Below are 72,089 nucleotides of genomic sequence, written 5' to 3' on the forward strand. Positions count from 1 at the left end.
TACAAGCTCACAACGCCTCGCAGCGCGAGGCGTTGTGAGCTTGTAGATCTGCTATGTTTGGCTAAAGTTCTCAGAATATGGACACTAGAGTTCAAGTGGTTAATATAGAAAAGGAGAACAAAAGCTTCTATCACACAAATATTTGGAGGACCCCCTGTAGTAACTCTGAGGACCCCATATGGGTCCCGGACCCCCTGTTGAAGACCCCTGTAGTGTAGTAAATTATTAAACTAAGTGAATCAATCTGGATTCCAGGCTAATGTTTTTGTATGTGTACTCAAGTAGAGCTGTGAATACAGGCATTTTACAAGTATTTTTGAGCGGCGCAAACCACTCCTACATCTGACTTTGTCTGTCCATCTGACTTTGTCTGTTTGTATATGTCCCGCCCTATCCCGCATTGGCCAAGCCTTGCGGAAGCACGCTCACTACACACTGGGTGTGATTTTTTTTTTGTTACTTTTACTTCAAGTACTTAATGGAGTACTTCTTCCACCACTAGTGAAAATGTAAAGTTAAAAGGAAACCGAGGCTGGAAATAAACAGAATCCATCTCTCTGTCATCCTTTCAGTTTGCTGCCTCTACTCTCTCTCCCCGAGGGGAAGCAAAGACAAGCTTATGTTGTTTTGTTGTGTTTTGTTGTTTTCTCCTTCTTGTTTTGTCGCGCTCACAAAGCGATTGTGCGTGCCTATTTAGCAAAAAGGTTAGCGCTGACACGTTGCTTGGCATTTTACAGGCCGGTGAGCAACCACACGCCCACCCCCACCCCCAGCCCTCAAGCGTGCACATCGGTGTGTGTGTGTGTGTGTGTGTGTGTGTGTGTGTGTGTGTGTGTGTGTGTGTGTGTGTGTGTGTGTTTGTGGGGCTGTTCCACCGCATGCTGCACTGCACTGTAGCAACAGCTGACGGCTGCTGTGTGCCATGCATGCATGACAACAATGCATCTCAACGTGGAGCGTGCCAGTGGTGGGAAAAGTACTCACTTTTTTTTTTTACTTAAAAGTATCATACTGCAATATAGAGACACTCTGTTACGAGAATAAGTCCGGAATTCACAATTCACACATAAAATAATTCATTATGCAGAATGTCCCATTTCAAGTTTACAAATGTGCAAAAAACTTTTGAAAATAGCAGATCTACAAGCTCACAATGTGTCACATCGCGATACATTGTGAGCTTGTGGATCGCCTATTTTCAAATAGCCAAAATTGATGTATGGCTGAAGTGGTTAAGGTATGTTTTGTACAAAGTAACTAGTAACTAAAGTGTTCAAATAAATGTTGTGGAGTAAAAGTACAATATTTGAATCCGAGGTGTAGTGGAGTAGAAGTAAAACTATTGGAAATTGAAAATAATCAAGCAAAGTACAACTACCTCAAACGTGTACTTAATTACAGCACATTTACTTAGTTACTTTACACCACTGGAATCTGGGGACCTCCATGAGGGTCCAAATGGATCCTTACAGGTCTGTAACACTGAGAGTGTACACATGGAACCAAATGAACCCTTACAGGTAATGAGAGTGTACACATCGGACCAAATAGACCCTTACAGGTTTGTAACGCTGAGAGCACATGGAACCAAATGAACCCTTGCGGGTATGGAACACTGAGAGTGTACACATGGAACCAAATGGAGAGCTGAGAGGGAGACATTGGCCTATAGGAGAGAGTAGGTGACATTTCTCCGCTCGTGCAATGTACAACATTAATATCAAACCAAATTACCTGTAACCATCAAACACAATTAAACACAATACGCTCCATCGCACAATTAACCTATTCAGTTTGAGAAATGCCGGAGAAGAGATAACGACGAAGGGGTAAAAAAAAAACTGACTTGTGCGCACGAGCTGAGGAAAACGCAGAGAAAGGGAGATAGAATGGACATTGACAAATGTTCTGTGAACAGTCCACTATTGTTCAAGGATAAATACATAGGTACTCGGAGCCTTGAGTCACCGCTGCGCCCTTCAGCGGTATTTACTGCACAGGCGTTTCAAGGCCGAAGCGATGCACACCCTGAGCACATCCTCCAAATTTCACACATTTCTTTTATTTATTTTATGTTTTTGTCTTAAAAGCCGCTTAGAGTCAGCTCCTCTCCCCAGCACATGGGGGCTTTCCAGTGCACGTCTGATTTATTATCAGTGGAGGAAAAAGTATTCAGATGTTATACTCAAGTAAAAGTATCCAAACTGCAATGTGGTAAAAGTCTGGAATTCTAAATGTACTTGAGTAAAAGTACAGACGTACCAAATGTACCTAACGTACACAAGTAAATGTGCCATGTCATGTTTTCAAAAGTGTGTAAATATTTTTAAACAGCAGATCTACTCACAAGAAAAAGTACTCGTTATGTGCCATGTCAAGTTTTCAAAAGTGTGCAAATATTTTTAAATAGCAGATCTACTCGCTACGCATCTTGCTTGTAGATTGGCTATTTTCAAATGGCCGAAATGTATAGGGCTGAAGTTGTTAATGTAATTTGTAATAATAATCCAAATCTACAAAGTAACTAAAGTAGTTAGTAACTAGTAACTAAACCTTTCAAATAATTACGTAAACCACGTTACGCCTGGAGTCCCTATGTTCTTCAGAGCGGTGCTAACTGCCCCTACATCTGGCTTTTTGTGTATGCATGGTATGTCCGTCGCACAAGCAAAGCTGGGCATTGGCCAAGCTTCGTGGGACGCTTAAAAGGATCCCTGGCTAATAGGACAAATATGCCTTAATACATTATAATTGTCCTCTATAACTACAATGTAAAATTAAAACACCTTAAATATTTTATTTCTTCAAGAAATAGCTAATCTTTCACTCAATATGGGAAATGATAAATAATAATAAAGCTTTATTTGTATAGCACCTTTCATGACATGAAATGCAGCTCAAAGTGCTTTACAGAGCAGAAAATGAAGCACAGTTACTTAACAGAAAAAATAAAATACACATGAATACAATAAAGCAGAACAATAAAAACATAAAACATTGAAGAACAATTTCAGAACAGTGTGGACGTCAATAGCATCAAAGAGATAAAAAAATAATTCAGCTAAAAGCAAGAGTAAAGAAATAGGTCTTGAGCTGTGCTTTAAAGCTATCCACAGAGGCTGCCTGTCTTAGGTGTAGTGGGAGTTTATTCGAAACTGTCGGTCCGTAGAAGCAGAAAGCTGCTTCACCATATTTTTTATATTTCATTTTAGGCACATCGAGTAGGTCAGCACTAGAAGACCTGAGTGGGCGGTTTGGAACGTATCTATGCAGGTAGTCATAGAGGTACGAAGGTGCCAGACCATTTAGAGCTTTATAAACAAGTAAAATAATTTTTAAATCAATCCTAAAAACAACCGGGAGCCAGTGTAGCGACGCTAAGACTGGAGTAATATGTTCTCTCATCTTAGCTTTAGTTAAAACTCTGGCTGCCGCATTTTGAACAAGTTGCAAACTGTCAGTTGTTTTCTTTGGCAGACCAGAGAGAAGTGCGTTGCAGTAATCAAGCCGAGAGAAAACAAAAGCGTGGATCAGCGTTTTTGCATCGTCCAATGTTAGATAGGCTCTAATTCGCGCAATATTTCTAAGGTGAAAGAAGGCAATCTTGGTGACATGATTAATGTGTGTATTAAAATTCAATTCAGCGTCAATGATCACTCCCAGGTTCTTTACAGAAGTGTTACTTTCTTTAGACAGGTTACCAAGTCTACTTATGATTGATTCTCTCTGCGCAGTAGAACCAATTATGAGAACTTCTGTCTTGTCCTCATTTAGTTTGAGAAAGTTCTCACTCATCCAGCATTTTATGCTAGACACACACGTCAGCAATGGGTCTAGAGCACAGGGGTCGTCCGGAGCTACCGAAAGGTACAGCTGGGTGTCATCAGCATAGAAATGGAAATTCACACCGTGAGCGGAAATAAGTTCTCCCAGCGGCAGTATATAGAGGGAGAATAATAAAGGACCAAGAATTGAGCCCTGTGGAATACCAGAGCAGATGTTGTGTTTGTTTGACTCAAAGTCAGCTAGATTAACAAAGTAGCTTCTGCCTGTTAGGTAGGAGTAAAACCAGGACAAAGCTGTGCCTGACAGCCCTACCCAGTGTTCAAGACGTTGTATTAGAATTGTATGGTCAATTGTGTCAAAAGCCGCCGTTTGATCCAGCAGTAGGAGAACGGATACATTTTTGTTATCAGCAGACACCCTAAGATCATTAATTACTTTTAAAAGTGCAGTTTCTGTGCTGTGTCCTTTCCTGAAGCCGGATTGGAATTTGTTGTGCACCTTATTGTTCTGCAGAAATACATCCAATTGATGAAAGATAATTTTTTCTAGGACCTTGCCCAGAAAAGGCAAATTGGAAATGGGTCTATAATTACACAGCATGGACGGGTCGAGGTTGTGTTTCTTGAGTAAGGGCTTAACTACGGCCGTTTTCAGTGTTTCTGGAAAGACACCTGATTGTATAGAGTTATTTACTATTTTTAGGATATCTCCAATCACACAGTCTACAACCTCTTTGAGAAATGGCGTGGGTATTGCATCCAGCGAGCAAGAAGACGATGTCATTTGCGATATGGTTTTACGAAGTTCCTCTTCATCAATTTCACAAAATGATACTAGGCTGCCCCTAGATTTATCTACACTTTTACACATGGCACCATTAACCGCATTTGCATTTGTGACAGTATTATTCATAATACCAGCTCGAATGTTCACAATTTTGTTGTCAAAGAAGGATGCAAACTCATTACACTTTGCTTTAGAGGCAAGGAGTGACTGCTTGTAGGACTGGGGGGGGTTTAAGAGGCGTTCAATAGTGGAGAATAAGACCCTAGCCTTGTTCTTGTTCTCATTAATAATTCCGGAAAAATAGGCCTGCCTAGCCAGACGCATGGTTTTATTGTACGTGGCTGTTAATGACTTAAAAATCTGTAGATGGATAGTTAGTTTATTTTTTCTCCAAGCTCGCTCTGCTTTGCGGCATTGTTTCTTGAGTGAGCGTATATGATCGTTTATCCAGGGTGTTTCTTTTACTTTATGTTTCTTTTTAGTTTTCATAGGAGCCACTATATCCAGAGCTGACTCTAATTTAAGATTAAAATGTTGAACCATATAATTTACTGAGGGAATATCAGGAAGGGGGGGTGCACATGCAAGATGGCGAGCAAACTCTTCTGCTGCCGATGCCCTGAAAAATCTCTTTTTTATAGTATATTCTCTATTGTATTTTTCTAGATCAGAGACAGTCATATTAAAACACAGTAAATAGTGGTCCGATAAGTCAGGCTTAGCGATGATCCTGTCCATAGAAATACTTAGCCCTTTAGAGATCACCAGGTCTAGGGTGTGGCCCTGATTGTGGGTTGGCCCGGTAACATGCTGAACAAAATCAAGGGAATGTAATAACTGTAAGAAACTCATAGCAGTAACATCTGTAACAATATCCACATGTAAATTTGCATCGCCAGCAATCAAGGTTCTCTCATAGTCAGTGGAACAGATAGATAAAAGTTCTGATATTTCTGTAAGAAATAAGGCTTTGCTACATTTTGGTGGGCGATATATGGTAATCATTAGAACAGAGGATTTACTCTCAAATAAGTTAGCTTGGTATTCAAAGGATGAAAAACTTCCAAAAGACAGGTTCTTGAATTTAAAGATGTCAGAGAAAATGTACGCCAAACCTCCACCTCTTTTTCCTTCGCGCACTGATTGAATAAAATGATAGTTTGGTGGGCAGGCGACGCCAAGTGCAACAGCTCCATCTGTGCCCAGCCAAGTCTCTGTTAAAAAGATTATATCTAGCTTCTCTTCACAGATTAGATCATTTACAGAGGAGGGCTTGTTTAGAAGTGACCTGATGTTAAAGAGGGCCAGATTTATTTTTTGACATTCTACTGTACTATAGTCCCTACAGGGTATGTAAGTTAAATTTGCTAGATTAGCAGAGCCACTGCTTGTCCTGGACACTCTATTTGAAATTACAGTAGAAATATTGTGAGCCTGCTTAGTAAAAGCGCCTAGAGGAGCATCGGGTCCAGATACGGTTGTTGCTGGGTATAATATCGGACCCAACTGATATCAGTGGCTGAATGTATTGTTCAGCTGGGAGGCCATGTATTGGCCCAGTATTGTCCCAGCTCGTTGAGGTCGTGGAGCCATGTTCAGCTGGGAGGCCATGTTTTGGCCCAGTATTGTCCCAGCTCGTTGGGAGGCCAGGTTCTTCTTTCGTTTAGGTTGTGGAGGGATGGGTGGGGGTGAAAGAACCCAGGCCACAGATTTCTGGGGCATGGCAGGGTCAGTTTCGTCCGTTTTCAAAGATGGTGGTTGTGGAGCCGGGCATTTGGCCGGTGGCGGTTGTGGAGCCGGGCGTTTGGCCTGGCGTCTGGCCGGGGTCATTTTAATCCCTTTGTTAATTAATTCATTCATCCCATTCGTGAAATCTAGGAGGGGCATTGGCGATAGGGAGAAAGAGAAAGATTGGGAAGATGGGGCTTGTTCTTCCACGGTTGACTCTCCAGCCCCTTCCTCTTCCTCTGTCGACTCATCGGTTGACTCTCCAGCCCCTTCCTCTTCCTCTGTCGACTCTCCGTTGTCTGTTGACAGTTCACTCTCATGGTTCGAGCCAGCCACGGCTGAGGCAGGGAATCCATAGAACGTTTCTTCGTTACTCTCCTCTTCCTCTGTCGACTCTCTGTTGTCTGTTGACAGTTCACTCTGCTCATGGTTCGGGCCAGCCACGGCTGGGGTAGGGAAACCAGAGAACGTTTCTTTGTTACTCTCCTCTTCAAATATTTCCCTGATCAACCCAATCTCTGCATTGACGTCATCTGCTTCTTCTGTGGAGTCTTCCACATTCTCGTCTTTGGCAGAGAGGGCTTTGGCAGGGACAACGGTGTCTGTTGTTGTTTTGAAATCTCTTCGGTAGCCAAAACACCATCTTTTGCAGCTTCAGCAGGGGCAGCTGTGACTTCAAGGGTAGCAGATAAAGGTTGCTCATCACTATCTGTTGTTTTGGATTCTTGTGTTCTGGCCGAGGCTAGAGCATGGAAAACATTTTGAGTGAATAGTTTCACCCCTTTTTTGTTTAGTTGTTTCGCATCAGCGAAAAGGTGTCTTCTGTCATAGAAAAAGCTGAAATTGTCAATAAAATGCACATTTTTGTTGGTGCATGCAGCTAAAAGCCATTTGCTCAGAGAAAACAGTCTGCTGAAGTTCTCATCTGTGCCTCTCATAGGCGGTAGGGGGCCGCTGATGCATATCTCTATGTCGCTGAGGGAGCTCAGTGTGTCGAATAGAGCCCTGAATCTCTCCCTTAGGATTTCCGACTGGTTTTCTTCTGTGTCACATGTGCCAGTATGTAGAATCAGCGTTTTCACCGTTGGGTGTTCGTTGACAAGATCCAAAATTCTGTCTTTCATGTCAGAGATTGTGTCTTTGGGAAAACAAATAGCTTTTGCCTTCCTGTTTCTTATGCTTTTGACATCTTTTAAAGCGGCATCGCCCACAATCAAAACATCAGGATCAGTCACTGAGGTGCTTACCCTGCTGGGTGGGACGTTCTCTCTGTCAACAGAGGGACTTCGGGGGGCTTCTTGCAGCTGTTCTGTTAGCCAGCCCGGGGAAATGCTGCCCCTGTCATCGGAGAGGCATCTTTGGTCCTCGGCCAGTGGCGTGAATCTGTTAATCAGCTGCACACTCGGCGTTTGTGGAGATTTGACTGCATTTGTGTTGGTGAAATGGTGAAAGATTAGCTAACCCTAACCCTATCTAGAATAAATAAAATATTTAAGGTGTTTTTTAAATTTATATTGTAGTTATAGAGGACAATTATAATGTATTAATGAGGCATATTTGTCCTATTAGCCAGGGATCCCTTTAATGAAATTAACTCATAAAAAATATAAATAATTTCATTTATCACCTTGGTTGCACTCGAATATTCAGTACAGGTGACAAATTGTCATTCAAAAAGTCAGTGCGCGGTGTACCGAGTGTGCACGCTGACTGAACCTAGTCTGGAGCAGGGTTGACCATGTGTGTTTGCTCCGAACACTCATGAAAACAACAATGGAATGGAAGAAGTAAAAGCCAAATGCGTACCAAACGAGGCTAAATGCATGCTAAACGAGGCAAGACGAGTGCTACTGCACTTGCTGCCAGAAAACTGTTGTTTATTATCTGACACCCGGTGCGTTAGGCAGGATCGTAGGAAGCGCTGTGGGACAATATAGACGGCAGGCACAGAGGCACGAAGCAACAATGCATTAAAGCTAGATTTACAGTATACTTCACTGTACAGCGGGTGCGACCCCCATCATACGGCGAAGCAAACCCGGATGAGGTGTGTTTATTCCAGTGGTTCCCAAACTTTTTCATGTCTTGGACCCCCACATTAATATTATGTAGCCTATTTGGCTGCGGACCCCCATCTGAAAATGTTGTGCCGGGGACCCCCATAAGAGAAGATTCATGCACTGTGAGCTTCCATGGCTACACGGAGCTGGATATTTCATATATCCCGGTTTTTCAGATATCAAAATATCTAGGTCCACAGATATCTAGGTCTAACAAGCACACACACAGTAAAGTCTTCAGAGATATCCGGGTTTCCTGTCTACACGGATCCAGTGAATCGGATATTTTTCAATCTCTCCACTTATTTATCCGGTTTAAAAAATATCCAGTTTCACAGCCGAAATGTCCAGCTTCGTGTGGCTGCAAGCCCCAACAGCACAAAAAAATCACACTCGTGTGAACTGAGCGGTGGTGTGTGTGTGTGTGTGTGTGTGTGTGTGTGTGTGTGTGTGTGTGTGTGTGTGTGTGTGTGTGTGTGTGTGTGTGTGCGCGCGCAACAGCGCCCCTCCCTTAACATGTGTGGTCAGAAAAGGTTACTGCAGGCTACGGACACGGAGACAGACAGACAGACAGACAGACCCACACACACGGCCACGTATAGGAGCGTTGTGACCACCGCTCAAAAATGTCTAGCTTCAGAAATATCCAGCTCCGTGTAGCCATAGACCTGCTATTTTCAAAAAGGTTTACATTTGAGAACTTTGTGAAATGGGACATTCTGCATATTGAATGCTTTTTTTTACTTTGATACCAATACTTGTGTACTTTTACTCAAGCCCTTCACTGTGGAGGTCATGTTAGACGAGGTAGCCTACAGTAACTGACAGCTGAGAGCAGTCTTAACACCAAAGTGATTAACATCAGCTGGACATAACCCGGTCCTAGTGTCCTAGGAAATCATGTTAGAAAATAAAGAAGCACTGAAAGAAAACAAACTCCAACATCATACTTGTTATGACAGCAACTTCATTAGAACACGTTTTGGGTGAAGTGCCACTTCAACCCATCAAGACGCATCTGAGTCACGTAATCACTTTAAACATTATTTTTTTTATATTTTGGCTATTCAAAAATAGCAGTTATATAAGCTCATAGCGCGAGTACCGCACTATGAGCTTGTAGATCTGCTATTTGTTTGAACATTTGAGCAAATCTTTTAATATAATTATATTCTTTTAAAGCAAACATTTTTAACTTAAATCTTTGCTTCTGGGGGTTCCCTGGAATACGATATTTTGAGATGGGGGTCCACAGTAAAATATTCTAAGGGTCCTTGCCATAAAAAAAACCTGTTAATCACTGCACAACAGATAAAAAAACATGTTTTTCAGAAAACCAATAGGATTTAGAAGACACTTTATTTTTCAGGTATTAATGGCTTCAGTACTCAAAGCAGCAGGGACTTTGATATACAGTCCACCACCCATGTTACATAAGTGAAGTACCCTGAAGCTGGCGTCGTCAGGGGCGTCACACCAAATTCTGGGCCCTGGGTACAAGGATTCACTGCGGGCCCCCCATGAATGTTAACTATTGAAAAATAGCAGATATACAAGCTCACAGCGCGGCACCGAGTGCCGCGCTGCGAGCTTGTATATCTGCTATTTTTGAAAAATCGTGAAAATGTGTGCAAGAAGCCTATGTCAAGGACCCCCAAGATGATATGTATTTGGCCACGGACCCCGATCTCAAAATATTTAGTTCCAGGGACCCCCAGAAGCAAAATTTTAGTTAGAAATGTTCGCTTAAAAAATACATATATTCAAAGATTTTCACACATTTTCACAACTTTTCAAAAATAGCAGATCTACAAGCTCGCAGCGCGGCACTCGGTGCCGCGCTGTGAGCCCACTGGTTAAAGCATTCAATAATTCTTGGCCTAAATGAATGGCTTCGGTACTCAAGCAGCAGGGACTTTGATATACAGTCCACCACCCATGTTACATAAGTGAAGTACCCTGAAGCTGGCGTCGTTATTGAGTCTGTGGCGACGCTTCCTGGCCCCAAGACGTTGTTAGCGCTAATCACTGCAAAGCACTTTCCAAAGGCAGGTGACACGCCGCCGCCGCTCCCACTGAATCTCATGAATACAAAAACAAAAAAAGATTATAATAATTTCTCAGAGAATGCCTCAGCCGAGGTGGCGGTGGTCAAATAATTCTTCCCGAAGGCCTTGGTTATAAAGCACTACGGAAAAGTATAGTTCGTGGCCGTGAGGCAGAAACCTTGTATTTCCTGCAAAATATTGTATTTTTTTTTCCTTCGTCATTTAATGCTATACTTCAGGGGTCTTCAACGTTTTCAGGCCAAGGACCCCTTAGTTGAGAGAGAGATGAAGCAGGGACACCAAAAATCTGTTCATAGATAGATTCCATAGCGTCATTGTTTGACATCACGATCATAAGTGTATTTTGGATTCATGTCAATTTGTGTTTTCAGATATTTAACCATCAATACTTAATGAACTTCACCTTTCACTCTGTACTTAGTCTGCTCTTTTACCCCTCAACACGAAACCTCTTTGCAGAAAAATAGCCGATCTACAAGCTCACAACGCCTCGCAGCGTGAGGCGTTGTGAGCTTGTAGATCAGCTATTTTTGGCTAAGGTTCTCAGAATATGGACGCTAGGGTTCAAGCAGTTAATATAAAAAAGAAGAGAAAAAAGTTTGTATCATTCAAAGATTTGGAGGACTCCCTGTAGTAAGTCTGAGGACCCCCTAGGGGTCCCGGACCCCCTGTTGAAGACCTCTGCTATACTTCGTCATACCATAATATCGAGCAAAACGTATTGAAAATAGCCAATCTAAAAGCTTACAATGTGTTGCGAACATTTTGTTTAATTTGTTGAAAAAGTAAAGTTAGTTTTTTTTTACGTGCAAGGTTTCCACCTTGACAAAGTCGATTACACATTTTGTTTATTTTATATACTGCGGTATAGGGCCATAGCAGAAAATTAGTATGGACAAGCGGTGTTGTTTATGATTGTATATGTGCCAAACAAAACTCCACATCCCCCTGATTAAGCATAGTATAATATTGTTAAGGGAGGTTGAGACAGACTGCAGGCGCATTAGAAGGCTTCGGCCGGCGTATTGAGTGTCAAGGACAATGGGCTGTATAGCAACAAAATACGTATACAGATATAAAGCCATTACCATAAGTGGATTAACAATTAAATATATGTGACAGGAACTCATCAGGTTTATGAGCCTGTGCTTGGCTAACTGTACTTATGTATTGCTCACTTAGATAGGAAGCCCTATCGTACTGTCGTCCGGCAGAAACCTTGTATCTCTATATTTATTTTTTACCCGGCTTGTTTGAATGCTTGATTCCGGTTGGTCAATCGTTGAAATCAGAGGTCTGATATTCCCCGATAACAGACCGCTCCGCTCTATAACAGACCGCTGCCTAATCAAAGGCTCAAAGCACCTGCTGCAGTCAAGCTGCACTGCGTGAACCTTGTGCTGTAGCCAACATGTCAGCCATGTAAACAGACACACAGCGACATTTACAACTAAACGTTGCTCTCAAGAATGTTTTTAAAAATATTTTAAGCGAGAAATAGACAACGTAGTGTCAGAAAATGGATTCTATCTAATCAGCACTTCCTTGTTTTCCAAGGCGACCGTGTCGCGCTGGGCGTTGCACAACACTTGTGGAACACTTCCAGCCATCTGTAAACAAGGAAATACTTTGTTTTGTTTTTAGTTTTGAGTCAAATTATTTATTTTATTTAGTAGCCGGGTAATAAGCGGGATAATGAATGGCTCCTTGGTGAATGACGATATATAACATCCCTATAGCGCCTCGGGGAGTTATCAGGCCGTCGGTCTGTTATATATCGTCATTCACCGCGGAGCCATTCATTATCCCTTACATATTGTTTAATTTAGTTTTTACTTTACTGCCGTCATACGATGATGGCACCACACAACACAAGGAGCAAAAATAAACGATCTGCTAGGTTGTAGATCGGAAAGCACTCTTTCTTTGGTGTTTACACCCAAAAGGCAAAACACCAAAGAAAGGGCCTTCCGTTTAGTTTTTGTGAGGTTGGAGCTAGCGGATCCCCTAACCCATGAGGGGTCTTCAACATTTTCAGGCTAAGGACCCCTTAGTTGAGAGAGAGATTAAACAGGGACCCCCACAACCTGTTCATAGATTTCATATAGCTTCATAGTTTGGCAGCACAATCATCAGTGTATATTGGATTCATGTAAATTTGTGTTTTCAGATATTTAACCACTTGAACCGTCAATACTTAATAAACTTGACATTTCACTACTTAGTCTGCTCTTTTTCCCCTCTACACCAAAGCTCTTTGCCAAAAATAGCAGATCTACAAGCTCGCAACGCCTCTCAGCATGAGGCGTTGTGAGCTTGTAGATCTGTAGATTTTTGGCTAAAGTTCACGGAATATGGATATGGATGTATAATTATGTAATATAAAAAAGGAGAAAAACACGTTCTCTCTCTCAAAGATTTGGAGGCCCCCCTAGGCGTCCCGGACCCCCTGTTGAAGACCCATGCCCTAACTCCAACCTCACAAAATCTATGCCTAAAACCTAAGCTTAAACCTAGGCTTAACCTCAATAATACTAGGCCTAACCCTAGCTGTAACCTCAGAGAAACTATGCCTAAAACTAACCTCAAAACCGGGCCCACTCGGGGGCGAAATACTTTTTTGCCTTGTAGATCTGCTATTCTTGCAAAAACATCCCCCGAATTTGTATCCTGAAAAGGAACGGTTTGGGACATATGAGGTTCCCACCCGACAGGGACGATACATTAACCAAGTACTCGTGTGTTGGCCTATTACCGAAGCCGCGGAATAATGTAATTTCATGAAAAAAACATGCTTAATATTTTCCCTCCACCCCTTTTCAATGTTTTCAAAATTGAGGGAATACATTAGGCAAGGCGTGCGAAAAAAAAAGCCAAACGCAATATCGGGCCGCTGTCCGCCAATTTATCAAACGTGTAAAATGTATGGCGGGCGGCGGGCAGAAATATCCACCATTTACGGGGGGCTTTCATAAAACATATTCTTTGGTAATAGGGTTCCAAGCGACAGGCCTTATGTATTATTGAACAGCTCTGATTTTCATTCAAACAACCTGTAAGACCTTCGCACACACACACACACACACAGGCTCAAGCACGCACACACACACACACACACACACACACACACACACACACACAGCCGCGCAAACATAAACATCACACGATATCCCCCTAATAACATTCTGCCGGGGAATTAGTCACTCTGTCCTTTGCAGCCAATTTGTGCGCGGCCGGCCGTGGCATTTATCAGAGCGGAAGCGTGCGTGCGTGCGTGCAGGTGAAACGCACACACGCCAATGCAAGTGTTTATTGAGCCCTTATTTAGAGCCAAACCCTCCCCTGTAAGTGTGTGAGTGAGTGAGTGTGTGTGTGGGTGTGTGCGCACGCGTGTACATTTTGTGCACACACATACTCGCGTATGCATGCCTAATGCAGATCTAAAGCATGCATGCATTCATGTGTGCGGCTGCGCGCGCATACGCGTACACACACACACACACAAACACACACACACACACACACACACACACACACACACACACACACACACACACACACACACACACACACACACACACACACACACACACACACACACACACACACACACACACACACACACACACTTTTGCTTGGGTCAGTGTGAGGTCAGCTGCTAGACATAATATTCAGCCGGATGTGAGTGGGCTTGATTACATTATGCCTTTCATCTGGTTCATTTGTCTTCGCTCTCTCTCTCTCTCTCTCTCTCTCTCTCTCTCTCTCTCTCTCTCTCTCTCTCTCTCTCTCTCTCTCTCTCTCTCTCTCTCTCTCTCTCTCTCTCTCTCTCTCTCTCTCTCTCTCTCTCTCTCTCTCTCTCTCTCTCTCTCTCTCTCTCTCTCATGCGGACCCTGCACTTGTAACTGATGATCACAACATAAAGTTGCCGTCGGGCAGATGTCTCGTATCTTCCATATTTATTACTTGCGCCAGACGAGCATGCAAGTACTGCGTTTGGCTGTGTATGAATGTATGTATATTGGTGTCCTTCTTTGTTTAAGCCCATAGTCCAATCAGAGATCAGCATTTCTGGCAACGTCATCATTAACACAATGGAAGCCAAGGTTTCTAACATTTCTAGCTGTTGCTGCTGCCGCCGTTCACTTATGCTTTATTTTGAAGAGCCTCGGAAGCTTTGTGCGTGTGCACGTGAGTGTCCGCTGACGATGGAGGAAGATAATCCATTTGTTTACAAATGCTCGCGAAACTAAAATCCTAACCGGGGCCGACCATCTCGGTAAAGTGTCGCCGTGAAAACAATCAGATCTCTGCTTCCCTGGCGTTCTTTGCACCTTATTCAGAGATAAAGCCCTTTTTATGTTTCAGCATAGAATGGAAGTGTATGCAGCCTCGATGCTCCATTTTGTTTCTGTGCGAGCCACGTTATGACGTATGGACCAGGGTCTTTCACAGGGAACACAACATGCGCACAGCTGCACAGTTAACCTTTTGTCTCGTTCCTCAACGAGACAACTGATTTTTGCTCCAGTGGCCGTATCTCGTTACTGCACGAGTTTGGCTCCATGGGTGTTAACAGCCAATGAGGGACCAGCATTCCTGGTGATGCCACCCAGTGGTGAGCGCACCTCATGGCACGCTCTGCTGGCGCACAGGTAGGCCATACATGGCCTGTGCATAAGGCGCAGGTTGGCACCTCGACATGTGCATTTCTAGTTGATTTTTCTTTTCTGGAAACAGTGTCGCACAAAAGTCCTAAAAATCATCTTGTCTAAAAAGCAGCCTACATACAGTAGCCTCCTGTTTATTAAAAATCTCACCTAGTGTGAAGTGAGCGGTGCCATTTATGAGTTAATGTCATTAAGCGTCCCGCAAAGCTTGGCCAATGTGACTGTACAACAAAACGTTGGACGTTTTGTGCAAAGGATGTAGGCCAGATTTAGGCCAAGCTTCGCGCACTCGCCAATGTGACCCTGGGCGTACAACAAACTTTGGACGAAGCCAGTTGCACCTCTCAAAAACAAACCAAAGATAATATATTAAAAACCAACAGATAAAAAAGAAAAACATGAGCACTACTTGGCCAGCAGATGTCAACAGAGGTGCGAGGAAACGGTTGCTAGGTGGTTGCTACCCTGTCTTTAAGACAATTTTTTTCAGACAAATTCAAATTCCGGTCCCAAAAAGAAACGCAGAAAAGCGCAAAAAGAAAAGCGCAGATTCCTTGCCGTCTAGCTCTAGTTGAGAGCGTCACCAGACCCCTGAATAGGCTATATGCACATACGCCATTTTGTTCTACTTCCGGGCCTCCTTCGTCTTCCTTCACAGGTGCTACTGATGATACTAATTAAGGCTCTGTTCGATTTATTGTACAGTGGTTCTTTAATTTCAAGGACCCCCATAACTCACACTTACACACCTGTATGGGGACATTTGGAACCCACTCAAGAACACTTTGAGACCCACTGGTGTAGCAGAGTGTTTCCAGTGAGCCAACATGCTCAACAGCAGCACCCTGACTCTGTTTGACCAGAATGGAACATAGCCTTCATTAGTATCATCGGTTAACACCTGTGAAGGAAGTCGAAAGAGGCCCGGAAGTAGAACAAAATGGCATATGTGCATATCCTATCGCCTTTTAATGGGCGTGGCTAGCGATTCAGGGGCTCGAGCCAGGCTACATGCTTCTATCGTCTGAAACACTAGTGCGCCTGCTCTACCGGCTCCAACGCTAGAACCTCCGGGTGCTTCATGCACTTGTGAGCAACTTTCATTGAAATGAATGGGTGGGGTGGGGGGGGCAGGGAGGCAGTCCGCCTTCGAGATATATTACAACTCTGTGGTACCAGCGCGTATCCACACCGCCATGCATTCTGTTTACTCCATTTATACACCCTCTGATTTATATGAATACATTTTGCGGTGTGATTGGAGTGACTGTCTACCCGTGTAACTCACTGCAAGTTGAAAGCCTTTCACAGTGCAGGGAAAAAGGGTTCAGAAGTGACAATTTATCATTGTACCTGCGCCGCACTCAGAGGGTGCCAAAAAAAAGGGTTCTTGATTAAGTTACGCCGCAATATTCAATAAGCTATTAATGCACGGCGCTAATTATTTGGGATGCGCTATTGACCTAGTTTGTAATTTAATTCCAACAGCAACACATTGTCATGTTTATTAATTCTTGAACAACAGTCTGCTCCTTAATGAATCGGTGCCTTCGAAATTAATTCCTCATCTTTCTTCCCCCTCTCTCTCTCTCCATCTCCCCTTATGGCTTACTCTCTACCTACATCAATCTCTCGCCCTCTCTCTCTCTCTCTCTCTCTCTCTCTCTCTCTCAAAAGGCCAGAGTACAACCCCCAGAGATCTATCGATTAACCACATGGAACCCTCTAGGACTTTCAGCGACACATATACCAGCCGCACGAGCACAAAACTCGTCGCAGCACGACACATCGCAAACTTGTACTGTAGATCGGCCAACAGATTTGACAAACCCATGGAAAGAGAGCGCCACGACCCTCTTTTATCTCGCCGTGGTGCGATCACGTGGTTCAATTGTGTCGTTTCACACAGTAACGTGTTCTGTATGTAATTGGAAATATACAGTAAAGTACAGTATGTATAGGCCTTAAATTATCAAAGGTGTAAATAAAGTACAGAAGTCTTGATGTCACTCGTTCATCCCCTGGGTCACAAAAGTAATTTCTCTGTAGAGAACAACATTGGGTCATCACAGTAGAATAGTCTCATACGAATTGTGGTCCAAAATTAAACAAATTGTACAGGCGATATTGTCACAGGGGTGCCTCTGTATAGTTTACGATAGTTACCGTATTCCAAACTAGTCCTAGTCCTGTGCCCGGGGGTGTGCATAGTAGGCTATATGAGGGATTGAATGTAGGAGTCTCAGAAGTAGCCTAATGTTGGAGAACTCAGACCGGTGCCCGTTGGGCAGAATAGTCGGACATCATCTCCAAATTTGGGCATTGTTTCAGCATGCGGCTGTTACCACAGTGGTGACACTGTTTAGTATCAGTGATGTCAGCATGCTCATATCCAAATTTGGCCATTGTTTCAGCAGACGGCTGTTACTCATCTCCAAATGTGTGCATTGTTTCAGTATGTGGCTGTTGGTGGCGACACTGTTTAGTATCAGTGATGTCAGCATACAGACAGACGACAGACGGCGGGCGGACAGACAGACAGACAGACAGACAGACAGACAGACAGACAGACAGACAGACAGACAGACAGACAGACAGACAGACAGACAGACAGACAGACAGACAGACAGACAGACAGACAGACAGACAGACAGACAGACAGACAGACATTTGCTAAGTTAATAGTTTTCACCTTTTCAAATTCTCACTCTCAGGTCTTTTTTATTTTATTCACCACATATTTCTGAGCTGTCTGAGTGAAACACAGTGAGTAGACATATTATAGTGAGGAACAATTATATGAAGATAGGTTGGAAATGGGTGAAGAGGTATTTTAAGCCTCTATACACTTTCAGTAATCCATATACGACAAAATACTGAAAACAGCTGATCTAATAGCTTGCACCATTTCGCAATCGGATGAGCCGTGAGCTTGTAGATCTGCTATTCCCAAAACCTTTGATGAAAAGTCTAGAAGAATTACAAATATCTTTTTTGAAAATATAATGACTGCAAGGTGCAAATCATGATTTTGTACATATGTTTAACACTCTCGCGATATGACTATGAAGTTTGGTTCTTAAAATACCGCATTGTCACGGTCACTGACCTTAATTGCAGTGCACTTCAACGGAAATAACCGACGTCCTTCAAAACTAAGGAGCTGTGTTTTCAAAACAATTAACACAGCCATCTGAACCCCTTGATTATTTTTTACCAAGCTCATTTTCATAATTTCATAATCCACTTTCGTACAAATTGCTACTCGGAAAAAACATTTCCCACAAACTTCTCCAAACCAAGGTCAGTGTTTTGAACAACTAGTGAACACAGCTGCAGTACCCAGAGCCTTGACGGAGCAGGTAAAACTGACAGGGACCTTTCGCTTGTTTTCACACCAATTAGAGCTAGAAAATCCTGAATGTATCCACCTTTTTGTAACCCATTGTTTCACCCAGCGCCAATATAGGCGTCATGCACAACAGCCATTTTGGAGATAATTAAGTTGGGTCTCTTCTCACTTCCTTCACAGGTGTTACCAGTAATACTAATGAAGGCTCTCTGTTCCATTCTGGTCAAACAGAGTCAGGGTGCTGCTGATATTGTGCATGTTGGCTCACTGGAAACTGCTACACCAGTGGGTATCAAAGTGTGGTCCAGGGACCCTCATGGTTCCTTGGGGGTTCCAAATGACCCCTTCAAAAGTTGTCTAATGCATGAGGAGTGAGCAGGCCGCTTATTACCACCTGACAGGTGAAGTTTCCCCGGTATAGTGCGTGGATGCCTTTTGTGAGGGTACCCCCTATATGGGACCCGGGGAGAACATGCAAACGCCACACAGAAAGAACCTTTCGCCAACCCCACCTAGGGGAGGAGATAACACGCCCCCAGCACCCACAGCGTCCCCAGTGGAAATGGAAGAAGGTGGTGGTGCCCCGAGAGGGAAAATAACCAGTAAGACACCCTAATCGGGAGATAAGCGACCGTCAGGTCACATCGGCCTGATGGTGGCGCTAAATGGGACAGATCCATGTTGATGACAGGACTCTAGACATACTGTGTACCGCTTTGCGTGATTTTAGGGTAAAATCTGTAGGAGCAGTGTCCAAAAATGTGTTTTGCAAAAATCGGCCCGTGGTGGCGCTAAATTGGACAGATCCATGCTGATGACATGACTCTAGACATACTGTGTACCGCTTTGCGTAATTTTAGGGCAAAATGTGTAGGAGCAGTGTCCAAAAATGTGTTTTGCAAGAATCAGCCTCATGGTGGGTATTAGTTTATGCACCTTTTGATCAGTCTGGCATAAGCTCAAATACTTGTGATTACGTCTGTTGATTTGAGTTATGTGTCAATGTATTGCTGTTGTTCTGCTAATGTATCCCTATGGGGGTAGCCTTCCCCGATTTTGCTTAGCAAGCGTGCGTGTGCAAAATCCAGGGGAAATCTCAGAACGCGAAGCCCTTTAACGCCAAGATGAACTGTATTCCATTTATGCAATAAATGGTTAAATCTACTTTGACGGGAGTGTTCCTGAATAAACTATTTTTAACGAACGGGTTCCCAGATTCGTTTGGAGGAAGTCCAATAATGTCCATTGTCCAACTCGTTTTCATCCACTTCATTCAACCTGACATCCCTATTTTGTAATACATCCTCACAAATACTGTATAGTAACAGGTGTGATAGATGTTCGTACGTGCTGTGTGTGATTGTACAAATTCAAGGGCACATTTATCTATGTGTCTGCGAGCATAATACACATAATGTATGCACAAATTTGATAAAGTATGTTTTGTTGTCCTCATGTAAAAGGGAGACTTTGACTACTTAGAAGAATAAATCTGAGGTATTATTATTATTATGTTTCCAGCCTAAATGCCTGCTAATGCCAGCAGCTCCACGGCAATAAGGTATTTCTTCTTCTTTTTTTCTGCCCGACTTGTCGCAGTGCCACTTACAGTAAACACTGGTTAAATATTCCAGCACGGGTAGCAATAAAAACATCAGAAATTTAATTTAGCCCCATGCCCCGCATTATACAGCATGCACACACACACACACACACACACACACACACACACACACACACACACACACACACACACACACACACACACACACACACACACACACACACACACACCCCTATACTTGTGAGGACGTCAGCGTTTCACAACAGCGATTTTGTGAATGCCATTGTTGCGACCGTCAGGTTGCAGTTCAGTCAGTCAGTCTGTCTATCTGTCTGTCAGTCTGTTACGTCACACTTTCCCCCTACTCAGATCACATTTTTGGACATTGCTCCTACAGATTTTGCCCTAAAATCACGCAAAGCGGTACACAGTATCTCTAAAGTCACGTCATCAACATGGATCTGTCCCATTTCCCATATTCCCTCCTGATTGCCTAACATTGCCTTCTAAAGTTTGTGTATGTGACCTGACAGTCACTTATCTCCCTGGTTTTTAACCCTAAAAAAAGGTATCGGTACAAGCACCCAGATCATCACAGACGTAGAGATCTTGTAGATCTGCTATTTCCGGTTCACGAGACCGGTGTGCAAAATCGGGCATGAGTCACCAAACCTATAACCGTACGTCTCATCTTAATTCCAACCCCATCCTCCTGAATCTTCCCACAATATTGTAAAGCCCTGCACTCCACAAATCTGTTCTTTGAACATAAAAAAAACAACCATTTGTCTTGTGAGGACCAGGAAAACAGTGTCTATTTCTCCAATTCTTCTATACTTGTGGGGACGTTTGGTCACTAAGCAATTACACATGCACGGGTGCACACACGCACACTCTCTAGTCCTGATGGATGTGTTGGCAAGTGGACGCGGTAGCGGGGTATGGGGAAGGGGGGGTGCACACAGTAGGGGGAGATGGGGAGGATGGGGGGGGGGGGGTGTGGGGTGTGTGTGTGTGTGTGGGGGGGGGTAGGCAGTGGGGTTTCATTGGTCCCGCGGCTCTGTGAAGTGTTGTGGGAGATTATCCATGAGGGAGACATGGGAGCACTCTAAATCACGGCTATGGTCCCCCCGCGCCACGCTTTTATTCAAGCCCAAACAGTGACACACCGCTGCTGTGTGTGTGTGTGTGTGTGGTGTTTAGGTGCTTGTGTACAGTATGTACAATATGGTGGGCCGGGGGAGTATTTTATTCCTTAATTAGTTACAGAGGCATTGGAAGATCTGTTAAGTTCTGATCAACTAATAATCAAATATATTTGCTTGTTCTTTTTTTTATGTCACATATGTTTTGTGACACACCAGCTGCTGTGTATGTGTGTGTGGTGTTTAGGTGCTGGTGTACAGCGTGTACAATATGGTGGGCCGGGGGGAGGGGGGTGTATGTTATTCCTTAAATAGTTACAGAGGCATTAGAAGATCTGTTAAGTTCTGATCAACTAATAATCAAATGTATTTGCTTATTCTTTTTTTTTTATGTCACAAATGTTTTGTACCCAAAATCTATTGTCCAAGTCAATAGATGGTAACATTAACAAGACAATGGACAGCACACAATGGGTACATACCACACAGCCAATATCTATTGACAAGTAGACCCTGGTTGACAATGTCAATACATTTATTTGAAGCGGCCAGTGCACCAGATTGGTCGTATACGGTAGTTCGGCCACCGTTGCAATCCTCTCTCTCTCTCTCTCTCTGTCAGGAGAGAAACACAACTTAAATATCGTTGCTTGTATGTTGTATTTTGAAAAGATTTTTAAATAGTGAAAATAGTCGATCTATAAGCTCACAATGCCCCAAACGGCGACATATTGTGAGCGTGTAGATCTGCTACTTTCACTACGTCGTTGCTCTTATATGATAAAATAGGGCATTCATTAACGAAAACATTGGGTTTCTGTTCGACAGCGGACAATATCACTGCTTCAAATTGTAATCAGAATACTGTAATCACCCTACCAGTAATAGCCTGCATGCGTCCGTGTTTGTTTTCGTCCTGTGATAATGGAACATTCTTCTCCCTTTGCCTCTATTTATTCTGGTACAGTAGAGCTCATAAATAATTGTGCTCTGGATCTTTTGAGCGTCCCCTCTTTAAAGCGCTGTTTAACCTTTCTAAAGCGCTCGCCGAGGCTCCGCATTTGAATCGCAACCGCTAGCCTCTCCCGAGCAGCAGTGTATCTCACAATCAAAACCGGGCAAAACGGCAACTGCTCTCTACATCAAATAAGCCACATCTATATTTAGCTTCTTAAGCGCCAAGTGCATATGTTTATTTTTGAAACAAATATGTTTTATTATTCCTTTTTAGCACCCGGGCTCCACAAACAACTTGTCAGTTACACTGCTTTCCCCTCTTTCTTCCTATCTCACTCTCTCTCTCTCAGTTTTCCCCCTCCCCTCTCTGTATTAAAAACTGATAAGAGGCATTTATTAAACAGTAAAGAGGGTATTTAAGGAGGCGGATAAAGATAAACTTCGGGCCCTCTGAATTTTCAATCTCAGCCATTCCCTCGGGCATTGTTTTTTTTATTTTTTTCTCCTCTCGCCTCCTTTAAGACAATACAAATCACTTCAATTATTCAAACCCCGAGAGGACTCGCTAAGGCAAAGAAAAAAAAAATAATAAAAATAAATACAGACTTAATACGCGAGCTAAGAAACCGTAAATAAATCTATGTATAAACAAACTTTACTCCGCATTAATTATACATTTTGTTCAAAGGACACGGGAAGAGAGCGCCGAGGCTGAGAGACCAGAGGGTAGAACTTCACAGCGTGTTGTTATTATTGAGGCTTCTTGGTGTGCCGTTCACTGGCATAATGTAAGCCCACATAGGTAAACAAAAGCTACTCCCTTGGTGTGCCGCCGAGAGGAAACAGTCTCCCTTTCTTCCTCACCGCCTTTTGTCATCGCCGTCATTGATGTCGGAATGCTTTAGTCGTGTTTAATAGTACGCGCGGGGAGGGAGGGGAGGGATGTTTACCGCCCGCGCTTTGCGAAGACAACGCGTCGTTGAGGAAAAAGAAGAAAAAAAACAACACCACGAATGATCCACATCTTAGAGACTCTCTCGCTTCCGCAGCACGAGGGAAGAGCGTTCTTCCTATTTTTTTCCGACGCCGCTGACCTCGCGAAGGTGGCTGAAAGCGCGGTTCGTACCCTTTTTCATAGAACCCATAGACATGGCAAGGACTCTTCACTAGCCTGTCCTCACTGATGCTGTTGCATTGACTGGCCGAACCACGGAGTGCTTGAAGGCCATGGGGAAAGAAGTGGCTGTGGTGAGGAAGGTCGAATAAGACGAATAGACGTTTAACACCAAACTGCACTTAATGTCTGGAGGAGTAGTGTGGCAGAACAGCAGAAAGAAAGCTACCTGACACATTGGAGAGAAGCAACCCAAAAGCAGAGCAAACTAGAATGCTATTTGGCCCTAAACAGAGAATACACCATAGCAGAATACCTGAGCAAGGTGGCCGACCCAAAACAAAGAAAAATCTTGACTAGGTACAGACTCAGTGAGCACAGTCTTGCAATCGAGAAAGGACGTCACAGGCATACCTGGCTCCCTAGAGAAAACAGACTTTGCACCCACTGCACACAAAATGAAGTGGAAACTGAGCTACACTTTCTAACCACCTGTCCGCTGTACCAAGACATCAGAGACACATACTTCCCACAGATCATAACCACCCAAGGAGAGTTTGAAAATATGAACAATGATGAAAAACTCCCATACCTGCTGGGGGAAGTAAAACAATGTGCAAACACAGCAGCAAGATTCGTGAGCTGCTGTGATAAGAGAAGGATATCAAATGGAACCCAACCACCTTAAAAACCATTGTATGTGTCCCTGCTCTGCCTGCACGTAACCGTGATGCATGAAAACTGTTTTCACCTGTACATATTTTGTTCTGATTGTATTGTATTGTTTACACTTCTGCTTTGGCAACGTAAATGTATGTTTTCTCATGCCAATAAAGCCCTTTGAATTAAATTGAATTGAATTGTGTGTTTGAGTAGAAACCTTGGAACGTCCAAAACTATGTGTGGGGGGAAAATATGATGTCATTATTAATAGGCTCTATGCATATACGCCATTTTGTTCTACTTCCGGGTGTCTTTCGACTTCCTTCACAGGTGTTACTGATGATACTAATGAAGGCTCTGTTTGATTTATTGTACAGTGGTTCTTTAATTTCAAGGACCCCCATAACTCTATACAAATAGAATCAAATGGACCCTTTGCTTCCATTTGTCAGAGTTACACACCTGTATGGGGACATTTGGAACCCACTCAAGGACACTTTGATACCCACTGGTGTAGCAGAGTGTTTCCAGTGAGCCAACATGCACAATACAGCACCCTGACTCTGTTTGACCAGAATGGAACAGACCCTTCATTAGTATCATCGGTAACACCTGAAGGAAGTCGAAAGACACCCGGAAGTAGAACAAAATGGCTTATATGCATATAGCCTATTATTATTTCATTGGTTCAACATGTATATACGGATGTGGCTCAGGAGGCAGGGAAGGTCGTCCAATGATCCGCGAGTCTGCGGTTCGAATCCTGGCTCCTCCTGTCCACATGTCGGAGTGTCCTTGAGCAAGACACTGAACCCCCACATTGCCACCGGTTTGTCGGTGTTAACTTGCCACCATTGGAGTGTCAATGTGCAAAGTGAGGAAGACACATCACCTCTCAGTGAATGAATGGACCATTGTAAAGTGCTTTGAGTTCGCAACTTGCTTAGAAATGCTCTATAAAAATGCAATCCATTATTATTATTATCATATTATACTGGGAAAGCATTTTCTGATTGCATTTCTGGACCGGATATAAAACGATGCCAGATTTGAAATCACTAGGCTTCATTTACAGTCTGAAGAAACCATGGCATCACTTTGTCCATTGTTTTTATTTTTTGTACAGTCTATGCTCAAACTTTTACTTGCTAAATGTAAAAAATAGCATTGTAAGCACATGCAAGTGTGCTTACATTGATCCATGTAGTCTTAATAGTTATGGATGCATGGATGTGACTCTCGCCACAGCTGATATAATGGATGACATAGTTCTCCGATCTAGCATTCACTTAAAAAACAGTGGTAGTTAGACAGAGGTCAGTAGACAGGAATGACGCATTTAAAATCTTTTATTTTATTTTATTCTGTTATTATAAAAAAAAATGGGGGGCATCAGCGAGATCTAAAAGCATTTAGAGTTTTGTGTTCAGCCCAAGTCATTTGGAATGGGAGTGTTCGGCGAGCTCTACACGAGAGGACTTGCCTTTTAAATATGACGGTGCGTGAGCGGAGCGGTGCAGCGGGCGAGCGAGCGAGCGGCAGCGCGGACTCACAGACTGGAAGATAATGAGATTTGAAGTCACTGATGTATAAAAGAAATTACCCAGACGGAGTGGATGTGACTGTCCACCTGAAGGATCAATTTATTGTAGCCGTCTGCCCGGAGGAGAATAAACGCCAGTCAACGTTAATACATCACATCACCAAAGCCGCTCCTGTCACGGCAACAAACTCATAACTCACCATTAAGCTCTTGTTTTGATTTTAGCTCTCCTGGATTAATATATTTATTTTTTAATAGAGCGTGTGAGGGGAGGGGAGGGCGAACAAGGCTAACACACAGGTCTAATTGGACGGCCGGCCGGCCGGCCGAGGTTTCGTCGCGGAGTGGAGCGGCCGCCCCCGGAGCCTCGGGCGAGGCGGCATCGCGCTGCAAATTTGGGGGGGCAAAGTGAGCGACGCCGTTTTAGTCTATTCTTGTTCCACGAGAAATGGGCCCCCTCACCTCCTCCCCCTCCTCGAGGGGAGGAGAGTTGCGTCAGAACATCAGCCAGCGTGCACGATGGTCCGTTGTATCACACATGGGCGTCAATTGGGTATGGCAGGGGTATGCAACTGCCATACCCTGGGTCCAGGGGGGAAAATAAAAGTTCATTTTAAATATAAATTCATGAATGTCTCTTTGTCTATCTGTGCTGGTTATTATATTGTTAAATTTTAGTAAAATAACTACTAATGCAAAATTTAACAAAATGGTCACGTTAACAAGGTATTATAATTATATTCTCCACACTTATATTCTCCCCATTTTGACAAAATGGTATATTCCAAGGTTCCGCAGGTCAGCTGCACAGGTGCAAAGCATTATTGTTAATTGTGGCACGTTTATTAACATGCCAAGTTTAGCTGCACTTGAACAACCGAAAAAATAAAAATGAAATAAAATGTACTTCTTAAAAAATGTATCATGCCTGTTGCTAAGGTATGGCAACATGACTGGTGTCTTGCACGCACGACTTCGCGTGCATGCAAGACACCAGTCATGTTGCCATACCTTACCTTTTTCTGAACTGACGCCACTGGTATCACGGAGAGAGAAAGAGAGAAAGAAAGAGAGAGAGGGGGGGCTGACAGGCGACATTTCACTTTCACCACGAAGGCATAACTGTGACCTGGGGGGGCCCACGATGATGTAGGCAGAGCTTATTTTCCTTGACCCCCCTCCGCTGCATGCTGTTCCTCGGATAAATGTCATATACAGGGCACAAAATGGCACGGCAGACGGCAGCACATGTGGGAGAAAACAGCATGAAAAAAAAAAACCTTTTCCCCAAAAAGAACAGCATGCACACTACACACACACACACACACACACACACACACACACACACACACACACACACACACACACACACACACACACACACACACACACACACACACACACACACACACACACACACACACACACCTGCCTCAGCTTATGGACCCAGGATCGACATGCTGTTGTATATCTGTCTATTTATAATGCCTGCCACCCCCCCTCCAAACCCCTCCACCCACCTCCCACATGCCCTTAAGACCGCAATGGCCATCATACATTTCACATGCTCATAAATGTCCGCCGTTACGAGCCTGTATCGACCCGAACGTGGGCTTGGTAGAGGCAGGGGTGTCGCACCAAATTCTGGGCCCTGGGTGCAAGGATTCACTGCGGGGCCCCCGTGAATGTTCTTCATAGGGGGAGGGTTTAACCCATTTAGACTGGGAACGCATTATTACACGTTATGTTTTGCTTTAACTATTGAAAAATAGCAGATCTACAAGCTCACAGGTGCCGCGCTGTGACCTTGTAGATCTGCTATTTTTGAAAAATCTTGAATATTTGTGCACGTTTTTGAATATATCAAAGCCTTCTAATGTTTTTTGAAAAACCTATGTTTCCATGTCAGTGGTGCTCAAACTTTTTCATGTGAAGGATCCCCAAAATGATATGTATTTGGCCACGGACCCCTATCTCAAAATATTTAGTTCCAGGGATCCCCAGAAGCAAAATTTGAGTTACAAATGTCTGCTTAAAAAAATTGATATATTCAAAGATTTGCACACATTTTCACAACTTTTCAGATCTACAAGCTTGCAGCACGGCACTCGGTGCCGCGCGTGTATATCTGCTATTTTTCAATAGCTAAAGTATAAATTAATTCAGGCCACTCCACCTTGGGCCCTAGCATCTCGGTCCCACTTTTCTCCCCCTTGTGACGCACCTGGGTATAGGCGGTGCGCCAAAGCCGGGCCATGCATTGTAGTTTTCTTTTTTATAGTTATTTTTTTCTTAGAAGTTTTTTTTTCTTCTTTTTCTTCTCCTTTACTTTTCCGGCAAAATATGAAAAATACAAATACAGAGACTAATCTGAAGGGAAGGGGCGCAAGGTGGCCTATAGCGACTAAGGCGCGTACACCACACGTATAGGCTCTAACGCAGCCTGACAGCGAGTCGCAGGTTCGATCCCTGAGCCCCATGGCTTTTGCTGCGTGTCACTCCCCTTTAATCTCTCTATACCTGTTTCCTAGTCACTCTCCACTGTGCTTTATCAACATTAAATAAAGGCATAAAATAAAATAAAAGTAAAATAGAAAAAAGTCAGGAACAAAAACAGGCTATAGACAATCTCATGGTGCGTTGTCGTGAGCTTATGCAGATGTGCCGTTTCAATTGTTCAGTATTTACAGAAAATGTCCTGCAAATGCATTATTTCCCTGTTTTGCCTTTCAAATTCTGATGGAGAATGGAGCTTATTTTTGCAGAAACTAGCAAATGGCAAGAAACCATAAAAAGGCAAAAAAAATGTCATAAAAATAGCAAAAATAGCTGATCTACAAGCTCAGTGTTCTGCCAATCCACTGGAAATCTACTGTCTTGCCAATGGCAGGACGTGTGAAGTTTTGAAACGGAACATCTACAGATCAACTGTTTTCGAGCTGTCCGTTGGTGGGGCCTTGGGAGTAATTTGTCTTTGAGTGCTAGAAACTTCTCCTTTATATTAACCACTTGCCAAAAATGGCAGTTCTACAAGCTCACAACACCTCGTGCTGCGAGGCGCTGTGAGCTTGTAGATCAGCTATTTTAGGCAAATGGGGTTTGGCGTAGAGGGGGAAAAGAGCAGACAATGTACAGAGTGAAAGGTTTACTAAGTATTGACGGTTCAAGTGGTTAAATATCTGAAAACACAAATTGACATGATTCCAAAATACACTGACGATTGTGCTATCAAACAATGAAACTATATCGAAACTATGAGGGTTGTGGGGGTCCCTGCTTCATCTCTCTCTCTCAACTAAGGGGTCCTTGGCCTGAAAACGTTGAAGAACCACTGCTGTAGATCAACTGTTCTCGGGCCTATATGACAAGGAGCTGTGTACGGTGGAGGGGCTGTGGGGCTTTGGAGTCATTTGCAGCGTCTCTGCGAGCCAGGGAAGTGTGCATGGCGGTGCGGGGTGGGGGGCAGGGACGTGCTGGCCATTGGGAAAAGCGGGACAACTCCCGAAACGGCCGGTTCATTCCCGGCCGGTGCAGGCCGGCCATTGGGAAAAAATTAAACTGTTTGCACAAAAGTAAAAATTAAACTGTTTGCACAAAAGTAGTGAAAACAGCAGATCTACAAGCACACTACGCCTCGCACCGCGAGGCGTTGTGTGCTTGTAGATCGGCTGTTTTCACTAGTTTAAATCATTTTTTAAAATGATAAATACAAAACAAACGGTTCTGGACATAAGGTTTCCACCCGACAACGACGAAATATAACTCATGTAATTGGCCCACTGTGTCTCTTGTCATGATCTGAAATGGCAAATCTTTTAGTAGCAGCAGCGCTATAGAGAGAGATCTCTCTCTATAGCACGCAATGAGGGCCTCTCCAACAACTCTTTTTCCCGGGCTGAATCAGGGGCCCAGCACGTCCCTGGCGGGGAGCGGAGAGGAGAGGAGAGGAGGGGGGACGGAGGGGGACGGAGGGAGGCGGGGGGGGGGGGGGGGGGGGGGGGGGGCTGTGGGGAGAGCTTGATTTACGTGATGGCTGGCACAATGCAGCGGGGGCCCCCGTTGTACCTGCTGCCCAATCCCATCTTAGCGGTGAATGAGAGGCTGATTAGGAATGCATGGGGACCCACGCTGCTGCTGCCGAATGCCTGCTATTGTTGGTTCTGCTGACGAGGCAAAGGCTCGCTCGCATCGCCATGGGGGAATTGGGGGGGGAGGGGGGAGTGTGTGGGGGGGGAGTGGATCAACAAGGAAAGGGGCGGAGGGGGGGCATCGGAAATTGGGGCGACTCCGGTTGCGACGGCAAAAGAAAAACATAAATAAATGAATGAATGTAAAACCGCCTGGCTGAATAATAAAAGCTAGCAGATAATCAGGAGTGATTGAGAAAACGTAGTTAGCTCAGAGCCACTGTAGTGTTTTTTGTTTCTAACAACGCCTGACATGGAGCCAGTCAGTGTCGATGTGTCCCATGCATGGTTGCGTTGCTGTGCTTATTAGGGTTGGGATCCTTTATGATCTTAACGATCCTGGTTCCTTTACGATTCCCTCTTAACGGTCCCATTCCTAAGCTCACAACGCCTTGCGCTGCGAGGCGTTGTAGATCGGCTATTTCGGCAAAGAGGTTTGGTGTAGAGAGGAAAAAGAGCAGACTAAGTACAGAGTGAAATGTCAAGTTAAGTATTGACGGTTTGTAGCAACTCATAATGTAATAACGGCTCATAATGTAATAAGGGCTCATAATGTAATAAAAAAAATGTAATAAAAACTCATAATGTAATAATCAGCTCATAATGTAATAAAAAAACGAGCGCATAACGTAATTTTCGAGAGGAGAGAACAACCGTAGCACAGATCCTGGCATTAAGGAGATTAATAGAGGAGGTGAAAAAGAACAACCTAGCAGCTGTACTGTGCTTCATTGACTTCAAAAAGGCTTTTGATTCTATCCACAGAAGCAAGATGGTGAAGATCCTTGAGGCCTACAATGTCCCTCCCAACATTCTCCGGGCTATCGAGACCATGTACGCAAAAACAAGGGCCAAAGTGGTGACCCCAGATGGCAGCAGTGAGGTGTTTGACATCCGAGCTGGGGTAATGCAAGGAGACACCCTAGCCCCCTACCTCTTCATCATAGTTCTAGATTATGCGCTCAGGAAAGCCATAGGGGGACGGGAACAAGAGCTTGGCTTCACGCTAACACCAAGGAGGTCAAGACGGCATCCCGCAGTAGTTCTGACAGACCTGGACTATGCGGACGACATCAGCCTGCTCTCCGACAGCATGGAACAAGCACAAGAACTCCTGAACAGGGTGGAGATAGAGTGTGCCAAAGTTGGTCTCAGGCTAAACGCTAAGAAAACTGAGGTTATCACCTATAACCTACCTGATCACTCACCTCTGACAACAACAGAAGGAGCTGTGTTGAAGGAAGTCAAGGACTTCAAGTACCTGGGCGCATGGGTCGACTCAACTGAGAAAGACCTTAAAGTAAGGAAGGCACTCGCTTGGAGGGCCCTGAACGGCATGAACAGTGTATGGAACTCTAACCTCCCCCGCCAAATCAAACTTAGCTTCTTCTTTGCAACGGTGGAGTCTGTTCTCCTCTATGGCAGTGAATGCTGGACCCTGAAGCCAACCCTGCAGAAGTCTCTAGACGGGTGCTACACTAGAATGTTGCGTGCAGTACTCAACATCAACAGGAGTGCACATGTTACAAACGAGAGCCTGTATGAGGGAATACCAAAGGTAAGCGAGAAAATTGCCACCAGAAGAATGAGACTAGCAGGACACTGCCAAAGACACCAGGAGCTTCCAGCCAGCAAATTGGTACTGTGGGAGCCAACACACGGGCACCGGCCGCGAGGACGTCCCACAAAAACATACGTGGACATACTCAAGGAAGACGTAGGGACACAGAACACCAATGAGCTGGCCAGATGTATGGAGAACCGAGATGACTGGAAACAACGATGGAGGGCTCGTCTGAGGACGACCTAGATAGATAACGTAATAACAGATTTTTCAATAATGTAATAATGTAATAATGTGTTACATTAAGAACCTCCACATATGAGGCTCATAATGTAATAAAACTTCATAATGTAATAATGGCCTATTTTTTTGGTAAATATCATGGTATTTGCGACCGACCTCCACGGACCCCCAGGGACCCCCTGCCACCACCGCCAAATCAACACCCCAACTGGGCTGCTCATGGGGGAATTCCCAGGGACCACCGACTCCTGCTACTCCAACAGTCCTTCACCTTCATTGGTTTAACTTTGCCCCGCCCCCTCCCCTCATTGTCCGAAAGTTTATTTGGCTTTACTCATCAACTGTTTGTTGTACAAACTTGTGGGTGGTGTCAATTGACTTGATTAAGAGTCCTTAACCTTAATTGGTTTAACTTGGCCCCACCCCCTCCTCTGATTGGCCGAAACTTTATTTGGCTTTACTCATCAACCATTTGTCGTACAAACTTGAGGGTGGAACCAATGCCACTCACAGGCCTTTTTGTGTACATACTGTGACCTGATGGTCGCTTATCTCCTGATTAGGGAGCCTTACTGGTATCATGGTAGTATCATGTCAGTATCATGGTCATTATCCTGGTCAGTATCCTGGTCAGTATCATGTCAGTATCATGCCAGTATCATGTCAGTATCATGGCCAGTATCATATCAGTGGCATGGTCAGTATCCTGGTCAGTATCATGTCAGTATCATGGTCAGTATCATGTCAGTGTCATGGTCAGTATCATGTCAGTATCATGGTCAGTATCATGTCAGTGTCATGGTCAGTATCATGTCAGTATCATGTCAGTGTCATGGTCAGTATCATGGTCAGTATCATGTCAGTGTCATGGTCAGTATCATGTCAGTATCATGGTCAGTATCCCAGTCAGTATCATGCCAGTATCATGTCAGTATCATGGTCAGTATCATGTCAGTATCATGGTCAGTTTCATGTCAGTGTCATGGTCAGTATCATGTCAGTGTCAAGGTCAGTATCCCAGTCAAGTATCCTGGTCAGTATCATGTCAGTATCCTGGTCAGTATCATGCCAGTATCATGTCAGTATCATGGTCAGTATCATATCAGTGGCATGGTCAGTATCCTGGTCAGTATCATGTCAGTATCATGTCAGTGTCATGGTCAGTATCATGTCAGTATCATGTCAGTGTCATGGTCAGTATCATGTCAGTATCATGTCAGTGTCATGGTCAGTATCATGTCAGTATCATGGTCAGTATCCCAGTCAGTATCATGCCAGTATCATGTCAGTATCATGGTCAGTATCATGTCAGTATCATGGTCAGTTTCATGTCAGTGTCATGGTCAGTATCATGTCAGTGTCAAGGTCAGTATCCCAGTCAGTATCATGCCATATCATGTCAGTATCATGGTCAGTATCATGGTCAGTATCCTGGTCAGTATAATGTCAATATCCTGGTCAGTATCATATCAGTGGCATGGTCAGTATCATGGTCAGTATCATGCCAGTATCATGGTCAGTATCATGTCAGTGTCATGGTCAGTATCATGTCAGTATCATGTCAGTGTCATGGTCAGTATCCCAGTCAGTATCATGCCAGTATCATGTCAGTATCATGGTCAGTATCATGATCAGTTTCATGTCAGTGTTATGGTCAGTATCATGCCAGTATCAAGGTCAGTATCATGTCAGTATCATGGTCAGTATCATAGTCAGTATCATGTCAGTGTCATGGTCAGTATCCCAGTCAGTATCATGCCAGTATCATGTCAGTATCATGGTCAGTATCATGTCAGTGTCATGGTCAGTATCATAGTCAGTATCATGTCAGTGTCATGGTCAGTATCCCAGTCAGTATCATGCCAGTATCATGTCAGTATCATGGTCAGTATCATGTCAGTATCATGGTCAGTATCATGTCAGTGTCAAGGTCAGTATCCCAGTCAGTATCATGCCATATCATGTCAGTATCATGGTCAGTATCCTGGTCAGTATAATGTCAGTATCCTGGTCAGTATCATGCCAGTATCATGTCAGTATCCTGGTCAGTATCATGCCAGTATCCTGGTCAGTATCATGGTCAGTATCATGTCAGTATCATGGTCAGTATCATGGTCAGTATCCTGGTCAGTATCATGCCAGTATCATGGCAGTATCCTGGTCAGTATCATGCCAGTATCCTGGTCAGTATCATGGTCAGTATCCTGGTCAGTATCATGCCAGTATCATGTCAGTATCATGGTCAGTATCATGGTCAGTATCATGTCAGTATCATGGTCAGTATCATGGCAGTATTGTAGGCTATATCATGTAGGGAAGGAAGGTCACCAGTCTCTGTCTGTCTGTCTGTCTGTCTGTCTGTCTGTCTGTCTGTCTGTCTGTCTGTCTGTCTGTCTGTCTGTCTGTCTGTCTGTCTGTCTCACTATCAGCAGGATCACACAAAAATGTCCAGACTGATTTGCACAAAACATTGGTGGAGGGGTGTAGTATTGGCCAACTTGGCCAAAAGACCCGATAAGATATAATAAAAACATGTTTTGACAAGGTCTTTGTCATGTGTTTTTGAAAGAAAGATGGTTAATTTACTTATTTGAAAAGACCAATCCTTTAAGTGTTTTAATGTATAAGATAAGAGATAAAAGTTGTATTGATCCAGCAGGGAAAATTCAGGCTCCACAGTCTGCAACAAAATATATACAGTATATGTACACCCTGAGCAGTGCTAGCATAGTGTTGACGATTAAAAATAAAATAGAACACACAGAAGCATAACTGCTTGTTTCCGAGCAAGTTAGTCCACCAAGCGAGATGATTGTAGATAATATTGTAGATATTGATTGAATTATTACCTACAATATATACACATATATACATATGCCTACACTATATTGATTGTATAGATAATATTTCAAGATACATTAGAGACTAAAAGGAATTGCATTATACATTTATGCTGGTGAAGAATTCAAGAAGACTGTAATTATATATGTGGACGGACATTCTGTCTTGGCCCTTTTTCAATGGAGGTAATAATTATGATAGTTTTCAAAAACAATTGGCAATTATTACATTAATAACTTTTATTACATTATGAAGTAATAAGGGTGTGATCCTGCTGATAGTGAGACAGACAGACAGACAGACAGACAGACAGACAGACAGACAGACAGACAGACAGACAGACAGACAGACAGACAGACAGACAGACAGACAGACAGAGACTGGTGACCTTCCTTCCCTACATGATATAGCCTACAATACTGCCATGATACTGACCATGATACTGACATGATACTGCCATGATACTGACCAGGATACTGACATTATACTGACCAGGATACTGACCAGGATACTGACCATGATACTGACATGATATGGCATGATACTGACCAGGATACTGACATGATACTGGCATGATACTGACCAGGATACTGACATGATACTGGCATGATACTGACCAGGATACTGACATTATACTGACCAGGATACTGACCAGGATACTGACCAGGATACTGACCATGATACTGACATGATATGGCATGATACTGACTGGGATACTGACCTTGACACTGACATGATACTGACCATGACACTGACTGAAACTGACCATGATACTGACATGATACTGACCATGATACTGACATGATACTGGCATGATACTGACTGGGATACTGACCATGATACTGACATGATACTGACCATGACACTGACATGATACTGACCATGACACTGACATGATACTGACCATGATACTGACATGATACTGACCATCACACTGACATGATACTGACCATGATACTGGCATGATACTGACCAGGATACTGACCATGATACTGACATGATACTGACTAGGATACTGACCATGATACTGACATGATACTGACTGGGATACTGACCATGATACTGACATGATACTGACCATGACACTGACATGATACTGACCATGATACTGACATGATACTGACCATGACACTGACATGATACTGACCATGATACTGGCATGATACTGACTAGGATACTGACCATGACACCGACATGATACGGTCATTATACTGACATGATACTGACCATGATACTGGCATGATACTGACCAGGATACTGACCATGCCACTGATATGATACTGACCATGATACTGACATGATACTGGCATGATACTGACCAGGATACTGACATGATACTGACCAGGATACTGACCAGGATAATGACCATGATACTGACATGATACTACCATGATACCAGTAAGGCTCCCTAATCAGGAGATAAGCGACCATCAGGTCACAGTATGTACACAAAAAGGCCTGTGAGTGGCATTGGTTCCACCCTCAAGTTTGTACGACAAATGGTTGATGAGTAAAGCCAAATAAAGTTTCGGCCAATCAGAGGAGGGGGTGGGGCAAAGTTAAACCAATTAAGGTTAAGGACTCTTAATCAAGTCAATTGACACCACCCACAAGTTTGTACGACAAACAGTTGATGAGTAAAGCCAAATAAACTTTCGGCCAATGAGGGGAGGGGGCGGGGCAAAGTTAAACCAATGAAGGTGAAGGACTGTTGGAGTAGCAGGAGTCGGTGGTCCCTGGGAATTCCCCCATGAGCAGCCCAGTTGGGGTGTTGATTTGGTCATTTTTGCACTATTTGGCGGTGGTGGCAGGGGGTCCCTGGGGGTCCCTGGGGGTCCCTGGAGGTCGGTCGCAAATACCATGATATTTACCAAAAAAATAGGCCATTATTACATTATGAAGTTTTATTACATTATGAGCCTCCTATGTGGAGGTTCTTAATGTAACACATTATTACATTATTACATTATTGAAAAATCTGTTATTACGTTATGCGCTCGTTTTTTTATTACATTATGAGCTGATTATTACATTATGAGTTTTTATTACATTTTTTTTATTACATTATGAGCCCTTATTACATTATGAGCCGTTATTACATTATGAGTTGCTACACGGTTCAAGTGGTTAAATATCTGAAAACACAAATTGACAAGAATCCAAAATACACAGATGATTGAAGGTTCACCAGGTTAGCATGACCAGCGTCGAGCTCTGAAAGTGTTGGCAGGTTAGCTTGTCACTAGCGTTAGTTTTACTGAGGTTAGGGTTAGGGTTAAGGTTAGGGTTAGTTGGTAGGTCTCCTCCCATCCGGGAGTACGACACTGACACAGAGTCCGCGGAGTGGAGCTCATACGTGGAGAGGCCGCGTCTAATCCAAGTCAAAGTCACGTTCCGTCCGGATAGAGGACGCGTCTGCGGTCGTGGACGCTCTGGGAGCTCGCCCTCCCTCCCTAAAACAGCTTGAAGATCTGCTATTTTCGATGAATGTTCAACAGGTAAAGTAAAGGTACCTTAAAATTTTACCCGAGTACAATACTTTAGTAAATGCACTTAATACACAGTTTCTTTCCGCCACTTCCAAAGTGTGCCAGTGGCAGCACGGCGTCTAGAGACAGCATGTTGTGGTGTAGTCAAAGCAGGGCTGTTGTTTTGATGTAATAAAAAGGTATTTCCGTAAAACTTGAGCCCAAAACAATTTATTTCATGTTTCAGATGCAGTTGCTGAGCTCCCTCTCTGCCTGGAGGGCGGGAGCGTTGCCAACTGCAGATCCTCAACGTCCCACAGAAACACTGTATCTCCGTTTTTTTTTCCCGTTTTTTTTTTTTTTTCGTAAATGAATGTCCTACTTTGTCATACAAGAGTGTCGCGCAAAAGTAGCGTAGCGCACATGGCAGATTTACAAGCTCACAACGTGTCACTTTATAATGCGTTGCTAACTTGTAGATCTGCTATCTTAGCTCCTGTTATTCAGTAAAAGTACAAAAGTATTGGCATCAAAATATACTCAAAGTACCATAATGTAGGCCTATTCATCGTGCAGAAATATTCCATTTTTTCTTTTCAAAATGTATACAATAATTTGGAAATAGGCGATCAAAAAGCTCACAACGTGCGACGCGAGCTTGTAGATCAGCCATTTTCAAATAGCCAAAGTCATTATACTGTAGGGCTGAAGTGGTTAATGCAGTTCCGTTATAATATTTAAAATCTACAAAGTAACTAAAGCTGTCCAACACTTGTAGTGGAGTAAAAGTACTACGTTCCCCTCTGAGATGTAATGGGAGTCGTAGTAAGTATTGCAAATTGGAAATACCTCAAAAGTGTACATAAGTACAGTACTAAGTAAACGTAATACATTTACTTTTCACCGCAGATTTGAGTTATTTTCCACCGCTGGTTTTATAAACATACAACCAATGAAAAGTAAGAAGAGTGACTAAATACCAACTACATTGGATCTATTGCTTCTTTTATTCATGAATTATTACTGTTTTGGACATACAAGGTCTCCACCCGACAGCGACAAAAACAAATGTGGTATGGCATTTAAACTCCACAACTCCGCCTGAACCACACACACACACACACACACGCACGCACGCACAGTCGCACACCCTCCGTGACAGACAGGCCGGCGTTGTTGCAAAGCCGCCTCTCCTGTGGCGGAAGTCAGACTGAAAGCCAAAGCTTTACCCCTGCCGCTCGCACGCATTACACACTAAAAGTGGATTTGTAATGTCTATGACAAATCGGGCTGCATATACGTGACAAACTTCTCAGCGGAGAAGCTCGAGGGGGAGAGAGAGAGAGACAGAGAGAGAGAGAGAAATCTGATTCTGTTTCTTTTTTTTTTAGGGAAAGGGGCTGAGAAATATATAAGGCTATTAGCCGGCACATATTTTCCCGCCCCGTAAGCTTCTTAGATCGCAGAGAGACACACCTTGGGCGCCCCGGCGGTGGCGGGCCGTCGCTCCGCCGCGGCGAGGCCTTAATCCCGAGCCGTAGCGTAATCTGGCGTTAGGTGATCAAACGGGCGGACCGCCGCAACAGACCTGTGAGTGCAAGGGGGAATGTAAGAATTCACAAATCCACGGGAACCAATCTTATTACAGAGAGAAGAGAAACCTTTTTATTTATTTATTTCCTCCAATTCCCCCTCCCACCTCCCCCCTCCCAGTTCCCTACACCAGCTTTTTTTTTCTCCTTCATTTTTTTAAATATTTATTGCTCAGGCTCTACCAGTTGAAAATGAAACTCTTTAAATTGTCACGGGCAGCAGAGAGTGAGGTGGGGCCTGATGGCTGGGGGGCTGAGGGGGTGCATGGGTGGGCAGGCACGTGCACTAGGGATGTGAATCTCGACCACTGAGGCGATACGATACGCATCACGATACACTCCCAGCGATACGATATAATTGCGATACATTGAAATCTTGCCGATACGATACATCACGATACACCCCTGACCCCGATACGATGCGATATGATTCACGATATTTTGCGATACACCCCTGGTGCTTACGATGCGATACGATTCACGATTCGGTGCGATTCAACACAATTCAAAGGATTTATATTAAAGCCCATGTAAATTTCCCCCCCAAAAAATTACTAAAAATGCATTACATTTAATTTCCAAACAATTTATTGTTTCAATGTAGTACTAGGCTCTGTCTAACAATCCAACTTATTGAAATATGGGAGAACACTCCTTGCTGGCTGGTAAAATTGTTTGATTAATACTATATCATTATATCATTATTATATATCATTACATCCTCAACAGGTGGTCAGGGACCCCTAGGGTCCTCAGAGTTATGTGAGGCGGCCAAATATTAATAGTTCGTTTTTACAGTAACCAATTGAACCCTAGCAAGTAGCAACCCTATGGGGGAACATTAGCCAATACATTAACACTTATTGAGGGTTTAAGAGATAATAATTCATGGATTATAATGAATAACATAAATCCATCATATTAATAGAAAAGATAATGTGTGAACAAATAAACACAACATAGTAATGTATTAATGTCACTGATGAAATATTGCTGTCAAACAAGTCTCTGACAAGTTTTAATCTGCAACAGTTTTATATAATAGCCTACAGTAGTCTAAAATAGCCTACAGTGGGGGTCCCTGCTTGATCTCTCTCTTCTCAGTTAAGGATCCTTGACCTGTATTATTATTATAATGTATGAATATAATCTAAGATTTTGCCATTTCTAGCCAAAATGTTTCAAAACGTAGATATTTGAGTCACAACGCGTCGCGTTGTGAGCTTGTAGGTCTGCTATTTAGGTGCGTGCGCGACACCGTCGAGCTGCCAAGTATAAATCAGGCTCCAGCCTCTCTTTGCAGAGGGAACAGCAGCAGCAGAAGAGTGTTCTGCCTGCTACAGTAACAAGTTGTGAAACAGTGTCAAATACTTTGTTTTAATCGCTAGCTGCACGCCCAGTATCGTTGTTGTAGTTCATACGTGTGTGTGTAGTTAAAGCGTGGAAGCTTCTGCTTTGTTTAAATCAATTCCGTCGCAGACTCGACAAGAAGAACAAACGGGTGTGGAATGTGGATCATAATATCACGCAGCGTGCTCCAGTCCAGTGACACAACAACGGATCACATCAGCGAACATTGGACAGGGATGTTATAAAGCTAAACGTGGTACTAATCTTGCATGTTTAACCAGTGGGCTCACGAGTGCTGTCTGTCTGTCTCTGCATTCCGTCGGGTCGGGTGTTCACTGCGCTCCGCTGAGCAGCCAGTGCTGCTGTAAAAGACGCTGTCTGTAGAGTCGCTACAAGTGCTTTTTGGGGGGAGGGCTGATGGGGCATTCAATGCGCCTCGGAAACACAGTATAGAATGAAATACTATTATGCAAAAACCGATCCAACCGTGGAATGTACCGATCCAAACACTCACGATACGATACATCACGATTCCAGCCGTCAATTGTACCGATCCACCCTGAATGAACCGATTCACTCGTATCGCGCACGTTTGTATCGCGATTACGATCCGTACCGGTATATCTTCGCATCCCTAACGTGCACACATAGACATCCAAGGGGGCTTGAGCCTCCCCCCCTTTATCCGTCTGTAAAAAAAGTGCCCTCTCCAGACCATGAATGCAGTTTTTACTATGGTGAAAGAAATGCAAATGCCCTCTTTCCATATGCCATATACCTGAAGGCAGCATTCAAGAGAACTGCCTGGCCCAAACTCTCCTGAACTTGAATGCAGCATCTCATGTTGAAAGAATTGCCCTCTCTGTGTAGAAATACATGCCGTTACGCCACAACTCCACCATTGACTTGATAATGCTTAGTTCAGTGTGGTGTCAATTAAGCACCAAAAATAGCCGACCTCAAATCTCACAAAGCTGCGACGCGACTTGTGAGCTTGGAGGTCTGCTATTTTCAATATTTTCACCAAAAGCCCACTTTAGAAATGTCAGCCCCTGCCTCTCTAACATTCTCTGCACGTCCCTGTGGTTGGGTATAGACTAACAGCCGGTAAACGTTGGCACCGTCTCGCGGTTTGCTCACCCGCTGATCTCTCCCCCGCCGTCGAGCCAACAGAAGCGCCGGCACATTATAGCGCTTGGGTCTTCATGGAGGCATAAAAGCAGCAAACACGTCCCCGACCGAGGGAGTAACTCGCACAACAAATTAGTATTTGATTTGCACCCCGCCGCACAATACATTCTGTCACCGCGCTTTCGTCTGTATATTCGCTCTTGTGAAGATTTCAAAAGGGAAAAAATATTAGTCAGCCAAACATCACGGATCTGCGGAGCGTGATCAACAGGGGGGAAGACGTGCGTTGATGCAGCGAGTGTCAGATGTTATGATTGATAAAACGGGGAGAGAAATCATCATCAACAACCACAGCGGCGGCAGCAGCATATACAAATAGTAATCTCACATCTAATTGCTCCTTGTTTGAGCACTGGATGTTTGTCAGACTAGGCTGTGCATTATAATGCAACAACTGATCAATCTAACTGTTCTAATCGATCATGGGAACTAATCGGAATGTAGCCAACTGAAACAAAGTGGGCACACACATACTGTGTATAGCAGGGGTTCTCATACTTTTTTATACCACAAACCCCATCATTTGAGGGAAATTATTTGGCAACCCCAGTCGGGACCCATAGTTTGAGAACCGCTACATACTGTACACATACAGTATATCGCCGTTGTCGGATGGAAACCTCGTATCTCCAAGTTTCAAATTTGTCCGTTCTTTTGCAAAGCAAAGCCATGCCTCATCATACAAGGGTGTCGCACAAAAGTAGTGAAAACAGCAGATCTACAAGCACACAACGCCTCGCGGTGCGAGGCGTTGTTTGCTTGTAGATCGGCTGTTTTCACTAGTATACATCTTTTTTTAAACGATAAATACAAAACAAACTATTTTGGACATAGAAGGTTTTCACCCGACAACGACGATATTATCATTGTTACTCATTTACATTGACCCAAAAGAGAGAAAACTTCAAAAATATATACTGGAGTAAATGTGAAAAGTAGCCTATGTTACGTTAAATCTTCTCTTACAAGTACAAACACTGTATTTGAGTACTTGTTACTGAGTACTTAAACCCTGAACTTAGTTCTGCTCCTTTTTTCCCCCTCTACACCAAATCCTTTCGCCAAAAACCTGCCGGTCTACGAGCTCATGATGATGAACTTATAGATAAATTGTTGTTGTTTTCGGCGAATGTTCATTTGGTTAAAGCTCATCTGGTGACAGGTTTCTCCCTTGGTGGAAGGGACACAGTGGCCAGTGTGCAGATGAACGCTGTAGGCCTACTCAACCCCACGTACGGGAGTCAAAGTATATCGTTCGTTTGGCATTGTTTTACTTTAGTTTTACTTCAGTTTTTTGTTTTGTTTTGTCTTGTGATTGAGGTTGTGTTTGTTGTATTGTATTGTATTGTATTGTATTGTATTGTATTGTATTGTATTGTATTGTGTTTTGTTTTTGTCGGTTCTTTGGTTGCTGTGTACTTTGTTCCATGTTATTGTGAAAAATATAAAACAAAATAAACATTGAGTCATAAAACAAAAAAGTATATCGTTCGCTGTCGGACAGAAACCTCATTCTGACGTTTTGTGTTTTGTCATAATTGTGGGCTCGCTGAAAGGCGAGACCACGTTATACCAAATCTTTATCCACGTGTTTCCGCAAGAATTTACTGTAGCATTATGTGTGGGACACATCCGGAGAACAGCAGACATACAAGCTCACGTCGCGTCGCAGATGCAACCGTTGTGAGCTTGTAGATCACTCTCGGCTGTCGACGCCGGAACCGCCGCACACCTTCTGCGCAATGCACAATGGGACGTTGGAAAGTTGTGGATAGGTAAAGTTTATTCTCCTCAAAAAAAATGACTGACAGTACAAAGGCAGGGCCCTTAGCCAATGAGGAGCAGCGCTCTTGGTGACATCACCACCAACAAGTGTGACCTGATAAATAACAACACGTGGCCTCGAGACCAGTATGTTGTATCAGTATGTTCTCTGTGCCCATACATGGTGTTCCATGCAAGCCCACACTGTTTCTTAGGGACAGTATTTCTAGTTTGAATTCCGATACTTGATCATACTACAGCGTAGCAACACGTTATGAGCTGTTACCCTATACTATATACTGTACCCAGGGCCAGGGGTATGTGCCTTTAAGTATGCCTTGAAGTAGTTGGCGAGCTGCAGAGGGGTATTATGGGATATGCTTGGGCGGTGTTTACTTCTTGTTCAGGTAGAGAAGAGTGTGGCCACGCATTGTTGCAATCAGTGATTTATTATATTTGTTTACGAGTGATACAGAAGATAGAACCCTGGCTGTTCACGTGTTTACTTGGAATATATTTTGTTATTAAATCACCAGTTCTCCGGCACGGACTCCTTACTTATTTTAGCATAGAACAAGTTAAGGCAGGGGTGCCCACAACTTTTTGACTTGAGGGCTACTTTTAAAATGACCAGCTCGACATCTACCCACCCCAATAAAGACGTACCTGAGGTGGATTTGGAATAGCGGCACTGGCGTTACATACAGTATAAGACAAGCGCACTTGAAAAAGGTCTTCATCCCATTCTGTATGGAAGTGGTATGTTTTTGGGGTTATTTGTAATGCTACTGACTCTTGAAAACTTGGTGGTTTTCTTACTTTAGAATAGATACACTGAAGAAGGCTGATAGCCGAAACGTTTGTTTCTCATCCATGCAATAATAAAGAAAGAAAAGACAACTCTTACTACTGTGTGCGATCCATCCTCCAATGAATACATGTTGATCTAAAGCGGGGGTCAGCAACCCGCGGCTCTAGAGCCGGCCGGCTCTTTAGCGCCACCCTAATGGCTCACTGGAGCTTTTTCAAAAATGTATGAAAATGGAAAAAGATGGGGGGGAAAAAATGAATGTTGTGTTTTAACGACTTTTTTTATCGTCACTGTTGGGCAGAAACCTTGTATCTCCAAGTTTCAAATTTGTATGTTTTTTTCCCCCCCGCAAAGTAAAGCCCTGCTTCATCATACAAGACTGACGCACAAATGTAGTGAAAACAGCAGATCTACAAGCACACAACGCCTCGCACCGCGAGGCGTTGTGTGCTTGTAGATCGGCTGTTTTCACTAGTTTAGTTCATTTTTTAAATGATAAATACAAAACGAAGTTATGGATAGTACAAGGTTTCCACCCGACAACGACGATATATAAGGCTTTTATAATTTTTTGCGGCTCCAGACAGATTTGTTTAGGTTTTTTTTGGTCCAATATGGCTCTTTTAACATTTTGGGTTGCCGACCCCTGATCTAAAGGGACACCGCACCAGTTGAGTCAGAGCGCGGTGGTAACCAAAAAGTATATTCATTGCTTACTTTAGAAGCCATGAAGGGAGCTGACAGGCCCCTTTTTATGTCAATCAATCAGTCACCTTTCTTTACATTTTAATTATATATTTTTAGGGCATGTCATGTGATCTACCTGCACAGCCTTTGTGATCTACCTTTTGGGCACCCCTGAGTTAAGGATTACTCTGCAACGAAGAGGAGGAAGGTGGTTATAGAGATCGAAGATCTGTTATTTTCACTTACACACACAAAGGGATTTTTCCAGTGTGGACCCGCTGGTGCTTCTTCAGAGACCGTAACTCACTGAAACCCTTGTCACACTGTGTACACACAAAGGGTTTTTCTCCAGTGTGGACACGCTGGTGCTTCTTCAGATGTTCTAACAGACTGAAACCCTTGTCACACCGTTTACAGATGTAGGTTTTTTCTCCACTGTGGATACGCTGGTGTGCCATCAGGTTACCTAGCTGACTGAAACCCCTTTCACACTGTTTACACACAAAGGGTTTTTCTCCAGTGTGGATACGCTGGTGCGTCTTCAGAGAATGTAACAGACTGAAAGCCTTGTCGCACTGTTTACAGATGAAGGGTTGTTCTCCACTATGGGTACGCTGGTGCCTCTGCAGAGTACCTAGCATACTGAAACTCTTGTCACACTGTTTACACACAAAGGGTTTTTCTCCAGTGTGGATACGCTGATGTTTGTTCAGGTTACATAGCTGACTGAAACTCTTGTCACACTGTTTACACACAAAGGGTTTTTCTCCACTGTGGATACGCTGGTGTGTCATCAGTTTATCTAACTGACTGAAACGCTTATCACACTGTTTACACACAAAGGGTTTTTCTCCTGTGTGGATACGCTGGTGAGTGTTCAGGTTACCTAGCTGACTGAAACTCTTGTCACATTGTTTACAGTGAAAGGGTTTTTCTCCTGTGTGGACACGCTGGTGTGTCGTCAGTTCATTTAACTGACTGAAACTCTTATCACACTGTTTACACTGGAAAGGTTTTTCTTTGGTGCGGACATGCTGGTGTTTCTTCAGAGTCGATACCTCAATGAAACCCTTATCACATAAGAGGTTTTCTTCCCAGTGTAAGTCATCAGACGTGTCTTTACCTCTCCCGGCTGAGTTAGAGTCCTCACAAGATCTTGGTTGGTCGGTGTCTCCTTGTTTCTGGCTGGTTACGCAGCTGGAGATTGTGATTGTCCGAGAGGAAGATGAGGGGAGCTGTCCATTGCTCATCATTTGACAGTCGAGGTCGTTGTGGCTCCTCTTCATGTCTTCATGGAGGAAGACCTGAGATGTGAAGGCGTATGGACACTCCGAACAGGACACCTGAGTCTTGGAAGATTGGTTCATGGTCATCGCTGCTGCTATTTGGACTTGGCGTTTCTTTGTCTCTATATTAATATATTCTCTGTCAATCCCTCCGTCAGTTGTCTACATATGTCCCTATATTCCTGCCTTCCTAACTCTCAAAGGACACTGTAGTCTGCAGGCTTTCTCTTGGTCGTACTCAGACTAAATGTGATGTTTAAAAACTTCTTCACATCTTATTCAGGCTGACCAGAGCTCTGATGTCACACAAAACACAAACCGTTGACATCATTCCTAACAACACCGATTTGCACAGACACAGACAGTTCAGATTCATCTATCAATGAATTTGGCGTTGTATGGTATTTTTTGTCTGCACACGTTTCTCGCTTAAAAGTGATGATTACTGTATAGCAGCTGGACTTAATTAGTGTTGCCTAACAGGCCAACCAGACCATAGTACTTTCCATCTTTCCTGATACATTTTATTTTGCCGCACTGCTCCTCCCACAGTTTTCGGTGGGAGGGCCATGTGTCAAATCGACTGGCTTCATCTGGACTCTCCTGGCATTTTGCTAAGAGATGTGTTATATATAGTTTAATATGTATTTCTGAATACATTTTCTCCATTGACTTGAATGGGAAAACTAAACTTATCTCAAATATGGGGATGACTGACATCATAAACCACATGAGACTGACAATGTATGTCCATATATGGGCATTCAAGATATGGGCTTAATGTTGATGACATCAGGGATCTCCATATATGGTCATAAAAGGGACATGGACGGAATAGTTCCCCACTCAAATAGGGACAAGGACAGAAAGACACAGAGATGTCCATATATGGGCATGAAAGGGACAAAATGGTAAGACGGAATCCATTTCCCAGCGGATTCCTCGTGACCCGTGTCAGGGCAAACACACTTGCAATTTCCCAGAATAGGCTATATGCACAGCAGCCATTTTGGAGAGAAGTTGGATGGTTTTCTCACTTCCTTCGGAGGTGTTACCAATAATACTAATGAAGCGCACCTCATGGCGCACAAGCAGGCCATACATGGCCTGGCCTACTTGTGCACAAGGCGCAAGTTGGCACCTCGACAGAGTGTAGTTTTAGTTATTATAAGGCTGGCAGAGCGGGTTTTGCACTATGAAGTACTGGCGCAGAGGCACCTGTGCATTCAATCTCATGCCATAGTTCCTTTAGAAGATAACGGTAAAGTGAGTTCCTGACGATACGCGGTCACCGCCTCCTAGTAATTCATTTTCAATGGGAGGCGGGCGGCTATTTCTGCCACGCAGCAAAGTTTTGAGGCGGTGAGGTGAGAGGGGGCGCAGTCCCGTGAAAATCCCCGCGAGCATGCTCGTTTGTGTTTCACTGAGCGAGTGTGTTTGTGTCTCACCGCGGTGCGGTAACCGCTGACCCAAGCGGCAGCCGTAGCGGTGACCGCGTATTGTGTGGAAGGCACTTCTGGCCTGAGCTCTCACACTCTGGCACACAGTGATAAACATTTAGGCTGCCTGCTCAAGACAAACACCATAGTATGGTCAATTTAAGTACGCGGTCACTGCTATGGCCGCCGCTTGGGTCAGCGGTTACCGCACGCGGTATTTCACAAAGATGAACACAATCCATCTCTCACCGCCCGCATATGCATGCACAAACGAGCACGCTCGCGGGGATTTTACGGGACCGCACCCGCTCGCCTCGCCGCCCCAAAACTTCTCCGCACGGCCAAAATAGCCACCCGCCTCCCATTGAAAATGAATTACTAGGAGGTGGTGACCGCGTATCGTCTGGAAGGCACTTTATTCTTCAAAATTCTGACAGGCAGTTAATTTAATACTTGGCAGTCAATCTATAAAATTACTAATCATTGCATACATTTTTATAAAAAGTATTTATGTATTTTCAAAATACAAAATACGTATTTGAATCTTAAATACATTTCTCTGGCCTGTATTTATATTTTGTATTTTGATACATTTTTTGACACAGTATTTGTATTTTGTATCAAAATACTTTTCAATGTATTTTCGCCCATCTCTGTGTATCAGTATGTTCTCTGTGCCCATACATGGTGTTCCATGCGAGCCCACACTGTTTCGTAGGAACAGTATTTCTAGTTTGAATTCCGATACTTGATCATTCCTGTACTACAGCGTAGCAACACGTTATGAGCTGTTACCCTATACTATACTGTACACAGGGCCAGGGGTATGTGCCTTTAAGTATGCCTTGAAGTAGTTGGCGAGCTGCAGAGGGGTATTATGGGATATGCTTGGGCGGTGTTTACTTCTTGTTCAGGTAGAGAAGAGTGTGGCCACGCATTGTTGTAATCAGTGATTTATTATATTTGTTTACGAGTGATACAGAAGATAGAACCCTGGCTGTTCACGTGTTTACTTGGAATATATTTTGTTATTAAATCACCAGTTCTCCGGCACGGACTCCTTACTTATTTTAGCATAGAACAAGTTAAGGCAGGGGTGCCCACAACTTTTTGACTTGAGGGCTACTTTTAAAATGACCAGCTCGACATGATCTACCCACCCCAATAAAGACGTACCTGAGGTGGCTTTGGAATAGCGGCACTGGCGTTACATACAGTATAAGACAAGCGCACTTGAAAAAGGTCTTCATCCCATTCTGTATGGAAGTGGTATGTTTTTGGGGTTATTTGTAATGCTACTGACTCTTGAAAACTTGGTGGTTTTCTTACTTTAGAATAGATACACTGAAGAAGGCTGATAGCCGAAACGTTTGTTTCTCATCCATGCAATAATAAAGAAAGAAAAGACAACTCTTGCTACTGTGTGCGATCCATCCTCCAATGAATACATGTTGATCTAAAGGGACACCGCACCAGTTGAGTCAGAGCGCGGTGGTAACCAAAAAGTATATTCATTGCTTACTTTAGAAGCCATGAAGGGAGCTGACAGGCCCCTTTTTATGTCAATCAATCAGTCACCTTTCTTTACATTTTAATTATATATTTTTAGGGCATGTCATGTGATCTACCTGCACAGCCTTTGTGATCTACCTTTTGGGCACCCCTGAGTTAAGGATTACTCTGCAACGAAGAGGAGGAAGGTGGTTAGAGATCGAAGATCTGTTATTTTCACTTACACACACAAAGGGATTTTTCCAGTGTGGACCCGCTGGTGCTTCTTCAGAGAACGTAACTCACTGAAACCCTTGTCACACTGTCTACACACAACAGGTTTTTCTCCAGTGTGGACACGCTGGTGCTTCTTCAGATGTTCTAACAGACTGAAACCCTTGTCACACTGTTTACAGATGTAGGGTTTTTCTCCACTGTGGATACGCTGGTGTGCCATCAGGTGACCTAGCTGACTGAAACCCCTTTCACACTGTTTACACACAAAGGGTTTTTCTCCAGTGTGGATACGCTGGTGCGTCTTCAGAGAATGTAACAGACTGAAAGCCTTGTCGCACTGTTTACAGATGAAGGGTTGTTCTCCACTGTGGGTACGCTGGTGCCTCTGCAGAGTACCTAGCATACTGAAACTCTTGTCACACTGTTTACACACAAAGGGTTTTTCTCCAGTGTGGATACGCTGATGTTTGTTCAGGTTACATAGCTGACTGAAACTCTTGTCACACTGTTTACACACAAAGGGTTTTTCTCCACTGTGGATACGCTGGTGTGTCGTCAGTTTATTTGACTGACTGAAACTCTTATCACACTGTTTACACACAAAGGGTTTTTCTCCTGTGTGGATACGCTGGTGAGTGTTCAGGTTACCTAGCTGACTGAAACTCTTGTCACATTGTTTACAGTGAAAGGGCTTTTCTCCTGTATGGACACGCTGGTGTGTCTTCAGTTTATATGACCGATTGAAACTCTTATCACACTGTTTACACTGGAAAGGTTTTTCTTTGGTGTGGACATGCTGGTGTTTCTTCAGAGTCGATACCTCAATGAAACCCTTTTCACATAAGAGGTTTTCCTTCCAGTTTAAGTCATCAAACGTGTCTTTACCTCTCCCGGCTGAGTTGAAGTCCTCACAAGATCTTGGTTGGGCTGTGTCTCCTTGTTTCTGGCTGGTTACAGAGCTGGAGATTGTGATTGTCCGAGAGGAAGATGAGGGGAACTGTCCTTTGCTGATCATTTGACAGTCAAGGTCGTTGTGGCTCCTCTTCATGTCTTCAAGGAGGAAGACCTGAGATGTGAAGGCGTATGGACACTCCGAACAGGACACCTGAGTCTTGGAAGATTGGTTCATGGTCATCGCTGCTGCTATTTGGACTTGGCGTTTCTTTGTCTCTATATTAATATATTCTCTGTCAATCCCTCCGTCAGTTGTCTACACATGTCCCTATATTCCTTCCTTTCTAACTCTCACAGGACACTGTAGTCTGTAAAGGCTCTCCCTTGGTCGTACTCAGACTAAATGTGATGTTTAAAAACTGCTTCACATCTTATTCAGGCTGACCAGAGCTCTGATGTCACACAGAACACAAACCGTTGACATCATTCCTAACAACACCGATTTGCACAGACAAAGTTCAGATTCATCCATCAGTGAATTTGGCGTTGTATGGTATTTTTTGTCTGCACTCGTTTCTCGCTTAAAAGTGATGATTACTGTATAGCAGCTGGACTTAATTGCGACCGAAGTTCGCAGTATACCATGAGAAATGTTGCAGCTTGTCTCCGTCTGTCTGTGTCAGTCCCTCTTCAGTCAGTCAGTTACACCTTTTTACAGTCTATTGGTTCCCTTGTCACTGTGACATCACTCTGACATCATGCTCTGATGTCACTGTGATGTAGGGGAACCACTCTTAACAGAATGGGTTTGCTGCTCTGACATCACAAAGGAAATTAACATCTTATCCTGTGTTTTGTAAAACTTGTCTGTTTTATGCCCATATATGGAGATCCTGTCCCAGTGTCATCAATATCAAGGGCATATCTGGGAATGCCCATATATGGGCATGTTCTGACTTGCCCATATATGGGCATTCCCAGATCACACTTGCAAATGAATGAAGTCCTTGTCTGTTCTATGACCATATATGGAGATCCCTGTCCCGATGTCATCAATATTACGGGCATATCTGGGAATGCCCATATTCGGTAATACCCATATATGGGCATGTTCTGCCAATCTCAACAGGCATTGTTGAGATTGGGTAACTGATCTGATATACATCACTGGCCAGATAGCCATAATTGGTGCGACCTGAGGCGTCTTACTAGTTAGTGTTGCCTAACAGGCCAACCAGACTATAGTACTTTCCATCTTTCCCGATACATTTTATTTTGCCGCGCTACTCCTCCCACAGTTTTGTAGGGAGGGCCATGCGTCAAATCGACCGGCTTCATCTGGACTCTCCTTGCATTTTGCTAAGAGATATGTTTAATTGACATGAATGTATTTGTGAATACATTTTCTCCATTGACTTGAAAGGAAAAACTAAACTTATCTCAAAATATGGGGATGACTGACATCATAGACCACATGAGACTGACAATGTATTTCCATATACTGTATGGGCATTCCAAGATGGGCTTATAATATTGATGACATCAGGGATCTCCACATATGGTCATAAAAGGGACTAGGACGAAATGGTTCACCACTCAAATAGGGACAAGGACAGACAGACACAGAGATGTCCATATATGGGCATGAAAGGGACAAATGGTAAGACAGAATACATTTCCCAGCAGATTCCTTGTGACTCGCGTCAGGGCAAACACACTTGCAATTTCCCAGAATTGCATCTTTCTTGTTTGTTTGTATGCTTGGTTCATTTGAGCCATACATGGGCAACTGGACATGCAGCCCCCACCTTCACTTAATGTGGCCTGCAGGTTAATATCTGAATACTGATATGTTATTTATTTCAGCTGTTACAATTCCAAACATGCGAACATAACCCGCTTTTATTACTTTAGCCTATTAGTAGCTTAATGTCTAGTATAATGGATTTTTCACGTCCAACGTATGGTATTTGTATTTAAGTTCATAGAGTTAACATGAGTATATCTAGGCAAATAATTAAACTAATAATTTGAAATTAAATCAAAATGTTAAGCATTAATATGCTAAATTGGTTAATTACTCATAATGTAGTACTTGTTTCCCTTCCTATAGGTCTAGTGCATATATGGGCAACTGGCGGCCCGGGGGCCACATGCGGCCCCCACCTTCACTTAGTGCGGCCCTCCGGTTAATACCGGAAATCTGATATATTATTGCTTTCAGCTGTTACAATTACAACCATGATCTGCTTTAATTCCATGAGTCTATATTAGTAGCTTAATGACTAGTATAGTAGTATTAAAATAAAATGTTTTATGTCCAATGTATTTGTATTTAGGTTCATGAAGTTAACATGAGTATAACTAAATGCGTGTGAAATTGGATCAAAATGTTACATTTGAGGATTCCAATTAAAAAATAACAAAAGATTATTCAGGATTCCAATTCAAAAGAGGCAAAAATAGACGATCTACAAGCTCAAAACGCATCGCTGTGTTTTGAGCTTGTAGATCTGCTATTTTTGCTTCTTTTGTATGAGATATGACAAAGTAGGATAGCAATATGCAATGTGGCCCTCTGGAGTGAAGTTGGAAATATAGTGGCCCTCTCCATCATCAAAGTTGCCCACCCCTGGTCTAGTGGAGTCAGAAGTTCAAATTTGTCTTTGAAATCTAGCGAGCGAAAGACAAATTACAGATACTGTGAGGAAAAAAAGTGCAATATTCGAGTAAATGCACTGTCCAGCACTGCTCAGTCGTCAGTAAAATGGCAACAAACCATGAATCCTTTAGAAGGCTTCCGGTGAGCTTCCTGCCACCATAATCCATCCACTTTCGTGACATGCATGTACCGTGTGAACCCTCGCTTCTCCGTGTCTTGTTTTTATTTTGGCGGCGATGTAATCTGCACGACGGTGTAAAGTCTCGGCGGTACCCACACGCACGCACCCTCCCCTCCCAGGCAATCCATCTTATTTTATCCCATGTAGGCCTACAATTATTGAATGCTTTAACTATTGAAAAAATAGCAGATATACAAGCTCACAGCTTGTAGATCTGCTATTTTTGAATTTTTTTGAAAATGTGTGCAAATTTTTCAATATATATTTTTCAAAGCAGACTTTTGTAACTCAAATCTCTGCTTCTGGGGGGTCCCTGGAACAACATATTTTGAGATGGGGGTCTGCGGCCGAATAAATGTAATTTTGTGGGGTCCTTGACATGAAAAAGTTTGAGAACAGCTGATTGAGAGGAAGGATTTCGAAGTCGGGTCAAAGATCGGGTCAAAGATATTCAAAGACGTGCGCACATTTTCACGATTTTTCAAAAATAGCAGATCTACAAGCTCGCAGCGCGGCACCGTGAGCTTGTATATCTGCTATTTTTCAATAGTTAAAGCATAAAATAATGGTTAAAGTGGTTCAAATCTAACGCGACTCGGGCGCGTTCCAGGTATTTGAGAGTTATCATAGCCAGCTTTGCTTTGGGTCTAACACCAATCATATTTAAGGTCCCTCGATGCCGTATCTGATTATTGCGGCGCGCGTGTGACGAGCATGAGCAAAGGAAGACCATTAACACAAGTCGCGTTCGGAGCCTCCGCTCTTCATCTCCGACGGTTCTGCGAATGCCGCGCTGCATGTCAAGTGAGCGGCGACAGTTCCCTGGTACACGACCGAAGCTTTGAAGCCATGAGCACTGTGAAAGTCAAGCAGAGGCATACATAATTTCAGAAAGAAGGGGTGGCAAAAAAAATGGTTACCTCTTTATAAACTCCATTTCTGAAATAGCGAAAATAGCAGATCTACAGGCTCTCAACGTCAAGCGACACGTTGAGAGCCTATAGATCCACTAGTTTGTTTGCGGACGAAAAGAGAAAACGTTTAAGACTTTCGCCTATAATGACGTTACGAAAATTGGGATGCCACGTTTAAAGTGGTTATAAAAAAGTAATGGTTGCATTAAGCAATAAAATGCGTATGTGAATTAGAACACATGTCACATGTAGATGGACGGGCAGTCGGGCATCGATTGGAATACAATCTGATTAATCTGCAAAAACAATGAATTCAGAGTTGGGGACAATATAGCCTGCATGTGCATAAAATAGCTGAATTTGAGGTTAAATGTCAGGCAGCAAAGGGGCAGCAATTGCGATCCCCTGATGCCCCAAATGACGACCGCTGCTGGCAAGATCCACTAAAGCATCTATCATAGTCCAAGGTGAAGAGCTATCACCTCACTGCGGTGTAGTTTTCTAGCTATCACCTAAAAACAGTCAAGTCTTGGACATGAGGTTTACACCCGACAGTGCATAGCTAGAAAACTCTGGGGTCCCCCAGGGGTCCTTTAGGGGTTATCCATGGGCGTCGGTGCGAGGCGTTGTGTGCTTGTAGATCAGCTGTTTTCACTACTTTTGTGCGACGGCCTTGTATGATGAAGCAGGGCTTTGCTTTGCGAAAGAATCTACAAATTTGAAACTTGGAGATACGAGAATGGAACGAAGGCCGCGTGCGTGCGTGCGTGCGTGCGTGCGTGCGTGCGTGCATGCATGCATGCATGCGTGCGTGCATGCGTGCTGCAAATATGCATGCGCGTCTATGTGAAGGAGCCGGCAGAGATGACAGGGGGCAAAAGGAATGTCTCCCAGGGGTCCTCAAGACATGTTTGTTGCACAGGGGGGCCCTTAGGAGCTGTAATCCTCCCCCCATGGACTCAGGTTTAGGGGTTTAGGGTTGCATGCTTTTCATGCTTGCTGGCCTGGATCGTGTTCCACTCGGAGCGAGCTTACGTGCGCGCGAGTGCGAGTGCGCGTGTGTGTGTGTGTGTGTGTGTGTGTGTGTGTGTGTGTGTGTGTGTGTGTGTGTGTGTGTGTGTGTGTGTGTGTGTGCGTGTGTGTGCGTGTGTGCGTGTGTGCGCGTGTGTGTGTGTGTGTGTGTGTGTGCGCACAGTTTGAGCCTGTACACATGTTTTTTTGGAAAGGGAAAACGAGGATGAAGTCTAGTCCCTTTACAAATCTTTACAAAGGCATTGTGTGCAGAATTGCCTCTTAAGCTGGGCTGTACAATACCATGTACTCTACATACGCCCATCTGTAGAGACACAATGAATATGAGAGAGAGAGAGAGCGAGAGAGAGAGAGAGAGAGAGAGAGAGAGAGAGAGAGAGAGAGGCAAACAGACAGACAGACAGAGAGACGGATAGAGGCAGAGAGAGAGAGAGAGAGAGAGAGAGAGAGAGAGAGAGAGAGAGAGAGAGCTAAAGAGAGGTCCACTCACTATATTGAAACTACTGCATGCATCCTCAATAATGTACTCAATCACACCCTTTATGGTGTCAGAGAATTCTAATGGTTTGATATAGAACTTCCTCAATCACACACACACACGCACGCACGCACGCACGCACGCACACACGCACACACACACACAGACACACCAACAACCACAACACAAAAGACACACGAGGCTGTATACTTGAGTACTGTAATTACATTTATGCTACATTAGACTCTTTTCTCTTTGAGCGCGCAGCCATTTCTGTGGCTGGCCTAACGCTGTTCAAATGACTGATGGATATACTGTAGAGGGGCCTGCATGCGCGAGCATAATGGTTGCTTCGGCCTTTTGTCCTCGCCGTTTCCTTCTGTTTAGATGGTGAAATGCCATTTGTTGTTTTTTTATTCCGAAGCAGGGGAAGAAAACCCCTGCGTGCATTAAGTCTGACTCATACTGCCGTCTCATGGCAGTGTGGTTGCATGTCGAAAATAGCAGCTCACAACGCGCGCCGTGAGCTTGTAGATTGGCTATTTTCCTTGTGTGACACACCGCCTTGCCATGGACAATACTTTAGGCTGTACAGGCCTGCATGAACAGTAGATAACGCGACGCACGTCTGCTCTCGAGTAACATTATTGTCGCCGTCAGGCAGAAACCTTGTATCTTCTATAAAAATCAAACCTTGGTTCGAAGTGAAGCGGTGAATTTTTATTCTATGTGTTCTAGAGCTATGAAATCTGTGTTCTAGATCTATACATTCTGTGTTCTAGATCTATACTTTCTATGTGCTTTAGTTCTATATTTTTATGAATTCTGAATGAATGAATGATTTTGTCTGGAGGGCCAAATTGTCATGTGAAGCTTGACCAATCCTCAATTCTGCATGCACGGGACATGTACGGGACAGACAAAGCCATTCCTTGAGAATCTATGGGAATCCTCAAAAAAACATGTACGGGACAGACAAAGCTACTCCTTGGAAGCGGCTTTCACCACTTCAAAAATAATCATATTTGTTCATAGATTAATGCGTTCATTTAAACTTCATATGCCTGCTATTTTCTCTACTGTAAAGAAAGAAAGAAAGAAAAAAAGAAAAAAACTCACACTATACCTTAAAGGGATATTACACTTTCAAAAAACTTTTGGTCATTGTATGGTCTAATCAGGCTTGTATGAACACCCTGAACAGTTTTTAATTTGCTTCATTCAGTATTTAGATATTTGATGTAAATGTTACCAGCTCCAACACGCCCAGGCCCTCTCCACATACACACTCCATTTTAACCATGATAGATTCATTAAAAACACACATTATTTTTTCTGGTGACTCATAATACCCTCCTAATACGTGAGCAGACCGTGTTTTTTCAATAACTTTTTTCATTTATTTTCAATAAAATATTATTGTATTTAATGTTTTCCATTTTCCCAAAGAATTATTAAAAATAAAAGAAAAAGGTTATTGAAAAAACACGGTCTGCTCACGTATTAGGAGGGTATTATGAGTCACCAGAAAAAATAATGTGTGTTTTTAATGAATCTATCATGGTTAAAATGGAGTTTGAAGTTACAATGGGTGTGTATGTGGAGAGGGCCTGGGCGTGTTGGAGCTGGTAACATTTACATCAAATATCTAAATACTGAATGAAGCAAATTAAAAACTGTTCAGGGTGTTCATACAAGCCTGATTAGACCTAAAAGTTTTTTTGAAAGTGTAATATCCCTTTAAGTGAAGTACTCAAATAAATGTATTAGACTACAGTTCAACACTGCCCGGGGGCAGCAATGGAGGGTGAAGACAGCTTCTCTGAGCACTGTGTAAGCTGCTTCTGGCCAATTCAACTGTGCGCGTGTGCGTGCCTGCAACCATAACTAAACTCACGCATGCATGCATGTGTGCGTGCGTGCTTGCGTGCGTGCACGTCGGACAACACAGCATCCCAAAAAAGCCAGGGCCTGTAATCCAATTAGAGACACTTGACTGGTAGAGCTAATCGGCAGTGTGGGGACATTGTCCTCCGTTCCATGGCTGAGGAGGACTATCATGGACCAGTGAGCTAACGAACAGTGTCCACTCACTGAACCTGGCATCTGGACACTGTGGCTGCAGCACCGCTGCAGAACCGCTCCGCGCAAGCAGACAACCGTAGGAATGCTAATCTCGCCGCTCCATTCTTTGGTAGGCATCCACTTGAGTCCCGTCTTTGCATATTTTATGAACACGGGACCCTGACCTCGGTAGGGGGGGGACTTTGTGTCAGCTCTACCAAAAAGATTTTGAATTTCACACGGGTACAAAAGCGTGGAAACGAGCCAGATTGTTCATGGCGGTCGGTGGGTTCAAGGAAGGGTTCTGCTGGCTCCCGCGCTTAGGCCTACAGCAGGGGTGGGCACATTGCATATACTGTCAAAAATAGCCGATCTACAAGCTCAAAGCGCGTCATACTGTGGCGTGTTTTGAGCTTGTAGATCAGCTATTTTTTCAAATTTTTAATTGTAATCATTAATTATGTTTTTACTATTTTGTTATTGGAATCCTGAAAAGTAACTTTTTTATTATTATTTCAAATGCATGTATATGTTCTTATGTTAACTTAATGAACTCAAATACAAATACATTGGGCATAAAGAATACAATAAAATACTAGTCAGCTACAAATATAGACTGAAGTAATGAAAGCGGTTCATTTTTCCATGTTTTGAATTGTAACAGCTGAAATCAATAATCCTTATTGGAGTATTCCAATATTAACCTGCAGGCTGCATTACGTGAAGGTGGGGGCCGCATGTGGCCCCCGGGCCGCCAGGTGCCCATGTATGGCCTACAGTATAGCCAGGAGTGCTTTCCAAGCCAGGCGTGACCGGACGCCGTCAGGCCAATATATTTCCCACATGCACGCGCAGGAACGGCACGGAACAGTGCATGCTAAAACCATAGAGTTATAGGCTATATGAGTGACGATGCGCCATAGCCTATCTAATCAAATGGCTATTTGCATAACAAGTTTACCAGGTTTACCAGTGAGTTGCTTGCGCATCCCCCAGATTCACAAGCCCAAGTAGGCTACCCTATTCATATTGTAACCACCCTGCAAGAGATCGGGCCGTAACTCGCCAAGCCAAGTAGGCTAGCCTTCTTGGCGTTACGGGTTGCTTCCTTGTCTGCTGAGTGGGGGACTGGGGTTTGCCTCCTGCAGGAGGCGAGCTGCCTCACTCAGTCTGCTAAACGTTACAATATGGATAGGCTACTTTAGGCTACTGTAGATTTCCAGCGGTGACTGTATGCGCATTGTGCGTGCGTCCTCATAGGCTACATGGCTCCATTACTGTGGTAGGTACTGTTTGAGATTCGTTCAAAGCAAACTTTTAGTTTATCTACTACAGAGCAGTATTTTCTATTTGCTCCATGCGCACATGTAGGCACACGCACACATCTATAGGCGCGCGTGCATGTTATGTCAATAAATGGCCGCCCCCCCTGAAAAGAGAATACCAAAGCACCACTGCCTATAGCATGATTGTTTGGGGCAATGGTTGGTGGGGTCCGGGGGGAACCCAAAAGGGGTCCTTGAGTGGGTTTCAGGGGGTCTCCCAGCTACATGATTGATGGGTAAGAATCAAAATGGACCCTATACAGGTCTGAGAGTTCCAGACCTGTAAATATAATGACCACCTGCCCCCGATACAGACCAGCTCCAAAAGAACATTATAATGACCACCTTCCCCCTATACAGACCTCCCTCAGAAGCCGGCCTCTTGCAGGGGACTTTGAGTGTTTGGAGAAAAGAGCTCCGAAGAGAATGGCTGACAATTGGGCTTGTAGCAGAACGGGACTCTCTCTTTAGTTCTCCTCCTTAGGTTTTAAGCGCTCCTAACATTGAAAGTCACTAAAACTATATGCCTAAACCTAACCTTAAGCCATATAACCTCACAAACACTATACCTAACCCTTAACCCTAACCTCACAGAAATAATGCCTAAACCTAATTTTAAAACCCTGTCAGTCTTGGCGAAACACCTGTGGGAAAGATGTCCTAGTAGAACAACCTTCACAAGACTTTTCTGTAAATATACCCTTTACTGCAGGGGTCTTCAACGTTTTCAGGCCAAGGACCCCTTAGTTGAGAGAGAGAGATGAAGCAGGGACCCCCCCCCCCCCAACCCTTTCGTAGATTCCATATAGTTTCATTGTTTGACGGCACAATCGTCAGTGTATTTTGGATTCATGTCAATTTGTGTTTTCAGATATTTAACCACTTGAACCGTCAATACTTAATAAACTTGACCTTTCACTCTGTATTTAGTCTGCTCTTTTTCCCCTCTACACCAAACCTCTTTGCCGAAAATAGCTTGTAGATCTGCTATTTTTGGCTAAAGTTCTCAGAATATGGACACTAGGGTTCAAGTGGTTAATATAAAAAAGGAGAAAAAAACTATCTATCACTGAAAGATTTGGGGGACCCCCTGTAGTAACTCTGAGGACCCCCTCGGGGTCCCGGACCCCCTGTTGAAGACCCATGCTTTACTGCTACCGGTGCTTTTACCCAATTTACCGTTATGTATCGTATCGTATGGCTTACTGCTGAACTGAGTGAACCAAAATGTGATGAGAAGAAAAACCCTGTGGTGCATTTTGTGTTATACTTTTAGCCTACATGTTGACTGTACTACATTGACAGTGCTACTGTTAACAAACTTGTTAATAAAGTGTTCAATCCAACAATCAAGCAATGGAGGAAAGCCAAGCGGACCTTTGCAACCCACATACTGTAAAGCTAATTAGTGGCTGACAGCAAGACAAGACATCTAGCATCCACAGATCTCTCTCTCTCTCCCTCCCTCTCTCTCTCTCTCTCTCTCTCTCTCTCTCTCTCCTCCTGCATATCTCAACAGCGATTTGATCAAGCGGTGAAAGAAAAGCAGAGGAAGAAGAAAGCAACAGCCCAGGCGTTCGTCTAAGTCTAATTCTCGCGTCTGTCAAGTGCACCGTACATGTTTTTGCATGTTGGAGGTAAGTAAGTGAGAAGAAGATGGAGGAGGAGGGTGGATTGAATTGAATTGGGTGGGTGGGTGGTGGCAGGGGTGTCGCACCAAATTCTGGGCCCTGGGTACAAGGATTCACTGCGGGCCCCCCCATGAATGTTCTTCATGTGGGGGGAGGGAAGTGGGAACACATTATTAGGTATTATTTTGTGCAGATATTGTAGATCTGCTATTTTTGAAAAAGTCGTGAAAATGTGTGCAAAAGTTTTTGGGGGGGTCCCTGGAACAAAATATTTTGAGATGGGGGTCCGTGGCCAAATACATATCATTTTGGGGGTCCTTGACTTGAAAAAGTTTGAGCACCACTGAAATAGAAACATAGGTTTTTCCAAAAAGACTTGCACAAATGTTCACTAAGTCTGAATATTTCAAATCCTTCTAAGATTTTTTTGAAAAACCTACGTTTCTACGTCAGTGGTGCTCAAACATTTTAATGTCAACGACCCCCAAAATGATATGTATTTGGCCATGGACTCCAATCTCAAAATATTTAGTTCCAGGGACCCCCCCCCCCCCCCCCCCAGAAGCAAAATTTGAGTTACAAATGTTCGCTTAAAAAAATACAAGATTTGCACGCATTTTCACGTCTTTTCAAAAGTAGCAGATCTACGAGCTCGCAGTGCGGCACTCGGTGCCGCACTGTGAGCTCGTATATCTGCTATTTTTCAATAGTTAAAGCATAAAATGATTAAGGCCACAGCCTCAACCTTAATTGGGCCCTGGTAACTCAGTCCCACTTTTCCCCCCCTTTAATTGTGACACCCCTGGGTGGTGGAGAGGGAGAGAGAGTTCACATCCAGGCTGCTTTCAGCAGCAGCAGCAGCGTCAGCGTCCACTCAAGCATCATAAGCGGATTGGTGCTGCAGATACCAGTTGATTAGGTGCCAGTGAATGGAGCCCTGTGTGGGGATTTCCATGGCACTTGACTGCATGGGACAGATGGGGCTTTAGCCCCAGAACCCCCCCGAGAGAGAGACAACCAGTGAAGTAATAGAGTGCATTTACTCAAGTACTGTACACTTTAGAGGATTTTTGTATTTATTCATTCATTGTTTTGTGACCGTCACTATCAAAACCCCACCGGCTGTCAGTCAGTCAGTCAGTCCGTCACGTCACGTCACGTCACGTAACGTCACGTCACGTCACACTTTTACCCTACTCATATCTCTGCCACCGTTGCCCCATCCATGCCAAACTTTGCACACACACTCCTTGCCTGCCAAACCACAACTTCCACCCCTCACCCTCTTCTAGCGCCACCATGAGGCCGATTCTTGCAAAACAAATTTTTTCGACAGATTTTGCCCTAAAATCACACAAAGCGTGACTCTACAGTCATGTCATCAACATGGATCAGTCCCATTTCCCATATTCCCTCCTAATTGGCTACAATAGCCTTCTAAAGTTTGTGTATGCGATATGACGGTCGCTTATCTCCCTTTTTTTACTAGAGGATTTCTAGTACTATTACTTCTACTCCACAACATCTCGGATCCAAATATTGTACTTTAGTTTAGTTACTTTAGTTACTACTTGGTAGATTTTGATTATTCTAACAGAACATACTTTAAGTAAATTTTTATGCCAATACTATTGCATTTTGGACTTTTACATGCAAGTATTTCTATACTTGATACTTTCACTCAGGTAAAATTCCCTCGCCACCCCCCAGCTCAGCTCTTTGTGTAGCGTGTGTGTTCGACATGGGGCGTATAAGCTCTCCAGGGCGACTTAAAAACACCCCCCCCTGTGGCTCCTCTTTCTCCCCGGAAGAGAACGAGGCAGAGTGCATAGCGCTCTTTGTGTTAAACCCTCGAGGAGGGACTTGCAATTGGCCACAGAGCTTAATATGCTTCAGTAGCAGCCACTTACTATAACTAGAGGCTGCAGCTTGATTAGGGGGCGTGGCCGCTTATTCGCTTTGGTTTGGGATGCCCGGGCGATCGTTGAAAGAGAAACACTCACGCACATGTTAATCGTCACAGGACAAGGGGCGTTCCCACGCCGTTTGAGCTCACAGACCCCTCTCCATAAAAGAATGTGTAGGCCTACTACTGATTACCGCATTCCAGTGTTGTCATTTTAGTTTAGTATTTTAGATTGTCGTCACTGTCGGGCAATGGAAAAAAAAACGGTGTTCCAACAGATCCACTGTAGTTACAACGTCAAAACCAACATACTTACAAAACCAAATACAACATACATACAAAAAAACAACAGATAGCAAAACTAAAAAACGTGGATCAAGGCACTCACACACAGAGAAACCCTAGAGAGATGCCCCCTCAGCCAACTGGTCCGGGAACTCTGTACACAAACACAAGCAGAGCCACCAGACAGACAATTCACTGGACTAAACCAAATTATAAAACAGCAGAAAGAAAGCTACCTGACACATTGGAGAGAAGCAACCCAAAAGCAGAGCAAATTAAAATGCTATTTGGCCCTAAACAGAGAATACACCATGGCAGAATACCTGAGCAAGGTGGCCGACCCAAAACAAAGACAAATCTTGACTAGGTACAGACTCAGTGAGCACAGTCTTGCAATCGAGAAAGGACGTCACAGGCATACCTGGCTCCCTAGAGAAAACAGACTTTGCACCCACTGCACACAAAATGAAGTGGAAACTGAGCTACACTTTCTAACCACCTGTCCGCTGTACCAAGACATCAGAGACACATACTTCCCACAGATCATAACCACCCAAGGAGAGTTTCAAAATATGACCAATGATGAAAAACTCCCATACCTGCTGGGGGAAGTAAAACAATGTGCAAACACAGCAGCAAGATTCGTGAGCTGCTGTGATAAGAGAATGATATCAAATGGAACCCAACCACCTTAAAAACCATTGTATATATATCACTGCTCTGCCTGCATGTTACCGTGATGCATGAAAACTGTTTTCACCTGTACATATTTTGTTCTGATCGTTCTGATTGTATTGTATTGTATTGTGTACACTTCTGCTTTGGCAATGTAAACGTATGTTTTCTCATGCCAATAAAGCCCTTTGAATTGAAATTGAATTGAATTGGATCTACCAGCTGGCGCAAAACGTTGCGATGCAAAACGTTGTGAGCTCTTAGATCGATAATTTTCCTTTTCTGTGATAACTGTACAGTAGCTACAATGCATTTACGTCAGAGAAACACTCCAATTCCAGAAATGCAACGGGAGATCACGTGACCAGGAAGTCGCGGCTCCTTTCTACAGCCAATTAATATAAAACTACATAACGTATCTTTTAGAGGGGTCGATTCGACATAATGGCCCAAGTGCGTGCCACCAAAACTGTGGGAGGAGACGAGGAGTAGCGCGGCAAAATGGTGTTTATCCAGGAAAGATGGAAAGAAACAAAGGCGGAACAAGTACTATAGTCTGGTTTAGGGCAAACTAAAGGCAGAAATGAAGGTTTCTGCCCTCATAGCAACGCCACAGGGTACAGAAATTGTATGTGTGGGGGGAAAACGCATTATCTAACAAGCAGCTCACGTATAACACGCATGTTGCAGTAAACAACCCGGCCATGTCTCCACCGCACACATGTGTTCCACCGCAAAATTATATATTTCCCATTGTGCAAACATGTTGACCCCAATCTGCCTCAAGGTTACTGTACAGCTTCTATATGAGCGTGGTAAGTTAACACTGTGTATGAACTCTACAATCCTGCGTTGAAAGCCACATTGTCGCCGACGCAGCCCGGGTTTCTGTACAACTTGACCTTATAGACCAGCTGGAATGGAAATGGAAAATGTTTTTCACTTTTCTTTTAAAGCACTTGCATACGCGACCTTCAGAGTCCTGTATTGCGCGGATCAGAAGCAACCGTCTCCACGTCATCGGCCGTTTGAACTGTTAACCCTTTGAGATGTAAGGGCGGTTCTGGAAAAAATTAATTCTAAATCAGTAGTTCTCAAACTATATATAGTTGTATGTTGTATACACATACAACACGCACAGAAGCTCATAGACATGCACACAGTTCACCTTGGTGCCAAATGGTTGCAGGGGGTCGTGCTCATAGGCGTGTGTGGCTGTGTGTAAGTACATACTGCGTCTGTATGCCTCTAGACCCCTGCGTTACATTTCACCTGCATATGTAGAGCAGTGGTTCTCAACCTGTGGGGTAACTTATTGTGCAACGTTGTTTTCTCTCTCAACAGTAAACAAACATTTTAAGTGTATATAGGGTATAGCCTATATACATTTCTAAGGGACAATTTAAGGACTTTTTAATACCTCTAAAATGACAAATTAAACATTGGCCAAATTGTCAATTATTTAGATGCAGAGATTGTGAAAATAGCCGATCTACATGCTCACAACACCTCGCAACGTGAGGCGGTGTGAGAATGTAGATCTGCTATTTTCACAATAGAACCGTGCTATTGAAAATCTAATGCCTCAACTCTTAGTGCTCGCCAGGGTGGGGGGTCTCCAGTTAAAATATGATTATTTCAGGGGTCACGGCCTAAAAAGGTTGAGAACCACTAGTATACACTGTATACAGGATACGTACGTTCCTGCGTCACGTCTGTGAGGTTAGCCGCACAGCTCTGACCTCCAGTGGCATGCCTTTACTATACCACAGCATTACGATCACCCAGGTCCTTATGCTCCCCGCCCCCCCCCCACCCCACCCCACCCCACCCCACCACACACACACACACACACACACACACACACACACACACACACACACACACACACACACACACACACACACACACACACACACACACACACACACACACACACACACACACACACACCACCTCCTCATGTCTTGTGTTTACCTGGTGGGGGGAGGAGGAGAGGGGCAGAGCCCACCAGGTTCTCTCTCTCTCTCTCTCTCTCTCAACAACTGGTATCGGACACAGTATACATTTGGTGGTTAACTGGATTGTGAGGCTAATTTATTTGCACTTTGACTCGAAATGACAGAAGAAGCAAAGGACTGATCTTGTAATGGATTCCCATTTAATCCAAAGGGGGGTGGGGGGGGGTGAGGGCAGCTTTCACACTCTAATCTCCCAGGCCAACCCCCAGGGTGCTTTTCTAGCCCTGTGTGTGTGTGCGTGCATGTGTGCATCCGCGTGCCTGTGTGTGTGCGCACAGGGGCGTCACAAGGGGGGAAAAGTGGGACTAGGGCCCAAGTTGGAGGGGCCTTAATTATTTTATACTGGCAATTATTTCATACTGGCTATTGAAAAATAGCAGATATACAAGCTCACAGTGTGGCACTGAGTGCTGCGCTGCGAGCTTGTAGATCTTCTATTTTTGAAAAGTCGTGAAAATGTGTTGTTTCTGGGGGGATCTCTCGAACTAAATATTTTGAGATGGGGGTCCGTGGCCAAATACATATCATTTTGGGGGTCCTTCACATGAAAAAGTTTGAGCACCACTGACATAGAAACAGGTTTTTCAAAAAAACCTTAGAAGGATTTGAAATATTCAAAGACTTGCACAAAATCTTCGTTTTCTAAAATAGCAGATCTACAGCTATTTTTCAATAATTAAAGCACAAAATAATGCATTCCCAGTCTAAATGGGCTAAACCCCCTCCCCGAATGAAGAACATTCATGGGGGGCCCGCAGTGAATCCTCATACCCAGGGCCCAGAATTTGGTGCAACACCCCTGCATGTGTGCATGTGCATGCGTGTGTGTGTGTGTGCGCGTGTTGAGCTTTACACTTGGGGTTAAAAAGGGCAAGACCATTTCAAATGGCATTCATAAAATCTCTGTCCTGAAATCCTGAAAAGTCCTCACGTGTATAGTAATACAAATGCCGGTGTGCATGCGTGTGTGCGTGCACGAGCTCTGTGTGTCGACTCGTGTGTGTGTGTGCGTGCGTGCGTGCGTGCGTGCGTGTGTGTGTGTGTGTGTGGCTCCCCCAGCAGCAGTCTTGACATGATGTTTCTCTGCCTGTTTTGATGGGAGCGGGGTGTGTGTGTGTGTGTGTGTGTACATGCTAGGCTGTTTTCTCTTTGTGCTTACTCAGAACCTAATCATGTTACTGTCACTCCGCTCCGCAAGTGAGTGCACGCACGCACGCACACACACACACACACACACACACACACACACACACACACACACACACACACACACACACACACACACACACACACACACACACACACACACACACACACACACACACACACACACACACACACACACACACACACAGTGTTTACACGATGCTGTTGACTGTTTTAACACAGCCGGTCTCTGACAAACACACACCGTATCCCATAATGTTGACACAACACATAGTACTGTATATCGTTGTTCGTCCGGTGTGGAAACCTTGTATGTCCAAAACCGCTCGTTTTGTATTCATCATTTTAGAAATGGTTCAAAACTAGTCGAAAATTACAAATCTACAAGCACATCGCAATGCGTTGTGTGCTTGTAGATCTGCTATGTTCACTAGTTTTGTGCATTAAAAACTTGCAGATACAAGGTTTCTGCCCGACAGCGACGATATAAGTATTCCGTCGCTGTTGTCGGGGAGAAACCTCTTATCTCTATATTTTTTCGTAAATTAACACCCTGCTTGATGGTACTACAGCGTCACACAAGATCATCAAAAATATAGCGACGTGTTTTGAGCTTGTAGATCTGCTACTTTTGTCATAGGTTTGAATTTGAATGCTGAAAAGTAACAGTTCTGGAGATATCAGGTTTTCACCCGACAGACCATAGGCTACACAGTACAGTTTTTTATTTTGTGAACACAAGCTCTTCACGGACCCTCGTGGACGGGTTTAGCTGCCAACCTTGTCAATGAAATAGAATGAAACCCACGTACACGCGCGCGCACACACACGCGTTTCATGTTGTGAGGATATCAAATCAAAAAGGACGTCAATGACATGAATGCCATTTTTGGAGTCTGAAGACTCACCTCTTCAGACGCCACCTTAGCCCATAGCACTTACCATAGCACTTGCCTACCCTCAATGGCCATACATGTAATTTAGATAGCATTTTCTTTTTCTTTTTTTGTTATGAAGTTTTTACTGAAAAACTTGGTCTACCTGTTTTTCTTAGATTTGCCTACTATCTCTTTCCATCTGATGTATTGATGCTGATGTACTGATGTTTATTGTAAGTCGCTCTAGATTAAGAGTCTGCTAAATGCTTAAATTGTAAATTGAAAAAAGGACGTCAATGATATGAATGCCATTTTTAACCCAAGATATCACGTCGAAAACAGCCAAAAAACAAGTGCACAACACATCGTGCATCGTGTGGCACATGGTGAGCTTGTAGATAAACCTATAACCCTAACCTAAATTGTCCTCAAACAACTTCTCAAAATAATGTCACTCTACTTGGGCCCCTCACAGGCATAGAAATACACGTACACACACACACACACACACGCACACACACACACGCACGCACACACGCACACGCACACGCACGCGCGCGCGCGCGCGCGGTGACAAACGGGCGTCGACTGAGCATCAGTGTGTTTACCAGTATGTTTTATGAAGTTCCCCCTCATTATAAACTATCCGCCGCCTCGCCATCAATCTTGCCGTGTTTTATCTCGACGTCTCTTCTCCCCGTTGGTGAACAGGCAACACTCTATTAATTTCTACCAGTGAAATGACTGCGCTCACGCATCACATCGCATCGCGTCTCGCCCGCGCAAATTTATGATCGCAAGGGGGGGAAAAAAGAGAGGAAGAAAAAAGGCGAGGTATTGTATATTGTCACTGTCGGGCAGAAACCTTGTATATATCTAGATTCCATCTTTTTTTATGTTTTATATACGCAGTAGTGTGATCAAGTAGAGCACGTCGATTTGGAAAAAAAGAACAGAAAAAGTTAAAATATCGACATAAGAGGCTTCTTCTGCCTGGCGGCAACGATAAGACAGTTCCCCACAAAAGTATACTGAAAACAGCCGACGCATAGTGAGTTTGTAGATGGCCGATTTTAGCTATTATTATTATTTTATTTTTTTTGTATCCTCTGTGAGTGCTGCCCACAGAGAAGCGCCGCTCCACTTCCACAAAATATCGAGAATAGGAATTTTACCTGGGACCTCCGGGACGTCCGGAGTCCTGGGCGGTGCTCACTAACCCGTCACCTATGGCTGTGTCAATTCGGTAGCTTTTTTTGCGGGGAAATCTCGTTATTTATACGTCCCATTATTTCGACTACGGGCGTCGTCGGCATGGGTTAGTGTACTCACTTATGTACCTGTACAAAAGACGTAACAATAAAGTACAACCTTGAACCTCACAGGCGTCAGGGTTATTGTGGTTAGGTTTAGGGTTTGGGTTAGTTTTAGGCATAGAGGTTAACATTCACCAGCGTTGGCAGGTTAGCTACTCACCAGCGTCGGCAGGTTAGCTACTCACCAGCGTCGGCAGGTTAGCTACTCACCAGCGTCGGCAGGTTAGCTACTCGCCAGCATTGTTAGGTTAGCATTTTACCAGGTTAACATTCAACCGCGTCGAAATACTGGGATGTAGAACAAAATGTTATGTCGAAATATATCGACACACTCCCCATTTTTGCAACTCTATGTACTGACGTACCCAAAATAGGAACGCTACGCTGAAAGTGGTTAAGTGAGTCTGTCTGTGGGTTTTATGAATGTAAAACCAATGAAAAGTACATTAACCAGAGCTAAAACTAAATAATAGCGACATTGCTTTCCCCCCCATTCCCTGAAACATTAACGGTTTTCCGGGACATACTAGGTTTCCGTCGGACAGCGGCGATATATCTTTCACGCTAGGCAACACATGGATGCACCTATTTTGTCGCTACCGCGGATACCCCACTCCCCCTCCTCGCGTACCTTTATATCAATATGCAAATCGTCTAATGAGAAGAACGTCGTAAAACAAGGCGGCTGAAAGGTGTGGAGCTGGCAGAATGGAAATGAGACGAGAGGAGAAGAAGAAGAAGAAGAAGGGGATGAAGAAGTTTTGGAAGCGTCATCAATAACGTCGACTCGTCTGTCTCGCAAAGCCACAAGCCGGCGCGCCTACAAATCACACGCGACTTGTAAGACATCCGCAGCGGAGTGATGTACTCACAAATGTGCACTGTTGCTTGGATCTACGCCGTCGTTATATCTAGGCGCGTGTCCTCTGTGTGTGTGTGTGTGTGTGTGTGTGTGTGTGTGTGTGTGTGTGTGTGTGTGTGTGTGTGTGTGTGTGTGTGTGTGTGTGTGTGTGTGTGTGCGTGCGCGCGTGTGCGTTTTCAAATGCATGTCAAATGAGAAATCCATGTGTCAACAAGGCTCGTCATTAGATTCACACACACATATGTGCATGCACATATACATTTAAAGAAATATGTGGGCAGGCGAGCATGAGTGCACACACACACACACACACACACACACACACACACACACACACACACACACACACACACACACACACACACACACACATATTTTCCAGAACAAGGACTCCTTAGCTGACAGAGAGATGAAGCAGGGAACCAGTGCATATTGTATAAGATTTTGCAGTAGATTTGAACTTGTTCATTGAAAGCGTCATAGCGTCGTTGTCGGTTGGAGACCTTGTATGTCCAAAACCGTTTGTTTTGTATTTATCATTTTAAAAACTAGAAGCTCGGCCGCCCGAGCGTCTAGTCGGCGCCCTGGCCAACTCGGGAACAATGTATATGGGATGAATGCCCCGCCCTTTAATGCAAACCCCATTATACCTGTTGTCATAGGATCTGTTTTGACCATCTGTTTGCGTGTGTCCATTTATGCCCATATATGGGGATATCTATCTGTCTACGTCCATTTTATGTCCATATATGGAGATCTCTGTAGGACCCGTTTTGACCATCTGTTTGCCCATACATGGAGTTATCTGTCTGTCTGCGTCCATTTTATGCCCATATATGGATATCTCTGTAGGACCTGTATTGACCATCTGTTTGCCTGTGTCCATTTATGCTCATATATGGAGATATCTGTATCTGTCTTTTTGCGTCCATTTTATGCCCATATATGGAGATCTTTGACCATCTGTTTGCCTGTGTCCATTTATGCTCATATATGGAGATATCCGTATCTGTCTGTTTGCATCCATTTTATGCCCATGGCGGGGAACGCGCGTGCCTAATTTGAAATAGGGAATGAATGCCCCACTCTTTAATGCAAACCCCATTATACCTGTTGTCATAAGAGCCGTTTTGACCATATGTTTGCCTGTGTCCTTTTATGCCCATATAGGAACATCAGAATATGTAACCATGGCATTTTTTGACTCATGTGGTGTACGTGATCTCAGAGCCTTTTATGAAGTGATGTCACAATGAGTCAGCGCTTGCGCCGATCTCCGGAACAGCCTGATGTCAACAATCAATTCCGCATAAGGAGATTCCGAACGTTTTGCGCCGGTTTCGGAAAACCGCGAGTCGGGTCGGGTCGAGGCCCGGCACTGCACTCTGCGTGGCGGCGGGGAACGCGCGTGCCAAATCTGAAGCCGGTGGGACGAACGGTTCTCGAGATACGCGGATTACAAACAGACAGACACGCAGACAGACAGAGATTTGTCGCATTTATAGATAGATGATTTAAACTAGTGAAAACAGCCAATCTACACGCACACAACTGCTATTTTCGACATTTTCACCAAAAGGCCCTTTTAGAAATGTCAGCCTCTGCCTCTCTAACATTCTCTGCACGGCACGTCCCTGCACAGTCACATACCAGGCCAATCCTCAAGGCCATTTAGTTTGCTTTTTTAGCAAAGCGCCTAAATCATGGAACATTTCAGTGACGCCTCCCCAGATGGCTGCCACAAACTGCTCTGGGAATACACTTCAAGGTGAAATGCACCGTGTTCTCCCATTCCCCCAATGCCAAGCCCTCCTGTGTCCATATACCCAGTGGTGCACAAGTACATTTACTCAAGTAGCTTACTTACTTCAATCATTTTACTTCTACTCTGCGTCTCAAGGGCAAATATTGTACTTTTACTCCAATATAATTATTTGGAAACTTTAGGTACTAGTTACTTTGTAGATTTGGATTATTATTAGTGTTCAAACCCTGCCTGCGGTGGACGTCAGCAAGGGCATGCGGTTGCAACGGGTTCCTGACGCCAAATCAAATGGGTTCAGATCTCAGGAGGCGCGTCTAAAGTTTGTCCTGGATGGGAGTCTCCAGATGTAAAAACGTATTACAAACCACTTCAGACCCATGGGATCCCCAAGGACCCAACCTTGAGAACCACTGGTGTAGCTCACATTTTAAGACGTTACAAAGTTCCGCGACTCCCTCACATCTAAAGGGCCGCTCCTTAACTGCAGAACACCTCCCGAAGCCCAGTCTGAAAGCCACAGCATAACAGAAAGCCACCGATACCAGTGTGTGTGTGTGTGTGTGTGTGTGTGTGTGTGTGTGTGTGTGTGTGTGTGTGTGTGTGTGTGTGTGTGTGTGTGTGTGTGTGTGTGTGTGTGCGCGTGTGACCGGTTGGTTTTCATATCCACACGGGCGTTCAGCAGCTCCCCTAAGTGCTTGTCACGCTCGCGTAGGCAGTCACTGACGCGACTCCCCGAGGGAGAGGCACACGAAGAAAACAAACAGGAGAGACAGAGAGACAGGGACAGAGAGAGAGAGAGAGAGAGAGAGAGAGAGAGAGAGAGCGAGAGAGTAGAGAAGAGAGAGAAGAGGGTGCATAAGGAAGAATAAAGAGGAAACAATTGTAAAGCAGAGCAAACGGAGAAGTAAGATGCCATTATTTGAAAGATGCATTATCATAATAACACAAGCCTGGCGTTGCCAGCCTCTTTCACACACTTTGTTTTGGGATTAGACCACCATCACCACCAGGGGGTGGAGTTGAGTCGGGTTGGAACCCAGGCCATCATAACACCACCACATAAAGACGCACTGGAAGTTCTCCTCCACTTGCTCCACTACCTTATGGTGACGCATTTCCTAGTGAAACGGTCCAGGAATGAGGGACATAGCGCTGGGAGGAATGTGATTTGACGGTCGATTTGAAGGTAGGCGGGCCATAACTCATTGAAGACATTGATATGTAAAGACGGGTGGGCTGACGAACGACGCTGAGTTGCAGCGTCGCTCCAATAGACTGTCAAGGCAGCGGCTACGAACAATAAAATTGTGTTCATATAGGAGATGAGATGTCGGCCGCGGCTTGAGATTGGCTGAACCGGAGGTAAGCCAGCGCAACATATACTGGCTTCGCTGTGCGGGGAGGACTAATGTGGAAGCCGGGGAAAGGGGAAGCCACGCAAACCA

The sequence above is a fragment of the Nannobrachium achirus genome (assembly GCF_963921795.1).
Source record: "Nannobrachium achirus genome assembly, chromosome: 17".
Lineage (NCBI taxonomy): Eukaryota > Metazoa > Chordata > Actinopteri > Myctophiformes > Myctophidae > Nannobrachium > Nannobrachium achirus.